Raw genomic sequence first — 72,089 nt, 5'->3', positions numbered from 1 at the left:
GCAGAATGGTGGTGGGTTCGCCCAGTGTACAACAATTCTTTTTTAACATATTTAAACTGCCTTTCAATATGCAGATCCATTAATGTACATACATGCATCATAAGAAAGAAAAGAATAGAAAGCATACCTCTTCATGTCAATCAAGTGTCCTTGCTATCTTTTCCTAAAATAAACGATCTTCCTATCTACGCTACTCCTAGGTACTCACACCACGATCTTACACAACATTCACTACACCTCAAGAAGTGTGTGGGCACTTAGAGAATAAATGATGACTTATTTTTTATTCAACTTGATGTTCTCAACACATGAAATCAAGAGATAGGCCTAAGATTGGTTCTGTATCTTTTTCAGGGAGAGATAGAAAATTATCGCTTATTATTTTAGAGCGAGTAAATTCAGTATTGAGTATTCTGTATTTTTTTATTTTCTCATAAGTCTAACTTAAATAGAAAATATTCAAATTTAAAAAATAAATCTATAACCAATTTACAATTAATGAATCTTTTAATTAATTAATTATCTTATTAATGAAAATATCAAAAACTAACTTTTGAATTTTCCATTAATTAATTAATTAAATAAATAAAAGTGAAAAGTATATCCCTGATTTTTTATACTACTCACGCCACACACAGTCTAGGGACTGTGTATGTCGTGTAGCACCCTGTAAATTAGGGATATTTGATTTTTTAACAATTTTTTAGTTATTTATTCAAACTACCTCATTAGATAAAATCCAATAACTTGATAATTAATTAAATTTTGAATTAATTATCTTTTTAACTAATTATCAAATATAATTAATTATTTGAGTAAATATCAATCTTTTAAATTCAAATCTAATTTGAACTAATCAGATTATTATCACCCACTCAAATAAAAGATATTTAATTAATTCTACCAATTAATTAAAACTAATTTTAATTAATACTATTTCAAAAATTAAATATTAATTTTATTATAATTTCGAAAAATTATAATTAATTAATTATTTAATGTAATTTCAAAAACTATATAATAATTAATTATTAATTAATTTTGTTAATTACAACTAATTTTTAATTAATTATTTATTCACTATTATCATTTAATTGCATATTTGGCCCGAAGAACAAATTTCTTTTTAAATATGTCTTTTAACCATTGTTCCTTTTATATCAACTCTTGCCTTGAATAGTGTTGATAGAGCCACTATGGGGACCTATGAACCTATAATTCCAAGCTCCAATAAATTTGAAATTATTAATTAAACTCTTTAATTAAATAATCTTAATTTATTAATCTCATTATTACTTCATTATAAATATGAGACTACACTCTTGTAATTATAGGCATTTCATTTACTGAGTACTTTATAACAATAAAGCGTCCATTGATATAATCATTTCATACAAATTAACTCTCTAATAATGGTTCATAATTAATCGGGAATAAAATTACTGTTTTACCCTTTTAATTATATCTTGTTTCCTTAAGTACCATTGACTTTACTAGTGAAGGTTAATTCATAAATAAATTATGAATTTCAGTTCAATAACCTTTTCAGTCCCAAAAGTCAACCCTTAAGAGAACTATTATTCAATCTCTTACGAGAAGGTATAGATTTCATATCTATATACTATGTCTCCAACCATTTACATTAATGAGTTCCCAAAACAAAAGTTTCTAGCATGATCATTCTGACAGACCCTAACGAGTGATCAAATAACTCATATAACATAAACATGAGTTCATAGTAACTTCAGGATAAAGATCTATTTGTATATGATAATCAATTGATATATTTAATTAATACTTCGAAATGGTATTTAACTAAGTATTAATAAACATATCTGGTCCAGTTCTATATATTTTCTAATATATAAAGTACATCCACTGAAGTATCCTACTACACTAGTAATCCGGATCTAGATCACATGTATTCATAATACTAGTGGATTGTACTTGCAATAATTAATCAAAAGATTCCATAACTTTATTTTAGTGCAAACTATTCAAGTACATTTATCTCAAACACAATCCTCCCTTACCAATACGTGGTTGAGATCACATATATGAACTTAGGAATTTTTCTGATATTTACTTAATATTATCACAAAATAATATGGTCCATAAAATATATGTAAAAAATTCTACTTATTTATTTATTTCTTCAAACATTGTCTACTACATAAGCTTTCAGGGCACAATTCCCAACATTACCTCCTCTCTGAGAAATGGAACATCAAATTTATTTTGTACCTAGGTCTACTCTTCCAAAACGGCTCGGCTATAAGAGTAATCCTGAGGAGACAAAGGAACTACAAGAGAAAGCATGAGTCCATGCGTTGTTCCAGTGATTTTGGTTTTTAAGATGGATGGGCTATTGAGGGTGCAAACCTGACAAGCAATCAACAATATCATGGTAAAATATCATCATCCTATCCCTCGTTTAGATGATATGTTAGATGAGTTTCATGGTTCCTGTGTCTTTTTCTAAAATTGATTCGAAAAGTGGATATAACCAAATTAGAATGAAAGAAGGTTATGAATGGAAAACTGCATTTAATACAATACATGGTTTATATGAATGGTTAGTCACATTGTTTATTTTGACTAACACTCCTGTTATTTTCATGAGATTAATGAATTATGTTTTGCGAGGTTTTATTGGAAATTTTGTAGTTGTCTATTTTGATAATATTCTCATTTATAACAAAATTGGAAGACCATTTGATGCATTTACAATTTTCTTTTGATGTGCTTAGGTAAGAGAAACTATTCGCTAACCTAACGAAGTGAACATTTTGCACAAATAAGCTTGTGTTTCTTGGTTTTGTTATGAGTGCACAAGGAGTACATGTTGATGAAGAAAAGAATCGTGCATTCCAAGAGTTGCCAAGTCCAACAAGTGTAAGTAATATTCAAACCTTTCATGGACTTGCTTGCTTTTACCATAAATTTTTTAAAGACTTTTGTAACGACCCTAAATTACTAATAAGGCTTAAGGGCCTTGATTAGTGTACCGAGAGGGCATAATTGGAAGTTATGGTGTGATATGCATGATTATGTGAAATGCATGTTTATGAGTATTGGATAAGCATGCGGGCCCTGTTTGGTTGGGGGTCATAATGGTAATTTTGGCTCGTTAGGGCATAAATGTGATTTTGTGATAAACTGTTAAGACCACATTATTATGTGGATATATGTGTTGGCAGCTTTCGACACGAGGCGATCCCAGGGAGCAAGTAGCGGGAAAGTCACAACAGGACTCGGTACTTGACTTGGGGCAAGTCAAGGGATGTTTTGGGTATTAGATGATTATTTGGGTTATCGGGTTATGGAAATAAATAATTGGAGATATATTTGAGATTAGGAAGCTTAGGCGGGAACATTGGGGAATTTTACCATTTTGCCCTCGGGGACGTTTCCGGTACCCCGAGCCTTGGGATTAAGTTAATTAACTAAGGTTAGACTAAGTAAAATAGGAAAACAGTAGAAACTCAAGGAATCGACCCTTTCCATTTCCTCTCCTCCACTCTCTTCTACTCTCCCAAGGAAACATTGAAAACTAAGGGGATTTGGTTGGGAATTCAGAGTTTGAGCTGAGGGATTGGAGGTTTAACTCAGTGGAAACTAGGGGAATCAAGCTAGAAACAAAGGTAAGAATTGAATCATACTCTTGATCATTAGAATTCTGTGTTTTGGTTGGGTTTTGAGGTGTTTATGGATCTTGATATTGAAGGGTTGAATTGAAGCTGAAACTTGGAAGTTAGCTCAGGAATCCTTTAGAGAATTGGTTCAATAGAGAAGGTAAGCTCCAATTCTTGATTTAGTGTTTGAATTTATGATTTGTTTTCTTGTGTTCTTGACCTGTTGAGTTTCATAAATTAAAATGCAATTTTAATGAGTTTCTAAGCTAGGTTTTTGCTGGATTATGTTACTAGAATCATGTTAGAAGTTTTGTGATCAAAGGATTTTGGAATTAGGATGGTTTGGGGTGGTTTTGAGTAAGGTTGGGATGCTTAAAATGATGGATTTTCTAGGCAAGAGGAGCTGGGCTGCGGCTCTATTCTAGAGTGTTGTGGCCGTGCAAAGCAAAGAAGAGCCAAGGAGGCTCTGCATAATGGAAGCACCGCGGTGCCACAGGGCAGGGCCGCAGCGCAGGTTCTTAGGGCCGCGGCCCTAAAGGGCATTTTTGGCTAAATGGAAGTTTTAAGGGCGAGAACTTAACCTAGGATGCTCGGGATCGATTCCACCACCGTGTTTGGTGGAATTCGATGTTCCGGAAGCTAGAACTTTACTCGAAAACCTTTATTCGAATATTAATGAACTTCCTTATCTTGGTTGTGACTAGGTAAAATCTAGGGCTCGGGAAACAGATCGCACTCAAGGGGCATTTCTTGTAATAATAGCGTTTGAAAATTAAAGGTAAGAAAACTACACCCGGTTGTGGATTTGTATTAGGACTAAGGGTTCCCTGTTTTGTATGCTCTTTAAGAGGATGGTATTATGCCAAGTGAATTGTAAATGGATGGTACCACTCCATATAAATAGTAAACGAGCGACCTAAGAGCGCCGGGGTTTACACTTTTGCACAGGGCGCGGCTCGGCCACTAGTATCTAAGAACAGCTTATTATGCACTGAGCTAGGTTTAAGTGGGCCGGAGTCAATGGGATAAACAGAGGGTGTGACCTAAGTTGTCAGCCCTAATTATCATGTGATTTGTTTGTTACTATTCTGATGAATATGATATGCCGGTTGTTTGAATGACAGACTGTCAATTTGTTGATTGTTATCGTTGAATAGGTGAATGTTGAGTACCTAGTTGTGTCTTGTGAGATAGTTGGTTATTAATATTGATTGTGTTTTAAATTTTATGTTTTCTTTCTGGGCCTTGGCTTACGGGTGCTACGTGGTGCAAGTAAAGGCAAGGGTAGGACGAGTTGACCATGGGTTGGGGAGCCCTGGGGGCGAGGTGTACATTTTCAGCTGCTCGGCCGCCACGGGCGAGGGATGGTACAGGGACGGGGACCTAAAACGCATATTTTCCCATTGAGTGGCTTGGTTATTTATTAGTTTTGGGAGATTCTGTAATTACGTTATTTAAACCTTGATTTGGGATCCCATGTGCCAAACATTTATTTTATTGAAAATTATTCGTTTATAACCAAAATCTTTTAAACCTAACATGTTGGTATCGTTAGATTCACATTTTTAATCAAATGACTTGATTAGCAAGTCTTGCACTATTTAAGACACATAGTGTAACGGTCTTGGTTATCCAGGGCATTACAACTTGGTATCAGAGAGTTCTAGGTTTAAGGGTTCCTGGAGATAGGCTGGACATGTACACTCGCTACTAAAGACAAGCTCGACTCAAGGTTCTGTAATGAATATATGAGATTATATGCTTAAGTTTTTTTATTGAAATATGATTGTATTATGTTGTATGACTATAGGGAACATGAGAACTGATAGGGCTGGCCCTTGACTATTGTTTGATGAGATTGAGGCGTGCTGATTAGTATGGCCATTGCATGTGAATGAATATTTGGATAATGGTTTGGATACTGGATGTATGTGGTTAACTGTCTGAATTGAATTTATATGTTATACCTGTTTATTGGTATGTAGGAAGCATGGTAAAGTGTGAATGTACTTGGTAGCAATAAAAGTTGGTAGCTAAATGTATATCATTGTGGATCTGCATTTAATGTGCTTTATGCATGCATGAATATTGTGGTTATTTGGACCTTGTTGTGGTTGGTTCGGAGTGTGAACCTCGGGGCTAAGGAGTTTAGTCAGCAGTGGCGGATGAATTCAAATTATTTACGTTCAGAATGGTTAAGTGGGCTTGGCATTGTATTACAAGGGCTTCCAGATGATAGTCGGGGTTGGAACCTCCTTTTGCCCTTGAGTGTCGCAGCAGACATTCGCCAGTATGTGAGTAAGCTGCAGGGTTTGATAGCTGAGACTGGATGACAGAACAGCAGACTTTTCTGGAGAATGAGCTACTTTGTATACTTTGATAGTGAGATTACCAGTGTTGGTTTAATATAATGATATAGACAGATAAGAGTACTATATGGAAGGCTTAAGAGGCGTTATCCTCTGGTTTTGAGGAAAATTTGGGTTAAGAATTGGTTAGTGGATGGGCAAAGTTAATTCCATCCTTGGTTATATGAAGATGAAAGGTAACGACTAAGGAATTGTGCTAGGTAATTGTGGCAGAAGGATGCCTAGGAATGGTACTCAGATCAAAATATTGGCATGATGGGTTGGGAAGAACTTAGATGGTGATTTGATGAAAGAGATTATAAGGACATAAGTTGAGCTGTGGAGACTAATAGGCATATGAATTTTATTTGGAATGGTAAGGTAACGACAATGTATGCCAATGAATGTTGTGCGTTGGATAATTCATTTGGAATTGATATAAGCGGATGTGGCTGGAAATGATGACCCATTTAAGGATTAAACTCTGGGGTGATCCAGAGTGTGAGGGTCGCTCCAATGTGTGAGATCTTCATCAGTATTTAGGCAGCAGTGAGGGCCATGTTATTTGAGATATGGGAAATGAGGTTTAAAGCATGTATGTCGTAGGGCAAGAGATGCAAAAGACAGTATTTCCATTGGTGGGATTCGGTAAGGACAGAGTCTCGGTAAATGAGGTAGAAGAACCCCAGACAGTTCTATGGCTCCTGGTTTCGACAGGAAGGGGTCTGATTTACAAGATAGCCGTCAAGATAGTGATGGGAACCAGTGAAGTTATTTAGTATGCACCAGAGGCAGCGGACGCCCCCTGAGAAGATGCTAAGTGAGGGCACGACTTCGATATGGAATGAATTGCTATGTTAGGATGGATTTCCCATGGTTAAGGAACGAAAGACTGGAATGCCTTATTACATTAGAAGCCCAAGGCTAGTTCCACATAGATGATCAGTTGACAAGATAGTTCACATTTTTGGTTATATAACGAGCTGGAAGAATTCGATGTTGAGAATGTTCCAGGAAAGGTTCAGATATAGAGATCATGCCTCAAGGGTAATATATGAGGGACTGGAGACATTGGTATTGTTGAGGAGGAATTAAAAACTTCTGGAAGAGGAATTGGGATACGAGTATTAAAGGGGTTCGTAGTGAGAGTTAAATTGTTAAGAAACAACCACGGATTGTAGGGGTAAAATTTGGAGTACTTTAATTAGATTGGATGGAAACTAAGTTGACTAGTAGGGATTCAGATGGGTATACAAGGAAAGATTGGGTATGTTTAAGGATTCGGCTACAGATGGATTTGGTATCAGGAACAATGTGGAGGATGGTAATAGTTTGACAGAAAGAATTACTGAAGCAGTTGAAGAGGTTTGCCTTGGGGTGAATCAGACAGAGCGTTGTATAGTGGGAATTGTTGCATCGTCAGTTAAGGATGAAAAGTTTTAATATCGGGTATAAGACGGGACAATGTCTCCAGGAATTGATCTACGATCTGGTTATTACCAGCTAGAGATCAAGGAAAGAGACATTTCAGGAATTACTACTTGTACCGAGTAGGGTGTGATGTATTGGTAATAAAGATTCATAGTTGACTCAAGCTTCAGAAACACAGGTAAGTTCTTCAAGCAGAAAATATAAGCATGGTATGGACAAGTTTCTTTCAGGTTTATGAGCAGTATGTTGGACTACTCCCACTTAGAAGTGGAAAGCGAACGACTACTATGTTGATGATGTTAGTACTAAGGAAGGAGGATCATAGGTAAGGTTCCATGAAGTGTCAGTTTGGTTTTGCCAGGGGTATTCAAAATAGTGCTACAAGAAAAGAAGCTACAAGAAGAGGGGAAAGGTATGAAGAAATTTGATCTGAAGCCACAAAGAAGCTATTGAAGAACATCTGAAGGATAGGGAGCACAACAAGACTGGAAAATGTGTCATCTACTACATAAGTGTCTTCGCACATAGCTACACCAGAGATTAGAGGGATAGTAAAACTTAAAGTTAGACTGAATGGATAGTGTCAGATTAGAAGTTTAGAAGACAGAGTAAAAAATTGATTAGCGCTTGGTGATGTGAGAATATGCATGTTATGATTGAATACAGAAGGATAGCATAAAGGACCTAACTTTTGATAAAGATAAGAACTGTGAGGGGTGCACCACAAGTTGGGGCACACCCAGGCTCAGACTAATGAGAGGATGGATCAAGCCTCGTGGGAGGTAAAATGGGAACATGGTCGATATACCTAAAATGATTGGTAGGTAGTGTATGTGTAACGAAAGGTAATAAGCGTTTGGTCATTTGTAAAAAAGATAACCTTGAGACCAAGGTTTGGTGAAATGTAATGAATGGATGATTGGTGTTAGATATTCTCGACTGTACGAGGGGAAAATTTAATTGGAGGCGAATCTCTTACTTGGGAAGTGTGTGTTAGTTAAAAAGAACGCCACATATTTCAATGGAGTGGAATGACAAGGTAACAATTGAGATTGGTATGGCATCAGTGAGTGGTGATGAATAGGTATATATATTCCATTGGATAATGGGATTGTGAGTGTTGGTTTTCTGCTGACGGGGAAGAACCCTATGAATGTAATACGAGTTAAGGTACAAAGATTGGATAAATGATCCGATGGGAATTTGGCGTGGAGATGAGAATTCTGAATGGATAACATTCCACCTCCTAGAGAATGTTGTATTGGGAGGCTTAAGCAGGTAATAGAATTTAATAAGCTTGAATATTGTAAGGTAAAGCGATATGGTGGTGGATCATAGAGATGGACCACATTAGATTTTAAGTAAGGTGATTGGACAGGGAAAACTTTAATTCAGCTGAATGAGTTAGTGTAATTTGGTTTGTATGATCTAGTAATGGGACAGGGCATTGGTAATGCTATGTTGAGATCCTGTAGTTTTCAAAGTTTTGGAAAGGAATTAAAGAACGAAGAGAACAGAGTGGGAATCTAAAATTACTGATTGATTGCAGATGGAATAGCAATCCAAAGGCTTAATAGTTATCTTAAGGAATTAAGCGTTAAGTATGCGATTACTTGAGACATTAAGGAAAGTGTAATCCTTGAAGACATAGTCACAATAATGAATGCTGAAGTATAGCAAGGGTGACACGGCTTAGGACTTGGTAAGATGAAAAGCAAGGAGTACTATGCAAAGTAAAGAAGTGGAAGATAGTGAATACTATGGTTCAGTATTAGTTCAGGGGGAAAACTAAGTGGTTGTTGGAATTCTTAAGGCAGGAGTGCCTGCCTATCTGGAAAGACATAGGAACTTGTAAATTGTTAATTTTGGAATACAGAGTTCCAGAATGAGAGATTTGTATCTTTCCAAGTAAGTGTATACAAGGAAAAATATGTTATTCAAGGAAAGAAAAGGGAGTTCTGTCTCCGGATTTGACAGGAATTCTGAGGTTGTACCAAGGGTTAGGCCAGGGGCCTATAAGATGATCTCACCCTGGTAGGGGGTGATGACTCATAGTTATTTCTGGTATCGATAATAAGACTATAATGTGGTCATTGTGAGCTAAACCGACACTGGAGTTTTAGCGAGTTTGTGGCGCAAGCAAAGATTAATGAAAATATAGCCATTGGACAAGATCTTGTGGAACAAGATTGTTGTTCACGTTTGGGTGTTATCAAAGATTAAGAGTAAAGGCGTTAGACCTTGGAAATTATAGTCAAAGATATGAGGTTTACTATCTTATGTGTTTGAGTAAATTTCGAGGACGAAATTATTATAATGAGGGGATAGTTGTAACGACCCAAAATTACTAATAAGGCTTAAGGGCCTTGATTAGTGTGTCGGGAGGGCATAATTGGAAGTTATGGTGTGATATGCATGATTATGTGAAATGCATGTTTATGCGGGCCCTGTTTGGTTGGGGGGCATAATGGTAATTTTGGCCCGTTAGGGCATAAATGTGATTTTTTGATAAACTGTTAAGACCACATTATTATGTGGATATATGTGTTGGCAGCTTTCGGCACGAGACGATCCCAGGGAGCAAGTAACGGGGAAGTCACAACGGGACCCGGTCGTTGACTTGGGGCAAGTCAAGGGGTATTTCGGGTATTAGATGATTATTTGGGTTATCCGGTTATGGAAATAAATAATCGGAGATATATTTGAGATTAGGAAGCTTACGCGGGAACATTGGGGAATTTTACCATTTTTCCCTCGGGGACGTTTCCGGTACCCCGAGCCTTGGGATTGACTTAATTAACTAAGGTTAGACTAAGTAAAATAGGAAAACAGTAGAAACTCAAGGAATCGACCCTCTCCATTTCCTCTCATCCTCTCTTTTCTTCTCTCCCAAGGAAACATTGAAAACTAAGGGGATTTGGCTGGGAATTCAGAGTTTGAACTGAGGAATTGGAGGTTTAACTCAATGGAAACTAGGGGAATCAAGCTAGAAACAAAGGTAAGAACTGAATCATACTCTTGATCATTAGAATTCTGTGTTTTGGTTGGGTTTTGAGGTATTTATGGATCTTGATATTGAAGGGTTGAATTGAAGCTGAAACTTGGAAGTTAGCTCAGGAATCCTTTAGAGAATTGGTTCAATAGAGAAGGTAAGCTCCAATTTTTTATTTAGTGTTTGAATTTATGATTGGTTTTCTTGTGTTCTTGACCTGTTGAGTTTCAGAAATTAAAATGCAATTTTAATGAGTTTCTAAGCAGATTTTTGCTGGATTATGTTACTAGAATCATGTTAGAAGTTTTGTGATCAAAGGATTTTGGAATTAGGATGGTTTAGGGTGGTTTTGAGCAAGGTTGGGATGCTTAAAATGATGGATTTTCTGGGCACGAGGGGCTGGGCTGCGGCTCTGTTCTAGAGTGTTGCGGCCGTGCGAAGCAAAGACGAGCCAAGGAGGCTCTACAGAATGGAAGCGCCGCGGCGCCACAGGGCAGGGCCGCGGCGCGTGTTTGTGATTAGAGAGGCCTAGCCTCTGTTTTTTGGGGCGGGCCGCGGTGCAGGTTTTTAGGGCCGCGGCCCTAAAGGGCATTTTTGGCTAAATGGAGATTTTAAGCGCGAGAACCTAACCTAGGATGCTCGGGATCGATTCCACAATCGTGTTTGGTGGAATTCGATGTCCCGAAAGCTAGAACTTTACCCGGAAACCTTTATTCGAATATTAATGAAATTCCTTATCTTGGTTGTGACTAGGTAAAAGCTAGGGCTCGCGAAACAGATCGCGCTCAAGGGGCATTTATTGTAATCATAGTGTTTGGAAATTAAAGGTAAGAAAACTGCACCCGGTTGTGGATTTGTATTGGGACAAAGGGTTCCCTGTTTTGTATGCTCTTTAAGAGGATGGTATTGTGCCAAGTGAATTGTAAATGGATGGTATCACGCCATATAAATAGTAAACGAGCGGCCTAAGAGCGCCAAGCTTTACACTTGCGCACGGGGTGCGTCTAGGCCCCTGGTAGCTGAGGACAACTTATTATGCAATGAGCTTGGTTTAAGCGGGCCAGAGTTAGTGGGATAAACAGAGGGTGTGACCTATGTTGTTGGCCCTAATTATCATGTGATTTGTTTGTTACTATTCTGATGAATATGATATGCCGGTTGTTTGAATGACAGACTGTCAGTTTGTTGATTGTTATCGTTGAATAGGTGAATGTTGAGTACCTGGTTGTGCCTTGTGAGATAGTTGGTTATTAATATTGATTGTGTTTTAAATGTTATGTTTTCTTGCTGGGCCTTGGCTCACGGGTGCTACGTTGTGCAGGTAAAGACAAGGGTAGGATGAGTTGACCATGGGTTGGAGATCTCTGAGGGCGAGGTGTACATTGTCAGCTGCTTGGCCGCCACGGTCGAGGGATGGTACAGGGATGGGAACCTAAAACGTGTATTTTGCCATTAGAGTGGCTTGGTTATTTATTAGTTTTGGGAGATTCTGTAATTACGTTATTTAAACCTTGATTTGGGATCCCATGTGCCAAACATATATTTTTTTTAAAATTATTCATTTTTAACCAAAATATTTTAAACCTAACCTATTGGTATCGTTAGATTCACATTTTTAATCAAATGACTTGATTAGCAAATCTTGCACTATTTCAGACACACAGTGTAACGGTCTTGGTTATCCAGGGCGTTACAACTTTAGTAGCATAGCTGCACCAATAACCAATGTTATTAAAAATAACGTTGGGTTTAAATGGGGAGAAGAGCAAGACAAAGCATTCCAATTGCTTAAGGAAAAATTAACTCATGCTTCTTTGCTTGCTTTACTTAACTTTGCAAAAACTCTTGAGAATAAATGTGGTGCTTCATGTATATGTATTGTTGCTATTCTTATGCAAGAAATACGACCAATTGCATACTTTAGTGACAAACTAAGCGGGGCTGCCTTAAAGTACCCTAATTATGACAAAGAGTTGTATGAGTTGGTTCGGGCCTTGCAAACTTGGCAGCACTATCATTGGCCTAAGGAGTTCTTGATTCACATTGATCATGAGTCGTTAAAGCATTTTAAGGGCCAACAAAAGTTGAACAAGAGACTTCCACGTTGGGTTGAGTTCATAGAAACATTTCCCTACGTCATTTGATACGAGAAAGGTAAGAATAATGTGGTTGTCGATGCACTTTCTCATAGGTATGTACTTATTTCTACTCTTGATGCAAAATTACTTGATTTTGAACATATTAAAAAGTTGTATCTTTTAGACTAAGATTTTTGTAAAGAGTATGCATCGTGTGAAATGGCAGCCAATTCATGGGTTCTTTTTTCAAGAAAATAAATGTGAATTCAAAATTGTTCAATTTGGGATTTGTTAATGAGGAGTCTTATGGTGGAGGATTAATGAGGAGTCCATTGGCCACATATGAAAAGAGATGTTGAGAGACTGTGGTAGATGTGTCACCTGTCGGCAAGCTAAATCTCGAGTGTAGCCCCATAAACCTTATACACCAATACCAATTCCTAGTGCCCCTTGGACTAATATTTCAATGGATTTTGTGTTCGGTTTTCCCAGGACTATATGTGGTAGGGAATGTGTGTTTGTGGTTGTCAATAGATTTTCTAAGATGGCACACTTTATTCCATGTCATAAAACTGAGGATGCTTCCAACATTGTTGAATTGTTATTTAGGGAGATTGTGAGATTGCATGGTTTGCCTAGAACAATAGTTTCAGATAGAGATGCTAAGTTCTTGAGTTACTTGAGAAGAATGTTTACCACATGTTGAGTTTGCTTATAATCATACTATTCATTCTAATACTAAATTTTCTACATTTGTAATCTTGTATGGTTTTAACCCAAACAAGCCTACAAAAGATGTCGTAAGATGGTCTTTGAGCCTGGAAATTGGGTGTGGGTGAACATGAGAGATAGGATAGAATTATGTTACTTTTCAATCTTAGTTCTTTTAGTATTATTATTATTTTTTACATTTTTAGATCTTTTTATGTCTGTGATTGTGGTATTTTTCACGTTGCTAAATGTTTCATGGATATTTGATAAATATTTTTAAATTTATTTAAAATATTATCTTCAATCAAGAGAAAAACAATAAAAGATATTTATTTGAATAGATTGGAGAAAATTAAGGAGAATTCAAACTTAAATTGTTGGAAAAAATCTTAGATATTTTGAATTTGACATAGTTTGATATTTTGTCCATATCTCGCTACTCATGTGTTTGATTTAGATGTTCTTGGTAGCGCTAGAAAGCTTATTCAAATCCCTACCAAATCTTGTTTCACAAGAAAAGTCATATTCGGAAGTTTACTAGATGGTATTTAATCTACAAGATTATCTATCCTAGAGATACGGGATTTGAAATTCAAATAAAGCTATTTTGGAGCATCATCAAGTAACAAGTGGAAGCATTTAGAAATTTTTTTTGACAACCTTATCTCTATAAAAAGAATACTTTAGATTATTTTAGGGACCTCTTTTTCTTCTTGATTTCTTCTTCTTTTCTTATCTATGAGTTGTACTATGTTGTTTATGGTTTCCATTATGAACTAATTTTATTTTCTAGGGTTTTATGATTTATTCTTCGTAATTGTGATCTATTCAATTTGTGTTTATTTATATGATTTTAATTCAAAATCTGATAAGTGAGAGTTAAATATGCTATAGTTTTTTCGACACAAATTTCGATATTAGACGAGAGTACATGTATGGTTTGTGTAGTTTTTAGGATTCTATACTTAATGTCTGTTGTATGTTGAAACATATCACAGAGATGTTGAAACTTTGCATATAGGTTGGAATTTATATATCCTAGTAAGAATATAGATTACTTTAGAAATCCTACTATCATGAGTAGAGGAAGAATAATAAAAATTGTATTGATGATATAATGGAGTGGATAAACAATGAAATTAAATACCTTAGGATTTTTATCCATTGAGTTATTTGTTTATTTTTATTTTCAATTATTAATTTAGTTATTTTGTTCTTTTTCTTTTTATTCTTAAAATCAAATTTTTAGTAACCAAATAGAACTAAGAAATTAATTCATTGGTAATTAATATTCAATCCTCGTGGGAATGATACTCTATTTATCACTTTATTACTTATTTACGATTGCGTATACTTGCGTACTAAAATTTCACACCAATGAGAAATGAGCACTTTCCTGAACAATGTAAATCAAAGTTACTTCCTCGAGGAGACGATCAATTTCAAGTCATCGAAAGGATCAATGACAATGCCTGCAAGCTAGACTTGTCTAGTGAGTATAATATTAGTGCTACTTTTAATGTCTCTGATTTAAGTCATTTTGATGTACCTGGAGATTTAAGGAAAAATCATTTACAAGAGGAGGGAAATGATGGAAATATGGCTACCTAATGGAGTAGGGATCCACTTGAAGTACCACTTGGTGCAATAACAAGAGCAATAGAGCAAAGAGATTCAAGAAAGCATTGAACTGGCTAATCCAAAAGATTTGGGCTCAAGCCAATTTGTGTAGGCTAATGGAACAAGACCCACACGTTTAACAAAGATGCGTCAATATTCTTCAAGTTCTAGAATAATCCATCTAAGGCAATTCAAATATTTTGTGGGATTAAATTAGAATATTGTGTTGGGATTAGTTTTTATTCTTATAACACAAATAAGGTATGTTACATTTGATTTACTTTCCTTTTAAGTGTCCTTTATGTTGGTGTGTAGCTTGTAGAGAAAGAAACTTGGAAGTTTCATTTTTCTCTTTTGGGCAACAACCTTATTTTTTTCTATTTATAGCAGTTTCCTTTTTACTGCTTATTGTACATTCCATTTCATGTTATGAAGGAAATTAAAAGCTTGTAAAATCTATAAATATGCTATTTAATGGAATAAAATGGTAGAATACTTTTGAAAATAATGTGAGAATAAATTTTTCTTTCATACTTTGAACAACTATCAAACTTATCATATTTTTGTTTGTGGCGTTCATACTTGACTTATTAATCAAGTTTTCATTCCTTGATTGTGGCGTCTTCCTTATACCAAGGTTCCCATCTCTTTATAGGTGTTGTGTTACGGTTTCCATCCAAATCTGTAGTAGAACGGTCCTAAGAACTAATTTTCATTACGGGTTTCGTCACAAGTTCGCGTGATTGGCATCATATTTTGTTATTTGTTAAAGTATATATATATATATATTATTTAGAGTGTGAAAAATAGAAAAGACAACATTAAAACCCGTTGCATGCATATAATATAATTTTTATCACTAAAACATTCATTTTTATTTTATAAAAAAATGAACGTGCATATCTTTTTGCCAATAGATTAGGTTAAATTAATTACTTTATTATTTTAACGTTACATCACTAGATAAGAATTAAATGTACATTTGATTTGCAAAATAAACACGTAAATAGACCCTATTAACTACTTATTGAGGATTTTTTAATAATATAATTTAAATAAAAAATAATCAAGAATTACAAATACTATATTAATGATCAATTATATAAAATATCTCAAAACAAATTATGAGAAAATTGTTTTCTGTTAATAGCCTTATATTTCAAGTAATGTCAAATACAATTTCTAGTTCTATGTGTATTGATTAAATTAATACGCAGAAGTAACATAATTTTGTAAGCTTCTACCTCAGTCTCTACTATTTGCATTGATTATGTAAATGTTATCTATAATTTAAGGAAAAATGACGTGTGGCATCATTTTTTTTATTTTAATTACAATTTTACCGTTGTTTTTATTATTTACTATTATACCGATTTTTATACAGTTTTTTTATACTTTTTAAACATTGTCTACCGTTTTTTTTTTAATGTTATATATTGCTATATTTGTTTTTCATGTATGGCACTATACACTTTTTGGTACACGTTTTGACATGTCTGCATGTGTAGTCTAATCCTCATTTTTTCAGTCCAATCATGGTATTTGGTATGTGGTTATTCATTTCCTCCATTTTCCAGTAGTGGTATAGTCTATATAAATGTAACGACCCATATTCACTAATAAAGCATAAAGGCCTTGATTAGTGTGCCAGGAGGGCATAACTGGATTATATGTGATTTAATGATTAAAAAGCATGTTATATGATTATTTGAATATCTGTGACGCATGACTATGTGTATTAGTATGCATGTAGGCCCTGATTAGGTTAGAATGGCATATTCATAATTTTAGCCCGTTTAGGGCATAAAAGTAAATAATTGTAATAAATTGTTGAGACCACATTATTATGTGGATATATTTGGAATCTATGACTCGAGGCGATCTTAGTGAGCGGTTTAGCGAAAAAGACACGGCGGGGATTTATACTCGGCTCGGGGCGAGCCGGGGGGTATTTATGGTGATTTAGAGAATATATTGGAGTCTATTTTGATATTGAGGAATATAATTGGTGATTAGTTAGGTGTCGGGAAGTAAGCGGAAAATATTAGAGATATTCGAGGAATTAGCGGGGATTGGGAGCAAAAGACCAAAATGCCCCTAGGTTGATTTAAAGGCTTAGGAATTATGGGAGGGAAAATGGGTCATTTTGTTTAAAAACCAGGGATAAGCATTACTCTGCCTTTATACACTTAGTGGAAAGTTTAGAAACCAAAGGAAGCTAAAAAGAAAAGAAAAGAAAAGGAAAGAAGGAAGAAGGAGATAGAAGTTTCTCTCTCATGGTTTGGGTTTTTCTTCATCCATTTCTTAAGGTCTCTTGGAGCTAGAATTCAGAGAAGCTTTAGGCCAAGACTTTGCACTAGGATCCTTGATTTTTCTTGGAAAATTAGCAGAGGTTGCTCATCATTTGAGGTAAGGTCTTGAGGTTGTAATTCAGTTTCTGGTTCATAGTATAAATATGGATTTTGAGATGAGTTTTGGAGGGAATTCTAGGGAATTGAGGCTGAAGCTTTGAGGAGTGAAAGCTAAGGAAGAGTGGAGGATAGCCTAAGGTTGAACTTCTCTATTTAAGGTAAGAAGCTCTGATTTTGCTCACTTGAATTATGTGGTTTCAGTTGTTCTTCTTGTTGGGTTTCTGAGCTCTAGGTTCAACTATGGTGATTTCCTTGATTTGGGGTGCATGTGATTGAGTTTTGTGTGGTTGGGACTTATGGGATGAGTTGAGGATGTTAGGAGGCTTGTTTTGAAGTTTGGTTGAGGTTTGGTTGAGTTTTGGAAGGTTTGGCTTGGAAAAATTTGAAGGAGAAAAATATGTGCTAGGCTGTGCTGTGACTAGCATTGTAGCACTAGTCACTGGGCGCTACAGCGCTAGGCCCTAAAGCTCCAAAGCTTTTTGGCTCTGTTCGTAGCTCTAGAGTGCCTCCTTAGGGCGTTCTATCGCTACCCTGTTCCCAGAAAGGGGTTTTTGAGTTATTTCTTAGGGTTTTCGCCCGGGGGCTCGGGGTTTGATTCCACCACCCTGTTTGGTGGATTAGGGCTTCCCGAGGGCTCGGGATTGGTCCCAAGGCTAGGTTTTGGAATTAAGGTTTGGATTTGGTTCTAACTTGTGACCGTGACTAGGTGTACGCTAGGGCTCAAACGAGATCGTGCTTGAGGATCGACTTGAACAAAGCTATTGAAATCTAAAGGTAAGAAAACTTCACCCGGCTATGTATTTGTGATGGGACTAAGAGCTCCCTATATCTGTATGATGTCATAGATGGTATTATGCCATGGGACATGTGATAAACAACCTAAGGTTGTCCTAGATAGTACTTGCACACAGGGCGTGGCTCGGGCACTGGTAGCTGAGGACAACTTAATATTCACTGAGCTCGGTTTAAGCGGGCCAGAGTTAGTGGGATAAATGGAGGGTGCGGCCTAAGGGCGTTAACCCTGGTTATCATATGTTAATTGATTGTTGATATGAAATGATGTACTTGGTATGCTGAATACATGAATGACGTGAATGTTTAAACTGTTGAGAACTTGTTTATACTATATGAGTTATCTGGTTATTGCTTGATGATTATGCTCTATTATTGTCTTTTCTTGCTGGGCCTTGCCTCACGGGTGCTACGTGGTGCAGGTAAAGGCAAGGGCAAGTTGGACCAGTCCTGAGATGGAGAGCTTCGAGGCTGAATGTACATAATCAGCTGATTGGCCGCCATAGCCGAGGAGTGGAACAGGACGAAAAAAGCCTATTTGTCTGTTTTGCCTTAGAATGGCTAGCAACTATATTTTAAATCCTGAATCTTTTGTAAACGGTCTTTAACTTTTCTGAAACTGGGATCCCATTTAAAGAAAATGTTCGATTATAAGAAATGTAACTTTTGAGACGAAAATCTTTTAACCCTAGTTCAACTGTAGTTTCAGCAACACGTTTCTAATTAAATGACTTGATTAGAAAGTCTTGCACCTTAATAAACACACAGTGTAATGGTCTTGGCTATCTAGGGCGTTACAACTTGGTATCAGAGCATCCTAGGTTTAAGGGTTCCTAAAGACTGGCTAGACATGTACATTTGCCGCGAAAGACAAGCTGGACTCAGGGTTTGGTAATTGTGTATACATGATTGTATGCTGAAATGGATAGAATGGAGTATGATTGTTGATATATGTTTGATTAATAGGAAGAATGAGATACTGATAGGGCCTGGCCCTTGACTATTGCATGATGATATTGAGGCATGCTTATTAGCACTGCTATGCATGTGAATGAAAATATTAGGATAATTGGATGAACTGATGTATTATGATTGTTTGTGAATGTTTGGGGTTCTAATGGTGGATCATGGAATGATTATTACCCTGTCATCATAATCTGACTACCTAGTTGTTGATTGCAGATTGACATGGATAATTATGCGTCCAAGAAAATCTACACGACTAGCCGGCACCAGTTCTGAGACTAGGAATGATGACCAGGGCCAGACCCCTCCGCCAGTCCCTGAGAACTGACAGTAGCTTATGGCAGACATGCAAGCATGGCTACAGAGCCAAGATGAACAGATTCGAATTATGCGATAGTAAGCTCCATCAGGGAGTGCTGCCCCTATTGTGCCACCTGCAGTGGTACCAGTTGTACAGCCAGTAGAGGTTGGGAACAGATGGGAATCGTTGTACGAGAGGTTCAGGAAACAGCAGCCCCCGATCTTTGAGGGAGGACCCGATCCACGTAAGATTAAACAGTGGATGACCATGATTACTACCATCATGGACTTTGTGAGGGTAGAGGGACATGACACATTGCCCTATGCCACATATATGCTGAGAGATGATGCCTAAATCTGGTGGGAAGTGGCATCATAGACCAGAAATATTACTGCTTTGATTTGGGAGGATTCAAGGACCTATTCATTCAGAAGTACTACAATGTTTCCATCAGGGCAGGGAAGGTAAATGAGTTCGTGGAGCTGGTTCAGGGTAGCATGACAGTTACATAATATGCCCTAAAGTTCGACAGACTTGCGAAATTCACACCCGACCTTGTGCCTACTGATGCAGCTAGGCAGAATAGATTTATTAGAGGGCTTAATGCTATGATAGCCCAAGATGTGAGGATTACGATAGTTCCTGGGGGGACAACTTATGCCCAGGCTGTGGAGAAGGCTCTTACCGCTGAGGAAGCGGAGAATAAGATCTAGAGGGAAAGTGCAGTAAGGCGGGAGGGTCGCAGAGTGGTGCCTCCTTATTATGGGTCAAGTAGGGGTGGAGGCCCCAGTGATTTAAAGAGGAAGACCCCTGATGCCTTGACTGCTCCTGGTCTTGATAGGAGAGGTCGGAGTACTCAAGGTGGCCGTTAGGGAGGCGGTGATTCATGGAGGACCTATCCTGAGTGCACGAGGTGCAGAAGATGCCATCTAGGTGAGTGTCGGGCTAAGGCCTGTTACGTGTGCGGGGTGGTGGGACACCTCAAGAAAGACTGTCCGACAGTGAAGAAGGGAGATGCGGGGAAGGTGGACAGCTTGACTCCAGCTCGAGTGTTCACCCTGATGCAAGCGGAGGCCGAGGCTAGTCCCTCGATAGTGACAGGTTAGCTTTCTAGCGCTGGCTCTCCTTTTATTGTATTGATAGACTTTGGTGCTACACATTCGTTTGTTTCTATTAATGTGATTGATAAACTATGTAGACCTAGTGAGTATTGTATTTCAGGGTTTAGGACTATTTTTCCTACAGGAGAGCTGGTAGTTTCTAGGAGGTGGATTAGAGCACTGCCAGTGATAGTTGATGGTAGAGAGTTTTCAGTAGACTTGATTGAGTTGTGTATGGAGGACTTTGATATGATTTTAGGTATGGATTGGCTGGTTAGATATGGAGCTACTATTGACTGCAGGAAGAAGATGGTGACCTTTGAGCCGGAGGGCGAGGATCCCTTTGTCTTTGTGGGAGCGGTGCATGGACCCCGCATACCCAGAATTTCAGTGTTGAGAGCTAGGGACCTATTACAGGGAGGATGTATAGGTTTCCTAGCTAGTGTGGTGGATACCACCAGGGTTTCGCCAGCAGGACTGGAAGAGACCTGATTGGTTTGCGAGTTCTTGGATGTGTTTCCTGAGGACTTACCTAGGGTGCCGCCGCGTAGGGAGATTCAGTTTGTCATTATGTTGGCGTCAAGAATGGAGCTAGTGTCGAGGGCACCGTATAGGATGGCACCGGAAGAATTGAAAGAACTGAAGATACAGTTGCAGGAGCTTCTATATTTAGGGTTCATCAGGCCTAGTTACTCACCATGGGGTGCTCCAGTTTTGTTTGTGAAAAAGAAGGATGGGAAATTTAGAATGTGTATAGATTACAGGGAATTGAACAAGTTGACTATCAAGAATAAGTATCCCCTACCAATGATTGACGACTTGTTCGATCAGCTGCAGGGTAAGACGGTCTTCTCAAAAATTGATCTTCGATCTGGTTATCACCAGCTGAGGATCAAGGACGGGGACATACCGAAGACGGCCTTCCGAACGAGATATGGGCACTATGAGCTTCTGGTCATGTCGTTTGGTTTGACCAATGCCCCAGCAACCTTTGTGGACCTAATGAATAGAGTGTTCAAGGACTTTCTGGATCAGTTCGTTATTGTCTTCATCGACAACATTTTAGTGTACTCCAGTTCAGAGGCAGAGCATGAGATTCATCTTCGACAGGTTCTGCAGAGATTGAGGGAGCATCTGTTGTACGCAAAGTTTAAGAAATGTGAATTTTGGTTACCAGAAGTGATATTCCTTGGACATATTGTGGGTGCAGATGGGATTAAGGTGGATCCATGTAAGGTAGAGGCAATTAGGGATTGGCCGAGGCCAAGGAACGCCTCAGAGGTGCGGAGTTTTCTTGGTCTAACAGGTTATTACAGACAGTTTGTGGAAGGCTTATTGAAGATAGCGGCACCGATGACAGAATTGACACAGAAGAATTTAAAGTTTATCTGGTCAGACAAGTGTGAGAACAGTTTCCAAGAGCTGAAGCAACGACTTATTACTCCGCCCCTGTTGAGTCTTCCTTCGGGGGAAGGGAAATTTGTTGTCTATTGTGATGCGTCGAGGTTGGGTTTAGGCTGTGTGTTGATGCAGAATGAGAATGTCATAGCTTATGCATCACGACAGCTGAAGGAGTATGAGCAACGATATCCTACCCATGATTTAGAGCTAGTAGCGGTAGTATTCGCACTGAAGATTTGGCGACATTATCTGTATGGGGAAAAGTGCGAGGTATACACTGACCACAAGAGTTTGAAGTATTTCTTTACACAGAAGGACCTAAACATGAGACAAAGACGTTGGCTAGAGATGGTGAAAGACTACCATTGTGATATTCTTTACCATTCGAGGAAAGCTAATGTAGTGGCGGATGCATTTACCCGGAGAGGCCCAGGTCAGTTATACAGTTCCACCCAGATCTCGAGGGAGTTAGTTGATGAGATGGTAAGAGCGGGGATAGAATTGGTGGTGGGTCGGTTGGCCAATATTACTCTGTAGTCGACCCTGCTAGAGCGGATTAAAGAAGGGAAATTGGTAGACGCTCAGTTATAGGAGGTTAGAGAAAATGTCTTAGCGGGAGTAGCTAAGGACTATTCTAATTCTGAGATTGGTTTGCTTCGACATCAGGGACATATTTGTGTTCTGAATTATGCGGGGATCAGACGAGAGATATTGGATGAGTCACATACAACACCGTACTCCTTTCATCCGGGTACCACGAAAATGTACCAGGATCTATGGACGTTATATTGGTGGCCTGGGATGAAGAAGGATATGGTGGAGTAGGTAGCCAAATGTTTAACCTGCCAGCAGGTGAAAGCTGAACATCAGCGACCAGCAGGGTTGCTTCAACCTTTGGGTATTCCAGAGTGGAAATGGGAGGATATTACTATGGATTTTGTGGAAGGTTTACCCAGAACAGTAGGGCTTCATGACTCGGTGTGGGTGATAATGGACAGATACACCAAGTCAGCCCATTTTCTTCCAGTGAGGTCGACATATACCATAGATCAGTATGCAGAGTTGTATGTGAGGGAGATCGTACGTCTCCATGGGGTTCCTAAGTCTATAGTGTCAGACCGGGATCCTATCTTTACCTCCAAGTTTTGGGGTAGTTTGCAGAAGGCTATGGGAACTCAATTGAAGTTCAGCACAGCCTTCCATCCTCAGACTGATGGATAGTCTGAGAGGACGATACAGGTGTTGGAGGATATGCTCAGAGCGTGTGTGATCGACTTTGAGGGATCATGGAGTAAGTATCTCCTGTTGATTGAATTTTCGTATAACAATAGTTACCAGTCAACGATTGGAGTTGCTCCTTACGAGACGTTATATGGAAGAAAGTGTAGATCACCCATTCATTGGGATGAGATGGATGAGAGGAAGTATTTGGGGCCAAATATTATTCAGAAGACAAGTGAAGCTATAGAGAAGATCTGAGCTAGGATACTCGCCTCACAGAGTAGACAGAAAAGCTACGTTGATCCCAAGAATAGGGACGTGGAGTTCCAGGTTGGGGACCACGTATTTCTCCGAGTTTCACCATTGCGAGGGGTAAGGAGGTTCGGAAAGAAGGGAAAGCTAAGCCCTAGGTTCATCAGACCTTTTGAGATCCTAGAAAGGATTGGTCAGGTGGCTTACAGGTTAGCCTTGCCACCATTGCTATCAGGATTCCACGACGTATTCCATGTTTCTCTGCTCTAGAAGTACGTCTCAGATGCGACACATGTGTTGAGGTATGGAGACTTGGAATTGCAGATGGATCTAGCCTATGAGGAGCAACCGGTCCAGATCTTGGATCGGAAGGACAAAGTACTACAGAATAAGACGATTCATCTTGTTAAAGTGTTGTGGAATAGTAGGGTCGAGGAGGCGACCTAGGAGCTGGAGTCTGCGATGCGGGATCAGTATCCTGAATTATTCAGGTAAATTTCGAGGACGAAATTCTCATTAGGAGGGGATAGTTGTAACGACCCAAATTCACTAATAAGGCTTGAGGGCCTTGATTAGTGTGTCGGGAGGGCATAACTAGATTATATGTGATTTAATGATTAAAAAGCATGTTATATGATAATTTGAATATCTGTGATGTAAGACTATGTGTATTAGTATGCATGTAGGCCCTGATTAGGTTAAAAGGGCATATTCGTAATTTTAGCCCGTTGAGGGCATAAATGTAAATAATTGTAATAAATTTTTGAGACCACATTATTATGTGGATATATTTGGAATCTGTGACTCGAGGCGATCCTAGTGAGCAATTCAGCGAAAAAGTCATGGCAGGGATTTATATCCAGCTCGGGGTGAGCCTGGGGTATTTCTGGGGATTTAGATAATATATTGGAGTCTATTTTGATATTGAGGAATATAATTGGTGATTACTTAGGCGTCTGGAAGTAAGCGAAAAATATTGGGGATTGGGAGTAAAAGACCAAAATGTCCCTAGGTTGATTTAAAGGCTTAGGAATTATGGGAGGGCAAATGGGTCATTTTGTTTAAAAACTAGGGATAAGCATTACTCTGCCTTTATACACTTAGTGGAAACTTTAGAAACCAAAGGAAGCTGAAAAGAAAAGAAAAGGAAAGAAGGAAGAAAGAGATAGAAGTTTATCTCTCACGGTTTGAGTTTTTCTTCATCCATTTCTTGAGGTCTCTTGGAGCTAGAATTCAGAGGAGCTTTAGGCCAAGACTTTGCACTTGGATCCTTGATTTGTCTTGGGGAATTAGCGGAGGTTGCTCATCATTTGAGGTAAGGTCTTGAGGTTGTAATTCATTTTCTGGTTCATAGTATAAATATTGATTTTTAGCTGAGTTTTGTGGGAATTCTAGGGAATTGAGGCTGAAGCTTTGAGGAGTGAAAGCTAAGGAAGAGTGCAGGATAGCCTAAGGTTTAACTTCTCTATTTAAGGTAAGAAGCTCTGACCTTGGTCACTTGAATTCTGTGGTTTCAGTTGTTTTTCTTGTTGGGTTTTTAAGCTCTATGTTCAACTATGGTGATTTCCTTAATTTGGGGTGCATGTGATTGAGTTTTGTGTGGTTGGGACTTATTGGATGAGTTGGGGATGTTGGGAGGCTTGTTTTGAAGTTTGGTTAAGTTTTGGGAAGGTTTAGCTCGGGAAAATTCGAAGGAGAAAAATCTGTGTTGGGCTGTACTTTGACTAGCACTGTAGTGCTAGTCACTGGGTGCTACAACAGTAAGCCCTGAAGCTCTAGAGCTTTTTGGCTTTGTTTTGTAGCGCTATAGCGCTCTACTTAGGGCGTTGTATCGCTACCCTGTTCCCAAAAAGGGGTTTTTGAGTTATTTCTTAGGGTTTTTGCCCGGGGACTCGGGGTTTGATTCCACCACCCTGTTTGGTGGAATTAGGGCTTCCCGAGGACTCGGGATTGGTCCCGAGGCTAGGTTTTGGAATTAAGGTTTGGAGTTGGTTGTAACTTTTGACCGTGACTAGGTGTACGCTAGGGCTCAGAAAGGATCATGCTTGAGTATCGACTTGAACAAAGCTATCAAAATCTAAAGGTAAGAAAACTGCACCCGGTTATGTATTTTTGATGGGACTAAGAGCTCCCTATATCTGTATGATGTCATAGATGGTATTATGCTATGGGACATGTGATAAACTTCCTACGCGTGTCGTAGATAATACTTGCGCACAGGGCGCAGCTCAGCCACTGGTAGCTGAGGACAGCTTAATATTCACCGATCTCGGTTTAAGCGGGTCGGAGTCAGTGGGATAGATGGAGGGTGCGGCCGAAGGGTGTTAACCTTGGTTATCATATGTGAATTGATTGTTGATATGAAATGATGTACTTGGTATGCTGAATACATGAATGAAAGTTTGAACTGATGAGTACTTGTTTATATTGTATGAGTTATCTAGTTGTTGCTTGATGATTATGCTCTGTTATTGTGTTTTTCTTGCTGGGCCTTGCCTCACGGGTGCTACGTGGTGTAGGTAAAATCAAGGGCAAGTTGGATCAGTCCTAAGATGGAGAACTTCGAAGCTGAATGTACATAATCAGCTGATCGTCCACCACGGCCGAGGAGTGGAAGAGGACGAGAAAAAAGCCTATCCGTCTGTTTTTCCTTAGAATGGCTAACGACTGTATTTTAAATCTTGAATCTTTTGTAAACGGTCTTTAACTTTACTGTTTCTGGGATCCCATGTAATAGAAAATGTTTGATTATAAGAAATGTAACTTTTGAGACCAAAATCTTTTAACCCTTGTTCAACTGTAGTTTCAGTAACACGTTTCTAATTAAATGACTTGATTAGCAAGTCTTGTACCTTTATAAACACACAGTGTAATGGTCTTCGCTATGTAGGGTGTTACACTATAGGAGTCATAGGTTCGTGGTTTTAAGTCACGGTCTTCTCATTTCTACCATTGTCGAGTGCTTGTTCTTTAAATACTTGAAGAGTTTGAGTAATGGAGATAACTCGATCGTCCTTTTGTCCATTGTCGAAGCCTGTTACTGAAAAGAAAAAGAAAAAGGAAAAAATCATGTCTGATTCAGGGAAAAAGGATTATGAGGAAGATTTTAGTGAGAAGAATCTGAGTAAGAGTGAGGGTTCTAGTAAGAGGAAGTACGTGGAGAAGAAATTTATGGGGAATTCTTCAGATGATGATCGTCTAGTGAAGAAGGTTAATGTAGTAGATGATGATGATAATGATAGTGATGATTTAGAGATTGAAGTCCCTAATAAAATCAAGGTATATTTTGATCGTTTTTTTTTAAGTTTCGATTTGTTTTTCTGGTTTTTCAATTTTTTGTATATGCTTTGTGTTTTTTTGAAAGAGTATCTGGTTTTTTGTTTCTTCTTGGTTTATTTCTTGTTGTGGATTTGTAGTTTGTGAGATTTTACATTTTTCTCGTTTGATGTTTCATTTTGCATTTTTTTGGTACTATGTTTGGTTTTTTTGTTTATTGTATTAAAGTTTGTTAAATTTTTTATTTATTGTTTACTTTTTGGTATTTTTTTAGGGTTTTAATTTGAGTTTCTTTTTTGGTTTTTTTTATGTGTTTGATTTTCTTTTAAGGGGTATTGGTTTGGTTTTTTTTTTTTGTTAGGGTTTATATTGCACTTAATTTTTGTTTTAAAAATATTTGTACGTTTTGGTATCTTGTTTTTGTAGGTTTTCCATTTGATTTTGTGTTTCGTTGTATTTTTTAGTAATTTGTTTGTTATATGTTTTTTAGGTGTTTTCGAATGGCTTTTGTTGTTCTTCTATGAATGTGTTTATATTTGTGGTTACTTTTTGGTGTCATTTTTTTTTAATTGTGTTCTGTTGTTATTGTATTTTCTAGAATCGGTTTGGTTTCCATTTTTTAATTGAGTTTCAAAAAAAATTTCTATAACTTGTTTTACTTAATTTATTTTTCAAGAATGAGAGTTTTATTTCAAGCCTGAAAATAGGGTACTTGGTAAAGTCATTTTCTATCCTAATTCATAGTTCTCATGTATTTCTACTATAAATGCTAAGTTGACTCCTGAACAACTTAGTCTTTTTAGACGTAAATGTTTTGGCCACTTTCTAGAGATGAAACCTATGTCAATGCAGGCACAATTGATTCATTGTGCTTTATCTAGGAAAATTCATCAAAAAATTGAGCATGAAGTGTCATTTAAATTTGGGTGTGATAAGGTTAGATTTAGTTTTGCAGAGTTTGCTGTTATAGCTAGACTGAATTGTGTAGGTGATTCAAATATGTCAAAGTTTGCAAATAAGGAGAATGTTTTTGTTGAAAAAGTATTTTAGTGACCAAAAAGTTACTAATAGTGCTGTGGATCAGAGGTATTGCTATAGTGAGTTCAAGACAGATGATTTCGCTGTTAAAATGGCTATTTCATACTTTGTTACATATTGTTTGCTTAGTACGCCTCTTACCAAAAAAGTGAAGTCTGAGGTGATTAATATGGTTGGTCTTGGTGAGTGTGATAGTTTTCCATGGGGGAAAATAGTTTATGACATCACTCTGTATAATTTGAGGCTAGGTCTTAGGGGAAAAAATATGAAAAAAATTTATAAGGATTCTGGTGATAAAGGAAAAGGAAATGGGAAAGGAAAGGAAAAAGAGAAAAATCCTGTTATAAGTTACAAATTGTCTAGATTTCCTTGTGCCTTTCAAGTTTGGTTGTATGAGATCATGCCAATTTTAAAAAAGTAGCGAATATGTAGGTATGATGATGAAGCAGTTCATAGGATTTGTAGATGGTCTAGTGCTGGAAATCCCAATTCTAAAGAGCTGGAGAATAAAGCTTTTTCATCAACCAAAGTAATTAGGTTATTTTTATCAATTATTGTTTGAATTTTCCGTTATTTAAATATTTTTTTATATTCTAATTAGTTTTTTTTTTACCATTGCTTTTAGCTGAAAGTAGTGCATGTTGTTCCTTCTACTAATGAGAAGGAAACCATTGACTTATCTGATTTTGAGTTTGGTCATGTGGCTACTTCTGATGATGATTTTGAGGATGAACCTTTAGTGAAGAGGTCACATGGTGTAGTAGAATCTTCTGGTTGAATGAAAATAAATTATAGTGGAGAACCTATTTTTTAGGAGATTAAGGTTTATTTGAAGGAGATTGTAGGAATGCAAGCAAAGTTGGATTGTGGTTTGAATTTTCTAAATAAAGATGTTGATCGTAGATTTAAGGAGTTTGAAAAGAACTTGAAGTCATACATTGATTTAAAGATTTATGAGGGTCTGAAGTTCTATGTAGATATAAAGTTTGATGTGTTGAAGAAGTCTATTGGGAATTCTAAGGCTGTTATTGAAAGTTATAGTGATGAGGAAACTGAAGAGGTGAGATGCGATCCTTTTTTCTTTAATTAGTTATGTCTTTTTTATTTATTAATATGTTTGTTTTGGTAGGATGTTACGATGTTTGAGCCTGGTGTTCGAGGTGATTCGGTGGTTGTCAAGGAAGGTGACATTGGTGGAAAAGGTTGTGTTTTTTTGTCTGTTAAACAAATATTTTTTTATAGCAATTTATTTTTTTGGTAACTAATAGGTGTTTTATTTGATTTTTTTCATACAGAATGTTGGAGGATTCTCTAATGGTGGAAAAGATAGTACTGTGGAAAAGGTTTTGTTTTGGTTTTTGCTTTTCTGTTTGTATTAAAAAAATATATTTTTTATTAGTAAGTTAGTTTTTGGTAACTAATTGGTGTTTCTTTTCATACGAAATGGTGGAGGTTTGTCTGATGGTGGAAAAGATACTACTATGAAAAAGGATCTGTTTTGTTTGTTTTTTTTTTTTTTTATTAGTAAGTTAGTTTATGGTAAGTAATTGGTATTTTATTTATTTTCTTATACAAGATAGCAAAGATAAGGTTTCAACAGAGATTGAAACTTTTCAGAGCATTGGAAATGAAGTTATTGTTGCAACTAATTTTTTCAACAAGGTTTAAAAATAAATTTAAAACAACATTTTTTTTATGTTTACTTTTTTATGTTAGTTAAGTATTTGTAAATTTTTTTTTTTTTTGTTAGGATGGTATTGATGATTGCCTACGTTTTGATATCATGAGTTTTATTATAAATTAGCCTAAATTGTTCAAGGAATCGAATGCAAATGAGGATTCAAAGAATGACGATGTTGACATTAAGGTAAATTTTATTTTATGATTTAAGCTTTAATTATTTTTAAGAAAAAAAATTTATATATTTTCTGCTTGGTTTTATTTTGTAGGGGTTGGGTGGGGATGATGCTCGTGAAAAACACTTGCACATGGAAAGTTAGTTGATAGTCAGGGCAAAGATGATAGCATTACTACCTCTGCTTTGGAGATTATCAATGAAAAAATGGATGATTTTGAAGAGAATATAGCTAAGGTTTTTTTTGTTTTGTTTGTTTTACTTTGATTGAGTTTTAGTTTTTTATTGTTTGGTAACTAATTAGTTTATTATTTTGTTTAAGGTGAAAATCAATCCAATTTGGAAGTGATTTCTCATGGATTGCAGAAGTAGCCTGTTAAACCTGGTTCAATATAGAAAGTTCATATACTACTGAATTTAGTTCAGGAAGTCGTGGTAGACAAAAAGTGGTAGTTGCAGGTATTTCACCATTATTTCCTGGTTTGATGGATTTTCCTAATGCTCTTCATCAGAAATCATTTGATAATTGGTATTCTATTGGTTTTTGGCCTGCTAATAGGTAATATTATTTTTGTGTTTTGTGTGGGTTGTGTGTTTGATTTAATGTTTCTATTAGTTGTATTTGTTATGCTAAACTTTTCCTTTTGTGTATGAATAACAAGTTTCTTAAGAAGGAACAATAATTGGTTGTTCCTTTGGATTTTGCGATAGCACAGATTGATGAAAAAATGTGGTTTTATGATTTGAGAACCCTTGGGAAAAATCTGTAGTGCTCGGTTAGTATTATTGTTTTTATATATTTTATTTTTATGTTATGTTGTGTTTTTAGTTTTTTTAGTTTGGTTAATGTATATATATATATTTGCTTTTGTTGTGTTTGCAGCATATTGACGTGTGCTTTTAATACCTGAGGAAGAAGATAAAATATTATAAGAGTCTCAATATGTCAATAAACACTACTAATTGTTTTTTTACAAATCAAATTTTCAGCATGTATGGGGAGTTTGTGAGTAAGGGTTGTGAATGTAAAAAATTGACCAAGGAAAAAATCTTTGGTCCCTTGTTAGACCACATGGCGAAAGGTCGGGTATTAATGCTATTGGGCTCGGACTTGTGGGTCTTTGGAATATGGAATAATTTCCCTTAGAGCTTTCCTCGATGGAAGTATGGAAATTATAGGAGAACATTTCCCTAGGCCAATGGCCTCACTCCATCAGGGCGATTCGCGCCTCATGCCCAAAAGGGTGTCTTGCACCATGCCACGCCTAGCCTTGCGCAGCGAGACACCACAGGCCTCACCCAACCTCGCGTAGCGAGGCGCTCCATGCCTCGGCCAGCCTCGCACAATGAGGCGCTCCTTGCCTCGACCAGCCTCGCCCAGCCTTGCACAATGAGGCACTCCAGGCCTCGCCCAGCCTCGCACAGCGAGGCGCTCCTTGCCTTGCCCAGCCTCACACGGCGAGGCGAAGCGTCTTGTGTCTCGCACTATGCCACGCGGAGCCTCGCGCACTCGAGGGTTTCGTACCCTCGAACCCTCGCATGCCTCACATGCATAACCATCAGGTACAAAGCACCCGTACGTGTATGGGTGCAGGACGTACGACCATGAGGAGGACAAAATCATGACCATGACATCTGTATAACACAAGTAGTGGAGGTACGAATTTGTACAGAGAGTGGAAGCACTACATGCATGCCTCTGACTAGGTACCAGGCCGACACCATGACCTTCTGCCCCATCACAACCTGTGTCACTACCCTGACAATGTACCTATGTACAATCTTGTCCCCAGGGACCACAATGTATGAGGAGCCATTAGAGCTCCAATATAAATAGATCATCACCCCAACAGGAAAGGGGGTTGGAAAATTGATTGTATGCTAAGGTTGTTAAGCAATATACAATTTCGACTCCATTGTAGTTCTGCATATTTACTCTTTCATGTTCTCTCCATCTTCTTCTAAGATACCTTTGGCAATATAGTCTCAGTTTTCTAACCTTATATCGTTGACAAGATTTCACCGTCAACAAGAGTGAAGATGCTAAGTCTACACCTAGGAATAGTAAGGCTGCTGAATATATTTCTAGGTATTGTATGTATTTTTCTATCCATTGGCTAAGTCTAGACTATGTTTTGATTCTTGTTAATGTTTCAATTTTGGCACACTAGGTTTTGTGCATTTTTTATATTAGGTTGAGGTGTCTAAAAGTGTGTAATTCCATGGTGTCTAGGAAATCTAGGAACTTTCACAACTTTGTGAATTCATTTGCTTCTACATTGCCTATTTTACTATCACATGTGGAGTTTTATGAACGTAGGAAAGATATTGATTAGACCAATGGGTACTTTAAAGGAAAGAGTGTCACTGATCCCTTGGATATACTTCTTGTTGATGGTTTGCCACAACAAACTTTGAGGTAACTTTATGGTTTCTTTTTTTTTTCTTTTTATATAGTAAATATTTTAGGTTTCAACTATTGAACTGGTTTTGTTTTGGGATGTGTTTTTTTTGTGCAGTGATTGTAGTCTTTTTATTATAAAGTATGTTGAATACTTTATACATGGATTACTTGACAAGATTCCAAATTCATTGGATGTAGAGTTCTTTCGAAACAAGTTGTGAGTGGAGATTTTTGTGCATGGAAAGAAAAATGAGTTGAATGGTTATATTTCTGATGATGAGTTTCCTGGAAAGATGTTGAAAGGAGTGTAGACCCCAAACCTGGGAAGGAGCTTTTTGGTTACATGTGATTGGTTCTATTTTGGTGTTTTTGGTAACCTTTTTAGGAGTTTCAAGTTTTATTTTGGAAACTTTTTTGGAGATGCTAATTTTTGGAACTTTGTTAAGGATGTTAGTTTTTTTCTTTTTTTAACTATGTAATCAAGGATTTTATATAACCTTTTTTATTTCAATTTTTGTAATATTAACGATCATATATATTTTTTCATTGCTTTTAATGTCAATTTTTTTAGTTACTAAATAGTATATTGAATAATTTAAATCATGAAATTAGGGATTAATGAATAAGTTAACTAATTTGTAAACCACAATAATGAAAGAGATACCCAAGTCACGAATTTGGTAACTGAATAGTAAATTTTATGTAATCGGAGTGATGAAAAATATATGGTAAGATTTTGAATTCATGAAATACAGTAACCAAATAGTAAACTAAATATTACTGGCAGTAATATTTAATTATTGCAACTAAACAATATATAATTTGTAGTTTAGTTACCTTGTTACATGAAGCTTTTGTGACAAATTTATATGAACTATTTTAGAAGTCACTAATTAGTTTCTAATTTGATTAAACCAAGATTTGGTTACAAAGTTTATAAACAATATATAAAAGAATTTTAATTTTTAACTTTGTTTTAGGATGATGCTTTTTTTTTTTAACTATGTAGCCAAATTAATGAAAGAGATATGCAAGTCACGATTTTGGTAACTAAATAGTAAATTTATATAACTGGATTTTATAAAATAAAGTAACAAATTAGTAAATTATATATTACTTGTAGTATATCAAATAATAAATAGTGGAATTAAACAGTATATCAATTTGTTACTTGGTTACATGAAGTTTTGTGACAAATTTATATGAACTATTTTAGAAGTTACTAATTAGTTTCTGTTGACCCTCGTTTTGGTCAATTGACACGAAGTCAAACGCTTGATGTGATAGAAAGTATTGAATTAGATCAAACTCAAGAGGAGGAAGAAGTCCCCTTGGTGCGCAAGAGGAAGTCGTCCAGGCGATAGGACGGGGAGTCCAGCCAAATGCCCTCGGCTAAGAAGAACTGAGCCTTGGACCTTCCGGCTGAGGGGGCTCCTGCCCAAGGTACTGAACATCATCCTCTCGAGCAGGAGGTTCCACCTTCAAACGCTCCAGCTGCCAAAAATCCATCACCCCAGCCCCTACTGAACAAACACAACAGGTTGGGGGGGCTTCTATTGGGACGGAATTGTCACACCGTGTCCTGAGATCTACCAAAGACCGTCTGGCCAAAATCCTCAAACATGACCGCTGCAAAGAGGCCATGGCAGGGACAGAGGAAATGGGGGTCGATCAGATCACTACAGGTCCCTGAATGAGACTGCTAGTGTAAGCATCTTACTTTGTATAAAATCTGACTTTCCGGAAATTTGTCTAACATTTTTTTTTGCGTAGGCCATGCTAACTTTAACGGCTGCCCGCCTGCGTTCGGGTGCCAGGATTGAGCAATCCCGTTCTCGGGAGCTGAATTTGATGGAGGAACTTCAAGCCGCGGAGGCAAGGCGTGCAGGGGAGCTGGAAGTGGTGACCCAGCAGAAAGATTCTTTGGCTGTGGATCTTGTGGAGAAACAGGCCTCTTTGGAAAGTGCTAGAAAACAGAGAGAGGAATACCAGGAGGCCAGCCGAATCCACTGGCGCGAAGTCACAAGGCAACCAGGAGGAAAATCTTGCGAAGGACAAGAGCATTGCCAGCCTCAAGAGCCAACTGGAGCAACTCAAGCTCACAAACGCCAAGGACCTGGAAAGGTACAAGAATCAGACACTTCGATGCTTCTAAGATTTCTGGAAGCACAACCAAAGTGCCAATTTCGGCTACTTTCCAGAGGATGCTAGGAAAGCTGAGTTGGCTTGCTGTGCTGCTCGACTGGCTGCCGAAGAAAGGGCCAGAGTTCCTGCCTCTCCTGAGATTTCGCTGGCCACGAGGATGGAAGGAGGGGAAGCTGCAGAAGACGCAATTAACCAAGATGCTCCCCAAGATCCTCCTACTGCTCCTTAGCTTGTTTTTTACTTATTTTATTTTCTTTTTCTTACATGACCCACAGGTCATGATGTTAAGACAATATTTATTTTCTTATTGCTACATGGGCAGCTTTTCCTTTTAACTTAACATTTACATCTGAGCAGTACTGCTCGCGGTGCAAAAGAATTATTTTGATATTATAATATTTTTGCTTTATTATAATATATGTTCGCATGACCGAACTTAGCATAGTACTTTGGTTTTATTTAACAAAATATAAAATTTTGAAAAATACTCTAAGTACAGTAGCATGCTTTCACTTATTTTGCGCATGTGTTTACATACCTCTTGGTATGCTTTGCTTTCTATGTGCCTTATATGCCCCCCAAGTGATCGAGGAGCTTTAGGTCCTTGGTCACTTGCCTTGACCAAAACATGTACGAACATTACTGCTCGGTTTAAACCATGAAAATTGTAATATAGCAAAACAACACATGTAATGAGCAAATACTTGTAAAAAAAATAACAAAGTTTGGCAAGAATGACTGGCCACGCACATTCCTTTATAATTCTCGTATTAAATGGACTAACATGTCTTTACAAGTGATCTTAAAAAAGATCTTACACTTATAAGCGATTAGCCATATCTCATGACTAACCCTTTTTCAAAAACTTGTAAAAAGTAAAAATAAATACAAGCCAATCCTTTAAGAAGGACTGTTTACTGATAATACTTGCGCAGGTGTTCTCCATTCCAATAACGTGGAACAAGATCTCCATTCAAGCGTGCAAGTTTGTAAGTGCCTGGATGAAGGACTTCTTCAATCTAGTAAGGTCCTTCCCAGTTTGATCCGAGTACTCCAGCAGCTTGGTCGCGGGTGTTTAAGAAAAATCGTCGAAGGACCAAGTCCCCAACGATGAACTTTCTTTCTCTTACTTTGGAGTTAAAATACCGAGTGACTTTTTGCTGGTACGCAGCTACTCGGAGCTGGGCTTTTTCTCATCTCTCCTCGACTAGGTCTAGGGATTCCATAAAAAATTGGCTATTTTGGTCTTGGTCGTATGTCATTCTGCGGTGCGAGGGCGGATCTAACTCGACAGGCAACATGGCTTCGTACGCATAGGCTAAGGAAAATGGGGTATGACCTGTTGCTATTCGGTGGGATGTTCTGTAGGAGCAGAGGACTTCAGGCAATTGTTCTGGCCATGCTCCTTTAGCTTCCTCGAGCCTTTTCTTCAGGGTATCTTTCAATGTTTTATTTACTGCTTCGACTTGCCCATTCGCTTGGGGGTGAGCAACTGAAGAAAAGCTCTTGATGATGCCATGTCTTTCGCAGAAGTCTGTGAACAAGTCACTATCAAACTGGGTTCCATTGTCCGAGACAATCTTTCTTGGCAATCCATATCGACAAACAATGTTTTTGATAACAAAGTCAAGTACTTTCTTTGTCGTTATGGTTGCTAGCGGTTCAACCTCAGCCCATTTTGTGAAGTAGTCAACTGCTACCACTGCATATTTCACACCACCTTTCCCTGTCGGCAAGGACCCGATTAAGTCTATACCCCACACTGAGAAGGGCCATGGACTTTGCATTTGCTTTAACTCGTTGGGAGTCGCTCGTGGGATCTTGGAAAACCGTTGACACTTATCACATATTCGCACGAACTCCATCGAGTCCTCATTCATCGTTGGCCAGAAATATCCCTGCCTTAGGATCTTTTTTTATAGGCTTTGCCCCCCAACGTGGTCTCTACAGAAGCCTTCATGCACCTCCTTCATTAGCTCTTTAGCCTTCTCTGGCGTAACACATCTGAGTAGTGGCATCGAGTATCCTCTTCGGTACAAAATACCATCGACCAGGATATACCTTGCAGACTGTCTCTAAAGGGTCCTGGCTTTGTTTCTATCTGCTGGTAGTGAGATACTGTAAGTACGGTGCCATCCATGTATCTGCTAATTGGATTACCATATTGGTTTCGCCTGCTCGTATGCTTGGTGTACATAGCCGCTCAACTGGCACTATATTTAAAGTGTTAGCATCTTTTGCACTCGCGAGTTTGGCTAGGGCATCCGCGTTTGAATTCTGATCTCGAGGCATTTCATGGAGGGTATATTTTTCAAATTGTGCCAACAGATCCTTAGTTTTGTTCAGATAAGACACCATTTTTAGGCCTCGTGCTTGGTACTCCCCTAAGACCTGATTCACTACCAGCTGTGAATCACTGTAGATATCCAGCACTTTTATGTTCATGACTTTGGCTAACCTTAATCCAGCGAGTAGGGCTTCATATTCAACTTCGTTGTTTGAAGCGGTGAAATCAAACCTAATTGCACAGTGAAATCGATGCCCTTCTGGCGTTATCAATATCACTCCTGCTCCTGCGTGGGATTCGTTGGATGATCTGTTTGTGAATAGTTTCCACGAAGGAGCTTCAACTTGAGCCTCAGGCGCACTAGGATCTTCACCCTGCTTGTTATCTGGTAGTTCAGTGAATTCAGCGATGAAATCAGCCAAGACTTGTCCTTTTATTGCTGCTCGCGACGAGTATGTTATATCGAACTGCCCAAGTTCGACTGCCCATTTCAACAAACGACCAGCAGCCTCTGGCTTTTGCAAAACTTCCCGAAGGGACTGGTCAGTCAAGACTGTGATTGGATGGGCTTCGAAGTAAGGATGTAACTTCCTTGAGGCCAAAATTAGACAGCAGGCTAATCTTTCAATGGGAGGATATCTCAATTCGGCTCCGATTAACCTCTTGCTCACATAATACACTGCCTTTTGCATGCTTTCTTCTTCTCTTACTAACACCGCACTAGAAGCATATTCGGTGATCGCCAAGTATATGAACAAAGTTTCCCCATCTACAGGCTTTGATAAGACGGGAGGCAGCACCATGTGGGCTTTTAAGGCTTGGAAAGCCTGTTCACAGTCTTCAGTCCACTTGAACTTCTTGTTGCCTCTAAGTAGATTAAAGAAAGGAACGCACTTATCTGTTGATTTTGAAATGAGTCTACTGAGTGCGGCAATCCTTCCAGTCAAACTTTGCATGTCTTTGATCTTCATTGGTGATTTCAAATCGATCAGAACCTTGATCTTCTTGGGATTAGCCTTAATTCCTCTCGAGTTGACAATGAACCCCAAGAACTTCCCTGATCCTACTCCGAAGGAACATTTGAGAGGATTAGCTTCATCTGATATTGTTTCAGAACATTGAAACATTCTTGTAAATCCTTCACATGTCCTTCTGCCTTTTTTGACTTTAGCAGCATGTCATCAACATACACCTCCATGTTTACTCCGATCAACTCCTTAAACATGTGGTTAACTAGTCGCTGGTAAGTCGCACGAGCGTTTTCCAATCTGAAGGGCATTGCTCTGTAACAGTATAGCCCTGTATCGTTCCAAAAGCTAGTGTGATCCTCATCAGGGGGATGCATACTAATATGATTGTATCCTAAATATGCATCCATAAAGGAAAGGATCTCATGTCCTGCAGTTGCATCGACCAGCTGGTCGATCCTTGGGAGTGGGAAACAGTCTTTAGGGTAGGCTCTGTTCAGGTCTGTGAAGTTCATGTAGGTCCGCCATTTGCCATTCGGTTTAGGGACCAGCACTGGATTAGAGACCCATGACGGATAAAACGCCACCCTGATGAACCCATTCTCCTTTAGTTTTTCAACTTCCTCCTTCAAGACTTTTGATCTGTCTTTATCGAGCAGCCTTCTTTTCTGTTGCACGGGTGGAAAGCTTTTGTTGACGTTCAGGACATGGCTGATGACTGCAGGATCTATCCCAACCATGTCTTTATGTGACCAGGCGAAAACTTCCTGGTTCTTCCTCAAAAATTCCACCAGTGCGTATTTGGTTGTTGTTTCTAAATTTTTGCCAACCTTTACAACTCTGGTCGAAAACTCTTCATCAAGCTGGACCTCCTCGAGGTCCTCGACAGGTCCTATATCTTCTTCAAAATCCCCAAAGCGAGGATCTAAGTCTCTATCCTCACTTTGTGCAACACCCTATTTGGTGACTTCGTCACCTGATTGGGCTTGTACATTAATGGCCATCTGTAACTTTTCTGGGGGAGCACTCCTCGACATACCTTTCTTGGCCTTAGTGATTGAGGCATTGTAGCACTCCCTTGCTTCCCTCTGGTTTCCCAATACGCGTCTTACCCCTGCGTCTGTTGGGAATTTCATGGCTAAGTGCCATATAGAGGTGATGGCCTGAAGGTCGACCAGTATTGCCCTTCCAATTACTACATTGTAGGCCGAAGGACAATCATCTACTATAAAAGTAGTGAGTAATGTCCTGGTGGCGGGCGCAGTACCTGCTGTTACTGGAAGCCTGATTGACCCGGTTGGAGCGAGTCCCTCACCAGAAAAACCATAAATTGTTTGGTTGCAAGGCTCCAAGTCCTTTGTGGACAACTTCATTGGTTCCAGCGAAGATTTATACAGGATGTTAACTAAACTTCCTGTATCGACCAATACTCTTTTCACCATCATATTGGCAATCTGAACATCCACGACCAGCGGATCGGAATGTGGGAACCGCACATGCTGGGCATCATTATCAGAGAAAGTTATTGCGTCGTCCTTCGTTCGAGCCTTTTTCATTGCCCGATCCTCCACAGTCATCATCTTAATGTCCTGGTCATGGCGTAGGGTCCGAGCGTATCGTTCCCTTGCCTTTCTACTATTTCCCGCGAGGTACGGGCCTCCGCAGATGGTGAGTAAGGTGCCTGCCACAGGATCAGGCTGTAAAGATGGCGAGCTCTGGCGCGCAGGCGCCTGCTCGTTGCCACCCGGAGCCTCTCGTTGGGAAGTTCCCATGGCTCGCACGTATTTCCTCAAGTGTCCTTGTCTAATAAGGAACTCGATTTTGTCCTTCAGCTGGTTACACTCATTCGTATCGTGTCCGTAGTCGTTGTGAAAATGACAAAACTTGTTGTATCCCTTTTCAAAATATCCTTTCGAAAGGGAGTGGATCTTTTGTTGGGTACATTGAAACTTGTGGCCTGATACACCTTTGCTCGAGATTCAACAAGGGCGGTATAGTTAGTGAACCTTGGCTCATAACGGTTGCCCTTGGAGCGCTTACTCTCGGAGGTAGAGGGTTCATTATGGGGCCTCTTCCCCCCATTCTTGTCGTTTCCATTCCCATTGCCTTTGTCGTTGCTGTTGGGCTTTGACCCATTGGTGGTTTTGGCAGGGTCTTTAGTCCCTTTATCCTTGTTTGGGGTCTTTCCCTCGCTCGCAATTGCATCCTCGAGCTTGATGTATCGATCAGCTCAATCCAAAAATTCTTGGGTAGTTTTAACCCCATGTTTCCTGAGGCTACTCCAAAGAGGAGTACGGTGCCTAACTCCTGCAGTTAGGGCCATCATTTTGCCTTCGTCTCCCACTGTTTTGGCCCCAGCTGCTGCTAGCATGAAACGCTTGACATAATCTTTCAGTGGTTCTCCTTCTTGCTGGCATATCTCGACCAGCTGGTTTGCCTCAGTTGGGTGCACACGACCCGCATAGAATTGTCCGTAAAACTCCATTACGAACATCTCCCAAGATACAATACTTGCAGGAGGGAACTTAAAGAACCACTCCTGTGTAGCATCAGAAAGTGTTGCAGGGAAGATCCTGCATCGAGCATCTTCGGACACCTTCTGAATGTCCATTTGTATCTTAAACTTGTTGACATGAGATACTGGGTCACCATACCCGTCAAAGTTCAGAAGTGTGGGAATTTTAAACTTACTGGGGGTTTCAGCCATTGCAATCCTTTGTATGAAAGGAGTGCCCGTTCTCCTGTCGTACTCGATATGAGACGTTCTTCCCCCGACCAGTTGTTGGACTGCCTGGTTCGGGGCATCTATTTGGGCCTGAACGGCCTCAAGAGTTGCTGGGGCTTTTGGTGCCGGGGGAATGTACTCGTCGTGCCGTTCTCGGCGGTCGTTGAGTACATCCCTTAGATCGTCATCTCTTCGTCGCTGCTTGCTGGCTCCAAGCCAGCTAAAGACGTTGTTTTTTCTGGGCTGCCCCCCAGCATTATGTCCTGCATGTCGATCTTCTCTAGGTTGGGGGCTTCTGCCTCCACCTCTCTCCTCGTTTCTCCGACAAGCATTCCCTCTGCCTGAGTCGGCCTCATTGTAGTCGTGGCCATCTCCGAACCTCGATTGGCTATGGTGGGACCGACTGTTTCCTTGGTTGCCTCCTTTGGCTGGAACTTCCCTAACGTTAGGGGGAGGCCTGCGCTGGTCGGTGGGTCCCCGTGCATTATCATGCCGTGGAGGGCCCCTGACCGCAGAGCCTATCTCTGAGTTCCTTCTGTTTCCAGAATGACGCTTCCCCCTGCTCAATGTGTGCGGCTCTTCACTCCCCAGGCGTCTAGGGCTACGGAGATGCTGCCCAGCCCTATTCTCCCTTGGATGTATGGAATTGCCTCGACCAGCTTGGGATGGAGACCGCGTCTCAAGGTCCCTAGGTGGGACATCATCCTGTGGCATTGGTGGCTACTCCGGCCTTTGAGCGCTTGTTGGCTGGAGCGGAGGGCTAGGATTGGGACCTCTTTGAGGTTGCCCATTCGGGGGTTGGTCAGGTTGCGAGGCAGGCGCAGCCTGATTCCTAGCCAATTGGAGGGCTGCTTCGAGGGCTGCCATGGCATCCCTCTGACAACGGTCCATCTCCGCCTGTCTTTCACTCAGCTCTTGGCGCTCGCTATCTATTTCCCTCTACTGTGACACCATTATCTTAGCGGCACTCTCTTGATTGGCCCTCAGAGCGGCCAGTTCATCCTGCAACACCCCTTGTGTTGTCTTCAGGGCCTCAGAGTCTACTTCCTCCTCATCAAAATCCAAATGAGGTTCGTCTTCAACCATGTTTGGTGGAGGAGGCTGGGATGGAGCGGCAACTTCCTGTCCAGTTTTCTTGGATGTCTTTGCCATTAGTACCTTCAACAATCTTCTCAAGCTCTCAATGAAAGCCCCAGAATGTTGACCCTCATTTTGGTCAACTGACATGGAGTCAAACGCTTGATGTGATAGAAAGTATTGAATAAGATCTAATGGAAAGAAAGATAAACGACACAACAATTTATAGTGGTTCGGCCTCAAGAATTGGTAATGACCTACGTCCACTTAAGCTTTTATTGATCTTGATTCTCAAAGGAGTGATCAAAGAACTAGGGTTCCTCGAGTTTCACAAGCCTTTGAGGGATGAGCAATACCACACAAAGATAATAGCCAAAATTCTCCTCTACAACATAAACAAAAATCAGCCAAAAAGTCCCTCCCTTGAGCTATTTTTCTCTATTTATAGGCTCAAGGAGGGTTACATGAATTAGTTACAGATATTTTCTCCTAACTAATCGGATAATGAGGTATAAATGGAAATAATCTCGGATATGACTACAATTTTACAAGATTACTCATAAAGATACGGATTATATGAGCAGTCTGGTTGTATATAAAACTTGAATGACGTGTCAGGGGAACATCCTTGATCGATTGTTGAACAGAACCTCTGCCAGGTGTCAACCACGTGTTGAAAATACTTGCCACGTCATCCACACCTGCTTTTTGGGTAACAGTTTCTAATTTGATTAAACCAATATTTGGTTACAAAGTTTGTAAACAATATAAAAGAATTTGAATGGTTGTTTTATTAAAAAGAGTTGTCTTTAGGAAAAGCTATGAAACAGCCATGTCATGCCTTCATTTATTTTTCTGTTTCTCTAGGACTGGTTCATTTTTGCAAGTTTGTCGGTTGTGTCCTTTTTTATTGCACCTTCCACAATTATTTTGTGTTTTTGTTTTTTATTCTAGTTCAGATTTGTATCTTTGTGTCTTTGGGTGCCTTGCTGGTCTCTTATGTTTTGGTTGTAGAACAATGATTTGCTTCATCTCATTAGGTATATCCTAGGAATTTTGATCACCTTATGGTAGTATGGTATCTTCATATGCTGCTATAAAAGCTTCTTTTGTGTAGTAGTATGAGCAGTAGTCATAGGAAGACATGCCTTTTATGGAGAATGTGGAGATTTTTTTGTGTTTTTGATTGGGAATTATCTTTGTTTTCAATGATTTTCTTTGTTGATTGTATATATATATTTATATATTTGGGGAAGATTTTGATAGCTTTCCAATTTTAGAAGAACGATCACACGCTCAAGAAATTCCGTTTCCTATTCGGGTATGGGAGTTTGGAATCTGGTATAGGCTTGTTGAGGTGTCACGACATTTTTGATAATAAAAGAAGTAACATTATTTATGTAATTAATTTTAATATTACATATATTGTTAAAAAATCCCTTAATTTAATGTACTATTTCAGTCTCTAACCACTAAAATAACCTAGAATAAGTTCTTCTAGTTAATATACTGACATCTATTAAAATATAAAGTGTAACTTCTTTTATACATTTAAAGTGTAAGTTACAAATCTATAATAATTAGTTACTAGCACTACACCAAATACCTCTTTCCATAACAAAAGAAGATAAGACTATTTAAAAAGTATTATAGTAAGGATGGTTAAAAAGCAGTAAAGTCCAAAACCAAATGAAAAAAAGGCGGCACCTTTAGGAACTCCCGCTAAATTTAAATAGCAAGCATTTTGGTCTGACTATAATATAGTCTCTCTCAAATTTTTCACATGTAAAATAAAATAAAATAAAGAAGAAAGAAACCCTTTCTCCCTCTCTCTATCGCATTTTTTGTGCTAGGCCCGAACTACGACGGCAGGGGCTCGGGGAATGGTGGTTGTCGGCGGCAAGGGGGTCGGGGTTGGGTTGTTCGGCGGCAGGGGGCTAGGGGCTGGGCTCGATAGCAACGACTGGTGGCTCAAGGGCTGGGCTCGACGGTGCAGGGGTTGGGCAGGACGTGGAGACTTGGGGGCTCGTTGGGGCTGGACGACGTGGAGGCTTGGTGGCTCGTTGGGGCTGGACGACTCAGAGGCTCGATAGGTACTTTTCAATTATACGTCTAAAAGTTTTGCCCTTTGGAAGTCACCATGAAAGGTCACTAATTATTAAATTAGTTTGGGTAGAGAATAAGAATCATCCATTCATGTCCTCAAAGTTTCGATTTTGGAATCATTCTCTGTCTCCATCTATATAATATAAAACATATATTTTTTTTTTACTTTGATTCTTTCTTTTGATTTTGGTAATGATCATTCATATAAAGATTATATATATATAAGTAAATATACATTCAAATTCCTAGTGTGTAATTGGATAATTTATATTTAGTATATGGTTGTATTTATTGATTCGTATGACTTGGTTAAATTTGTTATATGAAGAGTAATGGCATTCTAAGGAATTTGTGCGTTCTAAGGCGTGAGTTGAGACGGCAACAACGCTTAGCATCTGAAAGAATGTGTGATATTTGCCAGCACAAGATGCTTCCCGGAAAAGATGTAGCAGCACTCATGAATGTGAAGACTAGAAGGCTTGCTTGCAGTAGTTGAAATGTGAATGGGGTAAGACTGCTAAACAACTCACATATGTATCTTTTCAGTCATCCCTATCCATACTTTTTCTACTATGCATTTGTTATTACTTTTAGGATCTCTAAAGCTCTGTTTGATAATTTGATTCTATTGAGAGAGCAGGAAAATCATTTTTTATTAAATCTTAAACTTTGTGGTAGGAAAATGTAATGTATATTGATAGTATTTAGAATGATTATATTGACTACAAAAGATACAAATTTCAAAATAAAGTTTTATATGGTTAGCTTTCTCTTTCTTTAACTTTTCATATGTCTTTGATATTTTTATCTTCAAAATCTAAGTATCAAGTGGAGCCTAGTTTTTTTTAAGTTAAGCTATTTTCTTATTTTGATTTGTCTTGTATGCATACAGGCCTTTCATTTATTTCACACTTCCTGCCTCATACATTGGGTTCTTCTATGTGAGCTTGAAATGCTCACAAATAAGCCAGATAATGTAAAAGTTAAACGAAGATCTCGAAGAAAAACTGCGGCCAAGAACAATGAAATGCAAAACGATAATGATATAAAAGCTCTAAGGCCCCAAATAAATTATGTATTGTGTCTGGAGTGCCAGGGGACTGGAGCAATTGTCGACAGGCATGATGAGAAACCAACGGTTCCTCTTTCAAAGGTTTGTACACCTTCCATCTTCCTTATGCTTACATCTTTTCTCAAATACAACATTTTGCTTTGATGATAGAAGGACCTATCAAGAAACCATTGATTAAAATCTGCTTAACTCTGATAATAATAATCAAAAACCAAAAATCTAGGTGGGAAAGAACTTTTTCTGTTTGACTCAGAGGACGATCTCTACTTTAAGATGTTCAAGTATAAGATAAAAGTGAGTGATGCACGCAGAGCATGGATGAAGAGTCCTGAAGTATTGGAAAATTGCTCAATAGGGTTTCATTTCCCATCCCAACCTGAAGAAAAGCGTCAGGTCTTTCTCAAAATTCTGGTCAATATTTGCTTTTAAATGAAAGGCGGTACTAGTAGTCATGTTATTTATTCTTCTTTTTCTTCTCTTTATTATAGGAAAAGGTGAAACAACTAAAGTTGTTGCGTTTCTATGGAGCTCATTACTAGAATTAGAACGTGGAACATCGGCCTGCGAAGGTGGGTAATGAAGGAGCAATTGTAAGCTATTGTGGATAAGTACAATGAGATTGTATATATACCTGTTGACTGTTGTGGTGATCTAGTCTAACACAGGTCTACATACTGACATCATCTGCATTGTAAATTAAATCTTACTATTCTCCAATGCATATATGTATTTTATAATTGTGTAGTCTCTCTATTTTACTATTCATTTTGTTCTTTGTTATGTGTACTGTGCTCAGCAAGTAGTTTGGTAGATAAATAACATAGATACATACCTGGTGTACTTGTATCTATCAAGAACAGTGTTGTGCTTATTATTTGGGGGAACAGATTATGAAAGGGTAGCATTATTATTTGCTGCTAACTTTTCCTTCTTTTGCAGCCCTAGATTTTCGAGTTGATGACATAAAATAAATGAAAATTTATGTTTTTGTTCTGTAAAGTTGTGAATGTGTTCTTTCATCTCGTTTTCATTCATAGCATCAGTAAATTTGTGTTTATGCCTATATAAAGAACTAGTAATATATTTTGTTAGGGAAAGTGCAAATACAACACTTGTAATTTTAGGCGACACATAGTTGGGTTTTTGGTTAACTTGCTTGATTCGAGAAGATAAGTTGATAGAAATTTAGTGTAGTTGTGCACGACTGTTGTTCTCAAGTGAATTTGAGATTGGAGTGTTCACATGAACTGAAAAATCAAAGCTGAAAAGGGAACCAATGTCTATTGTTTAGGAAGACTACTGCAATTTCTGCCTCTTTTCCAAAAGTTATGGACTGTAATAAATAACCCCATTTATTCCAGATAAAATCATAGACAATAAAATTGATGAGGATGATGTTTTGGAATTAATCTCGACTATAATTGAACATAATTACAGGTTATGAACTAGTCGAAATAGAACCTTATTTAATTGGAATGAGAGTGGTATTGATCATATAGTTGTTTTTAGGAGTCCACTTAGCAGTTGGCTGGGTTTTGATGGTGAACTTCAGCGAATTACTTTTGGATTTGTTTTGCGGGTGTGAGAGAAGATTCTCTTTTTTCTGTTTATGGTTTGTTAGTTTTGTTAGCTTCAGTTGTATTCAGTTATACTGTTACAACTTCCATCTATTTTGAGTTTTTTAGTTTTTTCAACTTTTTTTTTTTTATCGAAAAAAGGAGTATATTAAAAACACAGAAAGAAATTACAACTGCCAAACCAGAAACTTTATAACATGCATTTCTGTTGCACCAGATGCCATAAACCGCAGCGGCCAATTTTTGGGCTTCCCTTCTAACCACAGCTTCCCTTTAAAGCTTATTCTTTTGTAGTTACTTTATTTTCGTAGGCCAAAGAGTTCATTGGATTGGATTTATTTATGTGTATTCTGTGCGGAAACTGCTGATATATGTTCCGAGGATCAATTTTGTGTTGTGTACTGTTTTGAGAGTTAGTTATATTTATTGGATTGAATATATTGTTGTGTGTTGTTAGCATATGGGATATAGGATAGTAGTGGCTGTGGAATTATTTTGTAACTTTTAGAATTCTTTAGAATTCACTGGGAGGCTTAAGGGATCCTCGAAAAGTTAATCTTTGCTCAGTTTGATGTGAAACTTTTAGATAATCAAAGAAATCTTTTGTTAGAGCTTTTCAGTTTGTAGTATGGTTGGACCTGTAGTAATTTGAGATTATTTTACATCTCTAAAGATGGTTTTTCTTCTTCTTTTCTTTTCAATTAAAGCTTCAGCTCAAGTGCACATTTTTCTTCTATATGAGGTATTATAATATGAACTTAGTCCAATTTTTTGCATATTATTTTCAATATATATAGTTTGTTATGGTTGATATTCTTATTCATTGCTCACTTTGTTTTGACAGGCTTTATGTACACTGAAAATCTGAGACTGGAATTTTTTAGAATTCTATATTTCTGAAAGAAGCTCTTGATTCCCAATTATGATTTTAGATGATGTGGCACAACTGCAAAGAAAGCCTCTGTTTTGGAAGACTGACTGGAGTTTCATTAAATGCCCAGTTTCCACAAGTTTTATGCCCTACTAAATTCTTCATGTGTGATTAATTACTATTTACAGTTTGTGTTCACACTGGTAAATCACTTCTTATGTGTGTTTTCTATATGTATTTTTCTCTCTCATGATCAGGAAACTATAAATTATCTAATATGAGGGTCTTGTAACATTTTCTTGGAATAATTTATAAGATATCCAAATTATGCAAGATTTGTTAATTGTTGTGGATTATAAAATGTGTTATATGTGCATATATAGCCTTATACTTTATAGCTTTTATGGCTTTCATCATTACACAGAAAAAAAAAGCATATAATATAATACATATCATTGTATTGTCTTCTTTTGGAGAAATACAATACATTTTTCCACTGTATTATGATTATGAAAGTTTGAATTCCATGTCCACATGCTGCATTATGATTTTTATCTTCACTGTCTTTCTTATTTTGTTACCAATTTCCTTTTCTTCTGTGTATGTTTTTTTGCTTCAAAAATAATAAAAAAATTGTTCACTTTGTTTTGACAGGCCTTTTGTGTAATGAGAATCTAAGAGTGGAGTCATATGTGCATAGATTGTTCCAAAGAAATTATTCAGCAAATGGTGTGGTGTGCATAAGATACTTGAATCAGTTTTTATCATACACTGATTTATACCATCAACGATCGCGAATCTGACTTCCCTATTAGAGTAATGGCAGGTAACGTTTTTAAAGTGAAATTATTTTTCTTTATTTATTTTGTGCATCTTCAGGAAATAGTTAAAATGGCTCATGCTCATGATGCTCTTGTCTTGGTGGATAATAGTATAATGTCTCCTGTAGTGTCACAACCACTAGAACTAGGAGCTGGTAGCAATATAAAACATGAACTTTACATTCTACATATTACTCTTTTTTATTTCCTCTATAAAACTGTTGGATTTTGATTCATTCAGACATTGTTATGCACTCAGCTACCAAGTTCATTGCTGGGCACAGTGATGTGATGGCAGGTGTACTAGCTGTAAGAGGGGAAAGGTTATGCATGGACTTTCTTTACTGTGAACTGTAATGTTATAATTTATAACTTCAGGCCCTTATTATAATTTTTTTTTTCAGATTAGCAAAAGAGCTGTACTTTCTACAAAATGCAGAAGGGTCTGGGTTGGCTCCATTCGATTGTTGGCTCTGCTTTACGAATTGAGGAGTAGCAGGTGAAACTTAATGCTTTTATCACTTTATAATTTTCTTATAATCCTTTTTTACAACTGTAAAGCTTTGACTTGTTAAGGTCGTAATTATTTAATATTTATTTCTTGTAGTTATGAATTATAGCCTGGTCATTTATCATATACATTGTCTTGACTTCACATAACTAATTCAAAACAATATTGTAACTCTGTTATATGTACTTGAACTTGTGTTGTGCATCTTGGGTAAGTTTGAATTATGTTAGTAATTAATGCTTTACCTTCTAACTTAATATTTCAAGGCCGAACTTTTAAGTTTGCAAAATCACTTGAGATGAATAATGTTTTGGCTTTGAGTTTGACATATATGCTAATTGCTTCAAAATTTTGCTCACCTTCAGCACTTACAATGCAGTTTTCATCTGTTAACAGGGAGTGTGAAGTCTCTCATAAGCCTGCCCTGCTTCATGTCTCATGCTAGCATACCAGCTGAAAAAGGTTGAATAAAACAAAATAACATTTATACTCTACTATCACAAAAATGTACAAGACTATTTCTAGATGAGTTATTTTTTCTAACTTTATTTTTAGTTTTATTGCAAAAATTGGGCTAAACCTTATATTAAAGATGCTAAAGAAGTTTCCAGGTGCATTTTTATTTTATTGTTTTTCTTTATGATTTTGTTGTATAAGAAGTCAAAGTGTGATTCTGTTTTTATTCTTTAATTTTTTTGGGGATATATTGACAGAATTTAGAGTTCTGGAATCAATTCTTCCTCACATACTTTTTTATCATTGAGAATGATATATTTATTATCTTGATACATTTCACAAGCCTTGTTTTAAGTTGCATGTTTTGTTGCTTCAGTCGTTGTTTTGCATGGTAGTACATCTTGCTATACTCTGCTGTTTCGTCAAGTTTTGGAGTTATTACAAATTTAATTTAAACTTTATATGCTTAGAGGTGGAAACTAGCTTAAGTCTTATGTTCTTAATAATAAAAGGACTTTTTTTTTACAATGTGCAAGTATATTGAGATGATTTCTTTGGAGCAATTCTTGACAACATTTGTAGTTGAGGCCTTTAGAATGGAAGAATGTATTTCACTAATTTTTGTATACATTTCTTGTTTTGTATTTAGTGATAAAGGAATCTAAATTGGGCATAAATTATGTTGTAATATGATTTCATAAGCCTAGACTAGTTGACTAAATATTGTAATTACATTTGAGTAATTAATAAAAATCTATTTATGTTACCTTATTTGGCTTCAACTTTCATATTTGTTTTCCTAGTTTTGTGTAAGTAAAATAAGATTATGTTTCTCTAAGCTAATATAACACATGTGTTATACTAAAGTGCAGTATAACACAAATAATGTGTTATACTAAAGTGTAGTATAACACAAAAAAAGTGTTATACTAAAGTGTAGTATAACACAAATTTATAAGTATTGAAATGTGTTATATAATCCACTATAAATAACACAATTAAACACTTATCTATTTATTAAAATAACACAGAAATTGTGTTATCATTGACAGTATAATAACACATCTGTATAACAATGATAAAGTGTTATGTAAAGTACCCTGACCTACGATAACATAGTCGGTCTTACACAACAAAAAGTATTATGGTATGTTTTGATAACACATTTTCGGTGTTATTAAAAGCATTTTTTCTTGTAGTGTAGATTTGTATCTCCTACATTTATGTCATAAAAAGATTTTGTAACTCCACAATATATATTTCAATGCATAAAGAAAAGTATTTTTAAATTTGAACTTTTTCATAGTGTAATCATCACAAAGTTTAATTGAAATTTCAAGTTGCTTGAAGCAAGGAACCATTTATTTACTAGTAATGAAATTGGTGATAACACACACATATTCACAATATTCCTAGAAGAACTATGAATCTTTCTTTGCACTATTACGACCATGTGCATCATCATTTTTACGGAATTTATTGAGTGAAAACTCCAATCTCTCATGAAAGGTAGCACGAAATTAAATTACATAGGTGGAATTCTTGCAGCATTCTTGTTATCTTTAAAATACTTGTCACACTCTATTGAATTCTTTTTAAAGCTTTTAAAACCTTAACCCTCAAAGGATGTTGACAACCACTAATCATAAAAATGCAACTCACAAAATTTAGTGCTTATTCTATTCGCTTATTACTGACTTGTTTTAACCAATTGATTGGCTAGTATTAAGTTAGATTACCATCAATTTGGAGTTTAGTTCTATCCATATGGATGATAAACAGTGTCGGACCTGACTGGAAGGGGGCTCTATACAAAATTTGTTATTTTCTTAAAAAATTATATATAAAATGATATCTTTCAATAATTTGGGGGCCTTTGTACATGTAAAAAAAATGATACTTTTAAAAAAATTGGGCCTCATTGTGTAGGGTGTAAAACACCCTAATCTAGTACTTTATAAAAAATTCACATATTCATAGGTTCATAAGAGAAAAGCCACTTATTATAAAAATCTTAGTGGGGTCTTGCTAAAAACATGCAAGTTGGGACCAAAAGTTTATAAAGAAAAGTAGAAATATTCATGGAAAGTTCTTAAAAACAACCAAAGTTCAAGTCCCACTGATAAGTTTAGAAAGTCCAATTTAACATCAAAATTTAAAAGAAAATGGCATTTAAACTGATCGTTTCTCGTCCATAGGATGCCCCCATGCCATACACACCACGACGATAGAACTCCCCACATCACCATGCGTACCATAGAGAAACCTATTTCCTATCTGGAAGGGAAAGTGAGGGGGTGAGCTAAAAGCCCAGTAAGGAAGTACAAACACCACACAAGTAAATCACAACAAATCATAATCGCATCATACATCGTCACACATCATAGCATCATTATCGTAATAGCATCAACATCATAAATATAAACATAATCAGAACAACATTGCCATCATATGCAAAATCATCATCATCATAACATCATCACATAAACATCATATCCTTGTGATCATGGCCCGCTAACTTGTCCATGTCACCCTTTGAGGTAAACAGGATCTCTTGTCCTTGAATAACCTGGGCGCGTCCGCCCTTGGAGTTACGTCTTCTTATCCTTAGTAACTCGGGTTACGTCTTCATATCCTTAGCAACCCCTTTTTTATGTGTCGCATTCATCACGCTAACAACCATTCATAGCATACAACATTCAAAATGACATACAATCTAGTCACATCATCATATTAAAGCATCTCATAATTCATAGCGCAAAGTATCATTAATCATAACATTCTCATTCATAAAAATGATCTTACCATTCACAGGATAAATAAACAAAATTTCTATCTAACTTCCTTACCTCAGGTCCAAGCAAAGAAAAATGACAACTTCACAATGAGCCTATACCATAACCAAAATAACGTCCCTTAGCATCACATAAACTCCATTTTGCCCGCTCATATAACCCATGTGTACATGGGCCATGCACACATGGTAAAAACTACTCAGAATATCTAAACAAGGCATATTACACATAAGGTCATAAAAGAATAATGCACATTCTACCTATATTACATGCATGGTCTCGCTATAAAAACTACATGGTTGCATAATAGACATATTTTTTAACGTAAAAGTGAAATTGCATGCGACATGCATACGTGGGAACGTTGTTAAAAAGCGGCATTAAAAACGATATGTCCTACGCGCTTATTTCTATCGTTTTTGAAAATAATGAAATTGTAACATGCTTTGATTACCATTGTTTGTCCTCTTAAAATTTCTAGGTTGATTAGATCTCTCAAAACATTATTTTATTTCATAAAATAATTTATTTAATCATTTAAAATATTATAATCCTATTATTTACTTTTAAATCCCAAAAATAACAAAGACTAAAACTATGTGAAATACTTATAGTTTAACATGTTTGCTTAGAAAATAACATTATAATAAAATTATCAAATTTATAAATTTAATGTGAGAAAAATATAATTTTAGATGTGGAAAAATATATTTTTACTTGTATTATTTTTAAGACTTAATTTTAAAATAAAATAAATTCATAAGCGATAATTCAATAAATATTTTAAAAATATTTAATTAACCTTTCAGCCATTGTTTGATTTACTTAAAGATTCACAAATAAACTAAATTTACCATTTTTCTTAACTAAAATAAAGGAAAATCATAACCATTAAAATAAACACTCATGTTATATTAAAAATACCACTTTTAATATTTCCATAGTTTAAGGCATTAATTTATTTCAACACACACATCAAATTTATTTTATCAAAATATAACTTCACATTTTTTTACAAAAATCTCAGCAACCAATTATACCATTAAAACCACCATTTTTATTTTTTAGAAACTCATATTCTCATCAAAATACAAAAAAAAAATCTGTAGGTAATTATTTGTACAAAAATATCATATTAAGTGTGAAATAAAACACCATTTTATTCTCATAAGTACAACACATCATAAAAGACATTTCTTATGCATGCATATCATTATTTCATCAAACTTTTCACCAATTATTCACAAAATCAGCAAGCATAAATCATCATGAAATTCATCTTTAGTTGATGTTTCTCAAACATTCATGAAATTATTAATATATCAATTTATAGAAATTCAAAACAGTCCTTTCTTTTATCTAAATCAACATAGCATGTTTTTAAGATCACAATTAAAACATACAAGGAAAACAAACATGCTTGAACATCACCCTTGTATGCCTTTACATAAATCAATAGTTTCAAAAATGATCATAGCAACATAGACACAAATCACAACCTTCACATAAAACCTAGCATGTTTCTAACATGTATGTGACACAAGAAAAACAAACAACACAATATACCCAAAACCCCATAGGCCGAAACCCTTAATTGACAATCTACCCTTCTCAAACTCATCACCAATGAACATATGAACATTACCATTCCAAAAATTGCCACACAAAGTCATAGCCATGCCTAGATCAAATCTCCAATGCATTCACCCAATACAACCCTTCAATCCCATCATCAAAAGAGTCAAAAAAATCAACATACCCATTCATATAAACCATCAATACATAAAGACATAAGGGCTAAGGGTTCATTGCATTTCTTGATTGATAGAATCAAGACACAAGGTGATCAATTGTAGAGTCCAAGAACTTTACTTAGCTAGTTAGATAGTAGTAGTAATAGTAATAGCTAGTAGTAGTTGTAGTATGTTTATGACTGTGGATTTTGGTTCAAGCCGGGACTTAGTTGGAAACTCCTAACAATAGTTATGGATTTTATAAGTTTAACCTATAGTTTAAGAATATTAATTATAACATAAGGTTTGATTAATATTGTTGGTTATTAATATGATAATTATTATAACCTAAGGTTTAGATAGAGCTAATAAGAATATGACACTTGTCATGAGCATGGTTATTCCTAAGGTTTAGATAGAGCCAATAGGATTATGTCATTTGTCATATGCATGATTATTAAGAAATTATTATTTTAATGATAAAATAAGGGAAATATAAGACTTAGTCTTTACCAGAATCTATTAGGAGCATGACATTTATCACAAATTTATTTATTTGTGTTATTTAGATAATTAAATAGATTTTTCGTAACTTTAGGGTACTGTAACTTCCGACCTATTTTTGACCCAGTTATGTTATGAATTTTGAAAAATAGTATTTCTAGAAAGTTGTAGATAATTTAATTAGCTTTCTAACGGTATAAAGAAAATGTAATTCAGAGTTTTACAGATCTAGATATGTTAATTTTACTACAGGGGAGTTTAGAGTTACGAGATTTAGGGAGTTAGAAGTTAGGATTCTATTTGTTTTTATTATTTTCGTTTTAAAAATCAAGCTTTGAATCCTTAAATCTCTCTGAACAATTTGACCAATTCCTAAGCCTTTGGCTGAAGGATATTCAAATATTTTCAATTAAATTTATTATTTTTATTCAAAGCCAAAATGAAGATTTTTATTCCTAGAACTCTATAAATAGGACCTAGCACCAAGTCTTTTCATTCATTCTTCAAGCATTGATCAGAGCCTTCCAAGTGCTAGTGAGACTATAGAGTGATAAACACTTGGGTTGGGGTTATAAGCTTAATCATTATAAGCTTAATAAACACTTGGGAAGTAAGGTTCATAGTGTGTATTTCGATTTCAAGGTGTAGTTCGATCATAGCAATTTCAAAGGTATTGCTATTCTTTGTTCTTTTCAGTATTGTTTTATTAGTTTTATAGTCCTAACTCAGTCTTCTCTATTCTTGGTTAGGCATCTAAGTTCTTCGAACTTGAGGTTTCTTGTCGGTAAGATATATTCTCGGTGGTTTTTAGTTCATTCATCGATTTCTTTTAGAATACTCACCTCTATATTATGGTTTTTAGGAGTGTTCCAAAATCCCGACTTTGTTCTCATCATCCCGGTATATTGGTAAGGAAAATAGGATAGGATATTATGTGTTATGCCATATGCTATCTTATGATTTGTGTGTTATGTATGTTTGTAGACTTGGGCATATGACCTGCACACTTACAAGCCCCAATAAATTTATGGGCATATGACTTGCTTAGTTAGCAAGCCCCACAAATATAATGGGCATATGACTTGTTTAGTTATGGGACCCCAAGTAATAATGGTCATTATAGTATGTGTGACATATGTTTATGATATGTTTTATTATATGCTACGTTATGAATTTTATGTATATGAGTTATGTGTTAGATTTTCCTTACTGGGCATTAGGCTCATTCCTTTATGTTTATATGTTCAGGAAAATAGCTTTGGTGGCGGGAAAGGTTCTTGGTAGCTTGGGGATGTGTATTGAGGCAGGATGGAATCGGTGGATTGCGCGTTCGATTCGAGGATGAAGTTTTTAAGTCTTTTAGTTATGATTTCTATGTATTATTTTTTTCCGCACTTAATTTTGTAACCAATTTATTTAAGTTATATTTTGTTTTCAAAACAATGGGATCCCATATCCTAAATGATTTTTTATGTATTTAACCTTTACTTTACAGTTTTTAAATAAAGTTATGGTTATTTCATATGTACGTTTTCTTAAGATTAGTATAGTAGTCATTAATGGTCCAAATTCTAGAATAGTTGGGTCGTTACACCAATACCCAAATTTTACTAGCCCTTGTTAAAGCCTAGGGTTTTTCGAAATCCACCATGAGAAGAAGAAGATATTCAACAACACACAATAAAAGCCATAGTCAAAATTAATTACTAGAATCAAAAGAAGAGAATAAACAAACATAAACACAAAAAGGCATACCCTAGACTTGGTCTTCACTTCTCCTTCTTCTTCCTTTCATTCTTCTTCTCCTTCTCTCTCTAGCTCACGTCTCCCTCTCTCTCTCTTTCTCTCTCTAATTTCGGCAGCCAAGAGCATAATGACTCTTCTCTAATTTTCCTTCCCCCTTTATCTTAATTCCCTCATAATAGCCTAATAAAATAAAAGGGTAAGTTTCCTATTCCTAATTATTTTCTCTTATTTTTTCATTAAATTGTTTTTATCTTTAATTGTTATGGAATAAAGATGACAACTTCTTTTCCATTTTAACCAATATTTATCCAAACAAAATAGGTAAAGAAAATCCTCCTTTCCCATTTAGTCTACACGTCCAAGCCTATCATTTTCGTTTTCTTTTATTTTTTTTATAAATAATTAAACCTAATAAAAGGAAACCACAAATGTGTAGAAAATTCTACACATGTGCACCATGCAACCATGCACATGCACACGCTCAATAACTAGGGTGCATCACTACCTATCATGCACCTTAGTGCATTCAACCAAAACTCAAATAATTATATTTTGTTAATAAAATAAATAAATAACATTTAACAAATAAATTCACAAAATTCTACCATAAATTTCTAACAATTAATTTAAACAAACAAACAATTAAATAAAATAATTCACAACACTTAACAATTAATTAAAATAAAACAAAAAAATTTAATAACTAAAAAAAAAATTTTGCTGGACGATATTGACAATCACTAATCATAAAAATGCAACTCACAAAGTTTAGTGCTTATTCTATTTGCTTATTGTTGACTTATTTTAACCAATTAATTGGCTAGTATTAAGTTAGATTACCATCAATGGTGAATTTCTTTTGGAGTTTAGTTCTATCCATATGGATGATAAAAAGTGTCAGCCCTGAGTGGAAGGGGGCCCTATACAAAATTTGTTATTTTAAAAAAAAATTATATATAAAATGATATTTTTCAATATTTTGGGGGCCTTTGTACATGTAAAAAAAATGATACTCTTATAAAAAGTGGGTCTCATTGTGTAGGGACCATAGGCACAGGCCTGACCCGTGTGTGCCGAGAGTCGGGCCTGATGATAACCATACTAAATCTTTTACACAAGATTTAATTTGAAAGTTTTCAAGCTTTCACTTGAGCACTCAAATAAGGTAGATTTGATTTCTCGTTGAATCATTTCTTTTCCCATGATATGTCTACATAAAAATCCATATGTTATCCCCAATTTTAAGTAAAATGATGTTGCAGTCATTAAAGACACATGTTAAGAAAAAGCAATGATATTGAATGATCTGGTCGATGTATTTAGTGGGGCAACTAGTACTACCATAAAAAGAGTCATTTACGTCTCTCAATGTGTGACATTAAAGCTTTCCTAGGTCGTACCTGCCTAAGACATTATATCTATAGTCATGAAAAGTTAGTACTTTTCATGTCCCACTTTGAGAAACCTTAAAGGTCTTTCACGTCCTTCAAAGCGGGACGTTAAAAGTATTTTTTTTATTTAAAAATTTCTAAAAATTTTATACATATTTTAATTAATTTTATTATATGTTTAATTGATTTATTTATTAATTTAAATTAAAAAATATTTTAACAATTTTATTATAAGATTTAATTTTACTAGTTAATTAATAAAATTAAAATAATTATTTATTTCCTTAATTGTGTTTGGAAATATAGTTAAGTGTTGAATTTATAGAAGAAAGGAGAATATTTTGTTTATGAATGATGTGTGACATTTTTGGTATAATTAGTGAAACATTTCATGTCCTGCGAAGTAGGACCTGAAATGTATTTCATGTCCCCAATGAAATGTGGACAGTGTTTTTTAATAAATGAAAAATGGACAAATTAAAAATACCTATAACGTCCCACAATGCTTTTTATGTCCCACATTGCGGACATGAAATGTCATCTAAATTTTTCACGTCACGCACCAATTGTACATGACATGAAAATGGTCCCTTAAATTCCATTTTTCATGTAGTGCATGGATTTCTATAAGGACAAGTCAAAGCTCATCGAGGCTTACATCAATATATGAAGTTGCTCATGCCCAAAGTTTAATCTGCAATATTCGAGCAACTTATTTTGAATATAATAGTTTTACATGTATTTTCTAACATTTTTTCATAATACAAAGGCCTAACCCAGTTTCAGGGAGGGCCATTAATAAGATTGTAATGCGAATCAAACTACTAAATAAAGGACTTATTGCATTATTTATGATTCATCCACACTTTACTTACTAAAACTCTTTCAGATTGTAAATAGTACTTAGACTTAAGAGACTTATTGCGCATTTTATGATTCATGATCTTGAGTTTAAGCTTAGCGTCTCGTAGATATAGGTCATTACCAATTCTTGGAGCCAAAACACATACAAATTCTTATGTTTATCTTTTATCATTATTTAGATCTCAAGTTAATTGTCGTTTTCTATTCCAATTGTCATTGTCCATTTTTGTGGTTAACTTATTGGTAGTTTCATTAGGAGTTGAACAAAAGATCATTAAACTCACACCTGAATCATTCAATCTTGCTATGCCTCCATGAAGAGGTAACAGTCATGTCCCCATCCCTCCTATGGGAGATCAAATTCCACCTAGGGAGCCAAGGATGGATCTAGGAGAAGACAACCAATGGGAGCCAAGAAGTTGAGAAAAATGGGAGATGCTATGTGAGTTATGCAAGACAAGTTGTCAAATATGCAAGCCAATCAAGAAATTGTAACTCAAATAATGGCTAAGCAATAAGCAAAAATTGAACAATAACATGAAAACCTTGATGTAACTCCCTGCGTTTCAAGCACCTACTAGTATCTAAGAACGTGGTGGTGAGATATGTATGAATATTATTTAGAATAATAATATATGCTTGAGAAGTAAATTTTATGTTGTTATTATTAGCCAAAGCATGAAATGTGCAGATTTTGTGACAAATCGACCATTTCGGTCTCAGATCAAAATGGAAAACTTGATCGAGTAAATTCTCGGATAAAATATTATTGGAGAAGCATAACTATAGAAAAATATTAATGGGCATCAAATTATTTAAATTTTTTTGAAGGTCTAAAACATCTGATTTTTGAATGAAAAATATCTAAAAATGCATTTTTGTGAAAAATATTTAATTAGCCTAATATGAAATTATGGGTAATAAAATTCCATGAGTTATGAACAAAGGAGTGTGCTCACATAAATTAATTAAATGAAAAGATAAATTTAATTTAATATCCCTAAGTTAAGAATTCAATTTGGTTATGTAAGAAAAAATTACCACTTGGTAATTATTATTGGGGGTAAATGATTAAGAGAACATTTAGTAGCTAATTAAGTGTTTAATTAAGAAGTTAATTAAGGAAATAGTGAACTTAAGTGGGCAGCTAAGGGGAGGGGTAAAAGGGTAATTTTTTTATATATATTTTTTATCATATTATGTAAGAGCCAAACTTGGGCGTCAAGACTCATTGACTTGAACATTTTCTCTCTCAACATTTGCTTTCTCGTCGTTCTCTCTACCATGGCTAAACCCTCCACGGTTCTTCTCTAAAAAAATTTCACAAACTTCCTTCAAATCTTTCCTCAACTCTCATCTCCATCCTCTCCTCTAAACAGCCACCAAATTCCTCTATTGTTTTTATAAGCTAGAGGAAGAAACAAAATATATGAAGAGGTAACTTTCAAAGCTTTGGTATTGTTAGTTTTTTTATTTGGTTTTTAACTTGCTGGTTAGTTTAAATCTGACTATTGGGATTTTGGAGTAAGAGTTAGAAAGGATAGATCCAACCAAAACCATCAACTAGTGTCTTCAAGAGGTATATGGTAACACTTTTGTTTTTCTTTAGGGTAAATAATATGTTACTGCCTTGTTTGTGTAATTTTGTGTGTATAAATTCATTATGGGTATTATAATATTGTAAATTTATTGGCTGATATTGTATGGATGGATGTCTGGTTGAATGGTTAGAAGAGGAATTCAACATCTCATAGGCTTGTGTGATTTTATGTGAAAAATATTTATGTCATGAATTCCAAATGGTCAAGCAAAACCTACACCTACTTGTTTCTATTTTTTCATGGTTCCAATATGTAGTTTAGGAAAAATAGATATTCATAGTGGGTAGAAGCATTCAAAAAGGTTTTGAAATGACCAAGTTATGATTTTTTTTCAAAATTATTGTGCAATATGGAAAAAAAGGACTTGACAGGATAGTATGTTAATTAATTCGAGTAAATTGTATGCTAGTCATAGTATTGGCTAACGTGACAGGATGGTCTAGCGGAAGATTGCCCAGACGCATCAAGGACAACTTGTAAGTCAGTCTGCGATTTACTTTTCTAAAACATGAATTAACTAGTCTTTTGCTTGCAAGAAGGATGGCTTAAACACTAGTTAAAGAGAAGCTCATTTTTAGAGACAATGACTATGCGGTGCTTACAATCCACATGAGATGTTCTGTATTTGTGGTCTGAGTCGCTCTTGGGACCTTTGAGATGAGTATTACTTTGTAAACATTGGACCTTTGAGATTAACTGTGGACGGTATCCATTTATAAAATTATTGTGCAAACAGTTTCTGCCTATCTCATGAGTACGTGGATAGTATCCACTTATAACATTATTACGCATATAGTTTCTACCAACCTCATGAGTACGTGGATGATATCCACCTATTATTATATAGTAGGGATGGTATCTGCCTATTAAACCATTGTGTAGACAGTATCTGCCTTTGACATTATTGGTCCACTTAGATTCTGTGAGAATTGGTCAGGAAATAAGTATGGTAAACTTAGGAGTCTGAATGATCCTAGGGGTGCTTATGCTCCGTTGCGATATGTTATTGTAGTCTGTTTCGCAACTGTGAGAATTGGCCAGGAGATAAGTGTGGTAAACTTATGAGTCTGAACGATCTTAAGGCTGCTTATGCTCCATTGTAATTTGTTGTGTAGTCCGGTTAAACCCCATGACACTGTTGATTATTGGTTTGGCTAGCTACCATGACATTTGGACAAGTGGTAAGTAGACAAAGTAAACCTAGGAGTGTCGATGAGCCGATGTGGATCCACCAACCCCGTATGTAATAGTATGAATGCCCTAGGTAACCATTGGTTACCCTCAAGAAGGATTTATAATTTTTTATATTAGTGTGGAGATTCGAGTCTCCACTACAGTTTGAACTGAGATACTAGGGGATACTTTTGGCAACTTCTGAGTTTGCTTCTAGGGTCTATATTATTATTGGATATTATTCTGCTTCAGCTCTGGTCTCATTTTTTTGCTGGGTTTATGTTTTGTTGTTTTTGCATAAGGTATTGTGATACTGTCAGGACTCTTAACCATTCTTGAATTGTTCAATTAGGGCCCAAATTTATCTGATGCCCTAAGTGTGGTGAGATATTTGTTGTGTGGACAATGATTATTCATTGGTTCCTTGTGTTGTTTTTCTGCTCTGTGTTGTCAGAATGATTTACTAAGCATTATTACATACCTAGTCGTTCATGTTGTGGGTAAGAGCAAAGAAAAGCTGTGTTAGTGAGCATTAGGGTCTGCTTGCAAAGATGTACATGTGGCCCGACCTCTAGGGAGTATGCACTTTTGAAATATATTTTTTTTATGCTTTACACTATTTTGGTTCACTACAAGACTTTTAAGTTAATGTAAATGTTTTTAGTTTGTGAACACATTATGTTTAAAAGTTTTTTTATATGTATTTTTTAGACCCTTTTAAATAGTAAATATTATTAAATTTCTATAAAATTAGTTTTACTATTTTTGGGTCATTACAAGGGGAATAAGAGCTTGAGCTAAGCCGATTATGTAGACAAACCCACATGTACATTTCGCAAGGTTGACTAGTTCTTGTTGTAAGTATTACTTTTCTATAAATTGTAGGTTAGAATGGCGAACCAACTTGAGGTTGTTCCTCCTGAAATAGTTGAACAACCCGAAGTGATCAACCCCCATAGAGAGTATAACTTAAGACAAACAACGAAATCTTATAGTATTTTATGGCCTTAGATTTGGAACCCTTTACTGGGTTAGGGGATGATAGGGAAGAGATATGGGGATGGACAACAAGTATGGATGGAAGATTTGACATCCTTAAGACACCCTACTAATTTTGGTGTAGGTTAGCCAACAATGCAGCCAGACAAAGTGTAATATCCGCTTCTACTAGTAAGGGTATCATGGTAATCTGGCTTGGGTCAGGGTATTTTGGTAAATTGCATGTTCTTATGTATTTAATTATAGGAACTATAATATGCATGATTTATGGTGTATCTTTATTTTATCTTTTCCGTCAAGAAATCCACACAAATTTGTTTCTTCATGTATTAGGGGGCCAAAGTGCGATAGAAGTTGAATTATGGGGGTCAAAGTAGAATTATGGGTTTTATGATAGAAAGTGTAATTATAAGAAGTCAAAACTATTAGTTTTAAATGGAAATTACAACAAGTGGATTAAGTAATTATTAAGGAAAGGTGAAAGGTTGGGGTTAGTATGGTAAATGGGTTTTATACGATTAATTACCTTGAATAAAATTAATAAAGGGAATTTAGCTTAAAATTCATAAGATAGTGAGACACTTTGGAGTTACAGTACACATAGAGTATCAGGTTAATAAGATCCTTATGGATCTGAATTTTGAGGCTTGGAGATTCAAAGGAGAGTAGGGATTTTGTGTTGGTGGACTAAAGATTGTACAATACCTTGAGGATTTAAACTCAGAACTTGACAGGTAACTCTTTGAACTGTGATTATTCAAGTTATGGTAGATTTATATTTTTGATAATGTAAGAGGAATTTAAGTGTAATTGGATTAATAAATGTATATCTAAGGTTTATGATTGATAATATCTGGGCTCCAAGGGTTAGAAAGATGTTAGGATAGCTGGTTTTTATGATTTGGGGTTGAAGTTTTGCAGTTGGGGTCGATTCCTAGGTTTCAAAATCGCATCTACAATTTCCAAAGAAAAGGGTCTAGGGCAATCACGCCAAGCCTTGGCATGACCGCGCTACCTGGCTGAATAGCCCTGGCGCTCTGTGAGCGCGACCGCGTTAGTTGCCCAAAAACACATATTTTGGGGATTTTAATACACCTTTAGATATAAGTTTGTACATTTTTGGAGCTCTATGCAGTAGATTTTAAGGCATTCTTAAGAATAATTTTGGGATTAATAAGTTTTGGTTTAGTTAAGGATTATAAAGCGTTGATGTTATGTGTTATGTTTAGGTTCCTTGAAGATACTTGAAGAGACGTGTTAAAGTGTGTGGAATGCTGCTGCTTTTGAGATAAGAAGAGTGGACACCTGCGTACAGGGTGTACGCTTGACATACTTTATGGTAGAATTTGGTTTACACTATATGTTCATGATAATGTATAAATATGTTAGTGTATGATTATGTTTAATAGCTTATATGTAATTGTGGATTATGAGTTTTGTTTGAATATGTGATAACTGCGTTGCATGCTTACATTATTTCATCATTTATGTTATATTTATCTTTATTGTCATTGATTTGAACTCCTGGTTAAGGTTATAGGGTTGTGTCCTACACAACTCTTGTTGCTAGGCTTTGACTCATATGTACTTTGTGCTGCAGGTAAAGGCAAAGATGTGGTTAATACGCAGTAAGTTGGAGAGCTTTGGCAGAGGGCGTACATGTCAAGGGTTTAATGACCATAAGGGATCGGGCCTACTAATTGAGAAATTTATTATGTATTTTTTTAGAATGATGTTTTGGTTTTACTCTCTGATTTTGAAGTTTGTTTATTTTACATTATTTAATATAACTACAAAACTCAGGAATTTCATTCATTAAATGTTTGGTTTGTATTTACAATGGATTTTCTATAAATAAAATAGTATTTTTTTATTTCAAAATCATTTAAGTAAAATTCACTTATTGCTTCAAGAAATGGGGGCGTTACACCAAGTACCAGACGATGGAATGAATTCAGGATAGAGCTCGAACAAAAGTTCGGACCTTTTCTTCTCAAATTTGATTAGTATGGAGAGTATAGCAGTATCCAAATGCAACGTAAAGAGCAAGCTAGATAACATTTTGAAGAAGAAGAATATGAGGAAGACCTTGAGGAAGATATCAATTGAAACTCCGATATGGAGGAAGATGCAAAAGAGGATTCTTAGCTCTAAAATTGATATTGTAGACATAGTAGATAGAAAGACTATATTGTTTGATAGCGACTATATATATACCTATATATTTTGATCGGTTGTTTATAGAACCTATATGTTAGAGCTAAGTTATGTAAATCGATAGGATAACTAAGCTCAATTAAAAATTATCCCCTAGGGCTAATTTTGTATATCTTATAGGATTGCCAAGCCCAGCTTTAACACTTGCATAAAGTTATTATATGCAGTAAAGTATTATTTCTATTTTTATTGTAGATATTGTGTTATGTGTGATATGTAACTATTTGTGATGTTGCTAATCCCTCATCGTTACCCCACTAAAGGAGATTCTATGTACGACCAAAGATGGCGCCTACAACTAGAGCATAGCGAGCTCAACCCAAATTAGTCGAACAAGTACAAGAACTATAGAGAGCTCTGGAGGAGCAGAGAACTCTACGTGAACAAGATAGGAAACGACATGCTGATGCTGAAGAACGTCAAGCTAAAATGTTCCAGAATTTGTTGCAGTGACTTCCGACAGTACAAAATAATGCCCAAAATAATCAAGTACTACTTGCTAACGAGGTACAAAACCCTGAACCACAAGCTGAGGATGAACAGGGTAACTTGTTGGTTGTGTTACCAATAGCATTTTAGGCCAACATAAATAGATCAAGGGAAAGATTCACTCCCAAGATCAACTAAAATTCATGAAGGTCAAACGAGCAAGGTGGCTCAAGAACTTAAAATAATGGAGGCGAAATGAGGAAGGCAGGAACTCTCAATCTAGGGACAAATTCTAACAAGCAACCCAATTGCAAATTTGAGATTCGGCTTGTTGTACTAAATGCACCTGATGTCATCTGGGTGATTCCAACTCCAAAGCCTATTTTATGTGCAACGGTTATAGACACTTTGTAGGGAAATGTACTGTAACACCCTTGATAACCAAGGTCGTTACACAGTGTGATTATAAATGTGCAAGACTTGCTAATCAAGTCATATAGTTGAAAACGTGATTTTAAAGTCATAATCAAGTTAGGGTCAAAATATTTTGGTCATAAACGGGTTTCAAAGGATAGTTTACAAAATTTCAAAGTTATATACAACCACAAGCCACTCTAATGGTAAAATATGCATTTCAGGTTTTCCTGTCCCTGCACTATCCCTTGGTCGTGGCAGACGAGTAGCTGACTATGTACATTCTACCCTAGAGCTCGCCAACTCAAGATTGGTACACCTTGCCCTTGCCTTTACCTGCACCACATAGCACCCGTGAGCCGAGGCCCAACATGAAAACCATAATGTAGAGCATAAAAATCCATAAAGCTGTTAACCGGGTATTTAGCATGCCATAACAGTCATCTAATCAGAGAGGTCAATCAATTATTCATAAGCCATTCATGTCAGTATTAAACAAACTATAAAAAACAGACAACAATGATAACATATCAATATTCATCATACAATACTCAGGGTCGACGCCCTTAAGCAGCACCCTTTATTTAATACACTATCTTTCGCTCACTTAGGCCGAGTCCAGTGTTTAACCCACTAACTCCGGCCCACTTAAGTCGAGCTTAGTGATTATTTAGCTGTCCTTAGCTACCAATGGTCGAGTTGCGTCCTATGCGCAAATATCAGTCCCGCCACTCTTAGGCCATTTATTTAATGCTCACATGGCATATCACAATGATACAACATATGCATTCAAATACAGGGAATATCAGTCCCGCACAGTCCATAAGGGTGCAGTTTTCTTACCTTTAATTCTGAGTGCTTAAGTTACTACGAATGACCCTCAAGCACGATCCCATTTTGAGCCCTAGCGTACACCTAGTCACAATCCATAAACAGTACTTTGATGAGTTGAAATTCCAAAGGAAAATCTCGAGACCAAACTCATGCTCTTGGGACCTCTAATTCCACCATACGAAGTGGTGAAACCGTCCCCCGAGCTCCCAAGCGAAAACCCTAAAAAGTACCCAAAAAATCAGCTTTTGAAAGTTGAGTAGCGCTACAGCGCTACCAGATGGGCGCTATAGCACTACAGTCAGAGACTTTAGCCCCCCAGAAATGTAGCCTAGCATTGTAGCACTCCCAACCTGGCGCTACAGTACTAGTACCAGAAATACAAATTTCTGGGTTTCTCTCTTGAAACTTCCCCGAGCCAAAACCCCAAAAATCCTTCCCAATTATCCACCAAGCACAAAATTGAGCCCATAAACCAATATAGCTCACCCAATACAACATAATAACATTATAACTTAGCTAACAAGCTCATCAAACACAGAAAAAAAATTGAGCTTTGAAGCTCAAGAACCCTAACTGAAAACAAGAAAACTCAAGATAATCAAGGGTCAAAAATCATTACCTTAGAAATGAATTCAACCCTAGGCTTCCTCCAATGATACTCCAAGCTCCAACCCTTAACTCCCAAGCTAATGTTCGTCAAACTTCATCCCAACACCCAGTTTTCCAAAATTAAACTCAGAACTTACAAGAACAAGTGAGAACCTAAAACCAGAAAAATTAAATTATTACCTTCTTCCCAAATTTGAAATTTCTAACTGTGGATGGCTGCTAATCCCTTCTTCAAATTGATTTCACCATTTAACTCCTTCAAAACCTAGCTCTCATGACTTGTGCTCTGTTTCTCTCTTCTTCAGAATTGAACCAAATGACCCCAAGGAAAAGGTCTGGAAAAGTCTAACACATGAGAGTCTTTTCCCTCAGCTGTGGGTTTCTAATTTTAATACCAAAAAACCATCCTACCCCTCCTAAAACTGAGACAAACACTAAACCTCAAGGGTAGCTAGGTCATTTCACCACTCTAACAGAAATACCACTTTTCCCTTCTTATTTCACTAATACCACTAACACTAAGGTTACTAATGGTTACCAACCTCGACTAAATATCACTTACCACAATCGTGACTCTCAACTAGTACCATGGAACAGGATCACCTCATGCCAGAAACAATGCACATAACTCAAAATCATACCCTCAACGGGTTCAAATTACAAATATGCCTTTCTGAACTAATCAAGGACCACATGCATAATTAATACTAAAAAACGTGTGTTTAATCATTTATTCACATATAATCTTATAATCATGCATTTAAACATTAAATCATACATAAATACCAATTATGCCCTCTCGGCACGCTAATCAAGGTCCTTAAGCCTTATTAGTAATTTTAGGTCGTTACATGTACAAAGCTGAGTATGATAGGAGCCCCACCACAAGTGTTTTCTCTCTCTCAAGGAGATAAAGGAGTTGGGTGCTCGGAAATGGTTACAGGTCAAAATCATATCGTCCAAAATTTAGCTTATGAATTGATGGACACTCGTGCATCACATGCTTTCATATCTCCTTCCTTTGTGAAGAAAATAAATAGAAGGTTTGAGCCTATGTCTAATATGTGTGAAGTATCCTTACCTTCTAAAGAAGATATCTTGGTGTGGTTATGCGAAAGATTCGTACCATTCTGGGTAGAAGGATGTGAACTCACAGTCAATCTGTTAGTTTTGAATTTACACGAGTACAATGTCATATTTGGTATGGATTTGTTAACCTAATATGGGGTTGTTATCAACTGCAAGCGCAAAAAGGTTGTATTCACTACGGTAGGCTAGCAACCATTTGAATTCAAGGGCACGTCTAGAGAAAATAAGTGGTCAATAATCTCTGCACTGAAGGCAAGAAAGATGTTGGATGAAAGATGCATCAGATCCTTGCAAGAATCGTGGACAATGTGAAAGAGATAAAGGTACAATCGAGTGATGTGCCAGTGGTATGCAAATTTCCTAAAATATTTCCTGACAATCTTCGAGGGTTACCGCTAGATCAAGAAGTTGTATTCCAGATAAAGCTAATTCTGAGAAAATTGTCGATCTCAAAAGAACAATATCAGATGGCACCAAATGAACTTAAAGAACTACCTGCGCAATTACAAGAGTTGTTAGAAGAATTTTATCATATCAAGCCATTCTCCATGAGGAGCCTCAGTTCTGTTCGTGAAAAAGAAGGACGACTCCATGAGTGTGTACTTATTACTGAGAGTTGAACAAGGTGAGAATCAAGAACTGATATCCTTTTTCCAGAATCGATGGTTTATTCGATCAATTACAAGGAACATCGATATTCTCTAAGATCAATCTATGATCATGTTATTACTAGCTTATGGTGAAAGAGTTAGATATTCCGAAGACGGCCTTCCGAACACGTTATGGCCACTATGAGCTCATAGTGATGGCCTTCAGACTCACCAATGCTCCTGCAATTCTTTTGGACTTGATGAATCCGATGTATAATGAATATTTTGATAAATTTGTTATCGCATTCATAGACGACATCATTATATATTCAAGGAGTAAGGATGAGCATGCTATACACTTAGAACTAATTTTGCAGTGGCTATAAGAGAAGAAGATGTATGCAAAGTTCTCGAAGTGTGAATTTTGGCTTGAGAAAGTGAGTTTTCTTGGACACATGGTATCGAGAGATGGAATTTTAGTAGATTCGACCAAGATTAAAGTTGTGAATCAGTGGAAACCCCTAAAGAAAGCACATAAGGTTCCAAAAATTTCAGGGGTTAGCAGGTTATTATAGGCTATTGGTGGAAGGATTTTGTGACAATTAGTATCCTGTGATCTGTAGGGGGAAAGACCAGGTAAAGCTGTGCAATCCCACACTGCCTGGGGAAGGTTAAGTGTGATGATTCTAAGACTATGTAGGTATGGGACTACACAGTTGAACAGGGCTTAAATGGATTGATGGGTACTACCTATGCCAACAAGATGCATCTTTTTTTCGGTAGCCCATCACTTGAGAACTCCAAAGTTAAGCGTGCTTGTCCTGGAGTAATCTAATGATGGGTGACCTCCTGGGAAGTTTTCCCAGGAAGCGTGTGAGTGAGGACAAAACACGCAGGAAAGACTTGTGTTGGTTTGTAGGGCCAGTCGTCGTTCCAGGAAACAGCCGTAGTGACGCGGGGCATCACAGATTTCTTCCAAAATAGTCACGCTAATGACCGTTGTTACCTGCAAGGACATTAAATTCGAATGGACACACAAGTGCGAACAAAGCTTTCAAGAGCTCAAGAAGTGGCTTACAACTGCGGCAATGTTGACTATCCCTAATGGCTTACAACTGCGTCATCTACAATGATGCATCAAGGAAAGGGTTTGGGGGCATTATTAATTCAGCATGGTAAAGTCATAGCATATGCCTCTTTACAATTGAAGAATTACCCTACACACGATCTAGAGTTAGTAATGGCGGTGTTTGCGCTCAAGATCTAGAGGCATTATTTGTATGGAATCCACTGTGATGTCTACATTGATCATAAAAGCCTTAAATATTTCTTCACTCAGAAGGAATTAAATATGAGGCAACGAAGATGGCTACAGTTGTTCACTGATTATAACTGCGACATCCTATACCACTTGGGGAAAGAAAATATGGTGACAGATGCTTTGAGTTAACAGCCGATGTTGAATTTTCTTTTAGTACGAGTAATATCATAGGAACTAAAGTATGCCATCTATACTTTCGATTTAGAGACAGTGATTGGCCAGTTATCAATTCTCTCTCTACAGCCAACAATTATGGAGTCTATTGGGCAAGGACAACTTGCTGACCCATGGCTACAAAGACTGGTTCAAGAGGTGAAGAAAGAAGCCAGGACGGGGTTCCATTTCTCGGATGATGGGGTGCTAGGATTTATGGGTAGAATCCACGTTCCATATGATGAGAAAATCAAGAGGAAGATTTACTATTAGGCTCACAACACCCCTTACGCTATGATCTTAGGTATTACAAAAATGTACCAATACTTGAAGAAGTATTTCTGGTGACTAGGAATGAAGAAGGAAGTGGAAGAGTACGTGGCTCACTTCTTAACTTGCCAACAAATGATAGCACAACATCAGCGACTGTCTGGATTATTACAACCTTTAGAGAACTCAAAATGGAAGTGGGAAAAGATTACAATGGACTTCATCTCAGGTCTACCAACTATCCTAAGGGAAATGATACAGTATGTGTTATTATAGACAGACTGACTAAGTCCAATCATTTCTTGCTAGAAAAGAGAACTTATGCGAGGCATAAATTGGTAGATATTTATACAGCAAAGGTGGTAAGACTTCATGGAGTACCTATCTTAATCTTATCTGATCGCGACGAGCGTTGCATTTTGGAATTTTGGGAAAGGATTCAGACCAGACATGGTACTACATTGAAATTTATCACCGCCTTCCATCGCTACTCATATGGCCAGAGTGAATGGACCATTTGGACCCTAGAAGATATGTTGAGAGCCTGTGTGCTTGATTTTCAAGGGTCGTGGAACGAGAAGCTACCATTAATTGAGTTCTCTTACAACAACTGTCATGATTCTATTAAGATAATTCCATATGAAGTTTTATACGGGAGGAAATGTTTTTCACTTATTCATTGGAAATAAGCCAGTGAAAGAAATTACCTTGGTTCAGATGAGGTTGATCAAGCCATTGAGGATATTCGACGAATTAGGCATCGATTACTAAACTTAGTAGATTGACAAGGAAACTATGATAACAGACGAAGAAGACCCCTAGAGTTCAAGGTTGGCGATAAGGTGTTATTAAAGACAACACCATTTAAAGGATTTATGTGATTCGTGAAGAAGGGAAATGTAACGCCCTAAACTCCAGGGACTATTACGGTGTGCAATTTGAACAGTGCAAAACTCACTAATCGAGTCATATGGCCATAATTGTGTAACTAAGTATGATTAGCGGTTTAGGGTTAAATTTTTTGTTAAGATATAACGTTTCACTAAAACGTTTATAGTCTACATTGGGATCCCAAAAATATAATTTAAAGGTTAATTACAAGAAAATATTTACAACCAGCCGATGTAAGCAGCAAAATAGCGTTTAAACCTAGTTCATCTTTCAACCCTCGACCGTGGCGGTCGAACAACCGCATATGTACACATCGTCACCTAAGCTCTTTAACTCAAGGATGGTCCAGCTTTCTTTTACCTTTACCTGCACCACGTAGCACCCGTGAGCCGAAGCCTAACAAGAAAACTCAATATGCTCATGAATAGTAATAACATGTCATCAAGTGATAGTGTGCATGCCTAGCAATAATAGCCTCAATCACGCATGCAAATAAGTTCAAATAATAATGCTTGTGGGCCCTGCCCTCCTGTATGGATGACTTTCAAGTCAATCCTAAACAGATAAGTGATTAACACTTGAGGTTCTGATAACCATGCTGGGGCTTATAGCCCTAATCAAATGAGTGACTGAGGACTAAGTCACTAACATAGGATCTGCACCCTTAGATGAGTGTTGATAAGCCAGTCACTAACATGGGGTCTGCACCCTTAGATGAGTGACTGGTGAGCAAGTCACTAACATGGGATAAAATGAGTGACCATGAAGTGACTAGTGTGGGTTTCGTACCCTTAGCCATGTGATGATACGGTCACCTGGGCCTTCCGGCCCTGGCTCTGAGTGACTAGTCATAGAACTAGACAATCACTTATAGTTTTCATCGAACTTGAGGTCGGTCCGACATTAATGCTCATGATGAGTCATTCAATGCAGATGTCGATTAGATCTAATCTTTTCAGCTCTGCGTTCATGACGCTTATGCTGCTCCTGACTCATAGGTCAATAACATACTACCAGTGCTCAGTACTACTATCGAACTTGACTAGTAAGTCACAGCTTCACAGTCAGTTCTGACACCATTGCCGATTATGACTAATAAGTCAGTGCCATGCACACGTAAGCAATGCAACCCGGCATATATCATATGTCAAATATCCAAATGTAGGGCATTCAGCATGCTTACTTAACAGCTGCTAGCATACTTATGATCATGCACAAATGCAGAGACTTAAGCTCTGATCAAACTCATATTCAACATTCACGGCATGCCCTAATCACATGTTTCTCATGCATCACATACTGGGTGCAGTTTTCTAACCTTTGGTCCAAGCATAGGTTACCAATAAATGAGCCACAAGCACGATCCTAATTCCAAGCCCCTAGCAATAACCTAGTCACAACCATAAACGGTGATCCAATGAGTTCAAGTTCTAAATTCCAATCCCAAAACCAAGACCTAGCCTCCGAGACATCGAATCCCACTAAACCAGGTAGTAGGAACGATCTCGAGGCCTAAGGTTTAAGTTCCCATGATCAAAACATCACTTCGTCCACAAATACCCTTAAGCATCGCAGCCCCACCTTCCAAGCACTGCGGCCCTTAGACCCATCAGCACCACTGCCCCACCTGCACCAAGCTCGGGCCGCACGCCCAAGAACAGGGTCGCGGCCTCACCTTGAAACCCAGCCATAACCTCAATTTTCCTCTTTTAAAACCTTCCAAAAACCTATCCAAACATCTCCAAATCCGAAAATCAAAGTTCCCAAACATCCTAATCATCCAAAACCATTAAAACCCAAGTCTCCAATCATCCAAAAACTCATCAAAACACAAAATCCAATTCAAGCTTAAAAACTTTAAAAACATAGAACTTAAAACTTGGATTACCTCCAATTATGACATTTCCCAACTAAATCCTCTAGCTAATAAGCTTCTAATCTTCCCTAGAATTGCTATGCCTCGATCCTCGCTTGAATCCGAGTCCTAGAACTCAAGTTTCCTTCGAAAATGTGATCGG

The 72,089-nt window shown here is 36.9% G+C and overlaps 2 long non-coding RNA genes across 2 annotated transcripts; both read left to right on the top strand.

Annotated features, from left to right (window-relative positions):
• Positions 1-44,503: 44,503 nt before the first annotated feature.
• On the top strand, positions 44,504-44,949 carry LOC133801993 (uncharacterized). Its single transcript, XR_009877107.1, has 2 exons — positions 44,504-44,605; positions 44,701-44,949. It is a non-coding gene; the product is annotated as an uncharacterized LOC133801993 (long non-coding RNA).
• Positions 44,950-47,333: 2,384 nt separating this feature from the next.
• Positions 47,334-47,974, top strand: LOC133801959 (uncharacterized). Its single transcript, XR_009877079.1, has 3 exons — positions 47,334-47,486; positions 47,723-47,804; positions 47,886-47,974. It is a non-coding gene; the product is annotated as an uncharacterized LOC133801959 (long non-coding RNA).
• The last annotated feature ends 24,115 nt before the right edge of the window (positions 47,975-72,089 follow it).

This window comes from Humulus lupulus, chromosome 9 (assembly GCF_963169125.1).
Source record: "Humulus lupulus chromosome 9, drHumLupu1.1, whole genome shotgun sequence".
Classification (NCBI taxonomy): Eukaryota; Viridiplantae; Streptophyta; class Magnoliopsida; order Rosales; family Cannabaceae; genus Humulus; species Humulus lupulus.
Note: the sequence above shows the minus strand (reverse complement) of the source record. Positions and strands in the feature narration are given on the sequence as shown.